A 72,089-nucleotide genomic window follows, 5' to 3' on the forward strand; every position below is an offset into this window, starting at 1 on the left:
CGAGGAGCTGGCATGCGCGTGATGGGCTGTTGGTGCCGAGACGTCCGAGGAGATGCGTGCGTGTGTGTCCGAGGAGGAGCAGTTGCGTTCGAGTAGATGGCTGGTGTCCGAGGTGCTGCCGCGCATGTGCCCGAGTAGCTGCACATCGTGCATCCGAGGAGCCTACGAGGGTGTCCAGTCGGACACACTTGTTGTCCGGGAGAGGCATAGTGTCTGAGGAGTGACCCTAAGGACCGTGGGGTTCAAATGGCTCGAGCCCAAAGCCAAGGGTCTGATCGGACATGCTTGGGACTGAGGAGCTCACCCATGGTCCAATTGGGCCACAATCTTATAAAGGAAAAAAAAACAATGGCCGATCGGCCATGTCCCTTACCATACCCCATTTTTCATACCCAAACTTCACTATATTCCTTGAGCCGAAAACAAAAGCCTAAAATCCCTAACACAAACATGTTTTCTCATCCAAAGCACACAACTACAAGATCAAAAAGGGGAAATTGAAAAGTTTTTCAATGTTCTTGAAACCACATATGCCATCAAAAACCCAAAAACCCATAATCATGATTTAGGTTAAATTGACCTATTTTTCTTGAAATTCTTATGAAATTGAAGATAATGTTGGGTTACCCATAGTACAAACATCATCAAAACAGCCACCATACATATTATATCTCCAATATTCATAGACAAAATTAAAAAAAAATGCCCAAGAAGTTTCGGCCACTACATGTGTTTTCATGGAGTTTTTGAAATTTTTTTTACAAGAACATAAGGGCATGGAAGAGAAGACTTACCCAATATTGAAGAGCCCTTGGAGAATGCTTGAAGAATGAAGCTTCCTCTTGAAGACCCTTGTGAGTTTCGGCCACCAAAGGAAGAAGAGAAGACCAAGGGGTTTCGGCCAAGGGAGAAAAAAGAACAGGAAGGGTTTTTGAAATCTAATTTTCTTGTGTAAGTGGGAATGTGTAAGTATGGGGGCTTATTTAAAGGAAAAAAGTGGGAGTTACCACTTATATTTGGACCCGTATAATTTCTGGGATATTTTTTCTCCCCACGATTATGAGCAATTATTTGCAGTGATCGTGGTCTGTGGAGTTATGGTCTGCTGCATGGCGGGAAGATGAACAATTATTTTTTCTATATAGTGTCGTCAGCTGTAAAAAAAAAAGTTTATTATGTGAGATATCATATAATAAACTCGGGGGGCAAATGTTATCCCCAAAATTTGAAAATGATGACGTGGCAATAGAAATGGCAAGTGACAAGGAATGGATGGGTGACCTGGCTTAGGAGTAGCCCAGTAGGCCATTGAGGAATTTTGACTGGCTTGAGAAGTGTCATGACCGACCAGGCATGACCTTGTCTGACCAGTCACGTGCTTGTCTGCCCAGGAATGACCTTGTCTGCCCAGGCGTGACCTTGCCTGCCCAGGCATGACTTTGTCCGACCAGGCATGAACTTGGCCGATCGGTCATGACCATGTCCGACCAGCTAAGTGCATGTCTGCCCAGCTAAGTGCATGTCTGCCCAGTCAAGTGCATGACTGCCCAGTAAAGGTGTGGCCGACCAGACTGAAGGTGATGTGGATCAACTAGATAGAGCAGGACTACGTCAAGATTCCCAGAAACGGCTTCAACAAGAATCGGTCTTGGCATACGCGGGAATCTCTCATTTATCCCACGAATATGGTGTATTGTTATATTTTGAATATTATTGTAAATTAAATATAATGAGAATGGAAAAATATCCCGATTATGGGGATATCATCTGTACGATCCTAAGCCTATAAATACAAGGCTTATGGCATCAGAAAAGGACTTTTTTTTTTTAATTCTGAACTTTTGATCTGAATTTTCTAGAGAGAGAAAGTACTTGTATTTGAGAGAATTTCTATATTCTTGTAATCTACACTGAAGAAACTCAGTTGATTCAGGTTCATCTGATCTTGAGTGTAGATAGATAATCATAACTCTAAGTGGATTAGGCTATTACCATCACATTGGGGCTGAACCACTATAAAATCGTCTGTGTTGTTTAATTTCTCTTGAAGGTTTTATCGTTTTTGACGTTCTCACGTCGTTGGCCAAAAACGCGGTCAACAATAATGATGATAGGATTTGATTTAGGTAAATATCTAACTAACCAAATTTGAAAAACTATTTTCAAATTATTAAATAAAATAAAAACTACACTAATACAAAATCAATATATGTGGTACACGCATGACACAATCATGTGTGACCCATTATTCCTTTTTCATGGATTTTGCATCTTTCTTTTATTTAATTATTTAATTAAAATCAATCTCCCACAAAATAAGGTATTTATAGATGACAACCATATTTTAAAATTTAAATTTTAAATTCAAAGTTCAAAATTCAAATTGATGATCATCATTATCATCATCTTTTAAAATTAAATAAATCAAAAACTATTTTTGACTTACCAATTTTATTTTCTCCTACTCAAATAAAATAATTAATTTATTCATTTATATATATGAAATTCGAAATTTTCATATTTAAATTAATAAATATATTTTTCAAAAATTAATAATTAATTCCAAATTAATTATTCAACCTCAATTATCATATAATTGTATATTTGACCCGAAGAATAAAATTCTTTTCAAATTCCCAAATTACAGTTATACCCTTGTATCAACTCTTACCTTGATATGATGTTAATAGAGCCACCCTGGGGACCTATGAACCTATAATATCAAGCTCCAATAAATATTACATTACTAATCAAAGCTCTTTGATTAAATAATCATATTTATTAATCTCATGATTACTCCACTATAAATATGATATTGAACTCTTGATAATTACAGACATATCTTTATTAAAGAATAAATTGTCCATTGATATAATCATTACATACATCGTTAATCCTCTATTAATGGTTCATAATTCAAAGGGAATAAAATTACCGTTTTACCCTTTTAGCTATATCTTATTCCTAGAGTACCATTGACTTTACTAGTGAAGGTTGTGTCACAACAAGTTTGTGATGTGAGTGCTCATAACTTTTTAAGTTCCAAAAGCCAACCCAATAGGGAACCATTATTCAATCTATAAGAAGGTATAGATTTCATATCTGCTAAACTACGTCCCCAACCATATATATCATTAAGTCCCCAAAATAATTGTTCTTAGCCTGATCATTCTGACAAACCTTAATGCATGAATCAAAGGATCAGATGACATATATAGGAGTTCATAGCAACCTCATGATTAAGATCATCGTGTATATGATCATCATTTGATGTGTTTGATTAATACTATGAAACGATGTTTAAACAGTATTAACAAATCACATCTGTCTAGTTCTACATACTCTCAGCATGCAAAGCACCTCCATCAATGTGTCCTACTACACTAGTAACCCGGATCTTGGTCACATGTATTCATAATACTAGTGGGCCGTACTAGCAGTAATTAATCTAAATATTCCGTAAGTTTATTTTACTGCGAACTGTTTTAAGTTTATTATCTTAATCTCGATCCTCTCATACAAATATGAGATTAAGACCACATAGATAAACTTTGGGAATTTCTAATATTTACTTAATATTATCAATATAATATCGGACATAGTCTATATATATAATAATTCAATTCAATTATTTATTTAATTTAAAATATTTGTCAACTACAATTGCTTTAAGGGCACTATTCCCAACAGTTACAATAATAAATCTTTGTTAAAAGGAGCCCCCGACTCCAGTAGAGTGTTTCCTTCAACGTCAACTTCCATGTTGACAACCTCATCGGTTCCTTCATTCCCTTCATAATAGGTCACCACCATGTTGTTTACACATGGTCCTTTCTTTGTTTTGACCACCGATGCGTTATAGCATTCACGTGCCTCCCTTTAGTTACCTTGTATGCATCATTGCCCTGCGCTTGTGGGGAATTTCAAAGACATATGCCAGATAGACACTGCTGCGTGTAATGCCACCAGGAGGGGTCTCCCGAGCACTACGTTGTAAGCCGGTGAGCAATCTACCACCAGGAACTATGTCATCACAGTTCATGCCTAGGGGCATCCCCCACAGTGACCGATAGTTTGATAGTTCCTGCTGGTGCTAGGCATTCTCCTGTGAACCCGTATATCACTTGAGAACAAGGTGTTATGTAACGACCCAAATTCACTAATAAGGCTTAAGGGCCTTGATTAGTGTGTCGGGAGGGCATAATTGGGATATATGTGATTTAATGATTTAAAGCATGTTATATGGCTATTTGAATATTTGAGATGCATGACTATGTGTATTAGTATGCATGTGGGCCCTGAATAGGTTAGAAGGGCATAATTGTAATTTTTGGCCCGTTGAGGGCATAACTGTATATATATATATATGCGATAAATGTTGAGACCACATTATTATGTGGATATATTTATAATCTGTGGGTCAAGACGATCCCAGTGAGTGAGTTAGCGAAAAAGTCACGGTGGGAATTTATACCCGGCTCGGGGCGAGCCAGGGGGTATTTCTGGGAATGTAGGTAACATATTGGAAATTATTTGGGATGGAGGAATATAATTGGAGATTAGTTAGGTGTCGGGAATTAAGCGGTGAACACTAGAGACATTCGAGGAATAAGTGGGAGTTGGGGTCAAATGACCAAAATGCCCTAGGTGCACTTAAAGGTTTAAAATTAAAAGGGAGGGCATTATGGTCATTTGGCTTACAAGAGGTAAGTATGTTGAGGCTTTATACTTAGTGGAAATGGTAGAATAATGTAGAAGTCTGAGGAAAGAAAGAAAAGAAGGAAAAGAAAGAAAAAGAAAGGGAAGAAAACAGAGCTGTTTTTCTAAGGGTTGGTTGGTGATCTCCTTCACCATTTCCTTGTGTTCTCTTGGAGCAAAACTCAGAGGGGAGCTAGGTTAGGCTGAGCAACAAGAATTCTGAGCTAAGCTTGAAAGGTTGGCAAGGGATTAGCAGGAACACACCAATACTTAAGGTAAGAATTTCGAGTTTTCAGTTTCTGGTTTGGCTTGTTTAAGCTATGGGGTCTAAGCTGAGTTGATGGGAACTTTAGGGGAATTCAAGCCAAGGATTGAGGAAGATCAAACTAAGGAGGTCTAGGAGATAACTCAAAGTCGAATTTCCATCAAAGGTATAAAACTCTAAGCTTTAAACTCTGAAGCTTTGACTGTGTTTGCTGAATTCTGAAGTCTAGGAGCAACTATGGTGAATTTTGGGATTAGGGGTGCATGTGGTTAGATTTTGTATGATTATGATGCTTGGGATGAGTTAGACATGTTAGTGAGCTTGATTTTAATTTTGGTGAAGGTTTGGGGAAGTTTTGGTTAAGTTTGGCTCGAGAGAAATCGCAGGAAGAAATTGAGTAGTTTGGCAGTCTGTGACTAGCGCTACAGCGCTAGCCTTTGGGCGCTGTAGCGCTAGGCCAAGTTTGCTAAGGGCATTTTGGTTATGTTTATAGTGCTGTAGCGCCCTCCAGTGAGCGCTGTAGCGCTACCCTGTGTTTAGAAAGGGATTTTAGGGTTATTTTCAAGGGTTTTTGACCAAGGGTTTGGGGTTCGATTCCACCACCCTGTTTGGTGGACTTAGGACTTTCCGAGGGCTCGGGATTGGTCCTGATGCTAGGTTATGGACTTAAGGGTTGGTAATGACTTTGGTCTATGATTGTGGCTAGGTTCGCGCTAGGGCTCGGGAAGGATCGTGCTTGAGGATTTCAGTGAACAAAGCTAGCAAATCCAAAGGTAAGAAAACTGCACCCGGTTATATGTTTGTGATGGGACTAAGAGCTCCCGATATCTGTATAATGTCAAAGATGGTATTATGCCATGAGGACATGTGATAGCGGCCTAAGGGTGCTGTACACAATATTTGCACACAGGGCGCGGCTTGGCCACTGGTAGCCAAGGACAGCTTTATATTCACTAAGCTCGGTTTAAGCAGGCTGGAGTCAGTGGGATAACGGAGGGTGCGGCCTGAGGGCGCTAACCCTAGTTATCATTTGTGAATTGGTGTATGATATGAGTTGATATGTTTAGTATGCTGAATACTTGGTTATTCTGAATGTTTATATGGTTGAAAACATGTGTTATGTAATATGAAATACTGGATTGTCTGTTGATTACTTATGCTCTGTTATTATGTTTTCTTGCTGGGCCTTGGTTCACGAGTGCTACGTGGTGCAGGTAAAGGCAAAGGCAAGTTTGACCAGTCCTGAGATGGAGAGCTGCGGGGCTGAATGTACATAGCCAACTGTTCGGTCGCCATGGGCGAGGAGTGGATCAGGACAGAGATTGCCTAACTGTCTATTTTGCCTTAATATGGCTAATACTGTATTCAATTCTCGAATCATTTGTAAATGGTTTTAATTTTATTGTTTTTGGGATCTCGTGTAAATTGGAATTGATATTTAAAAGAAATGCGACTTTTAAGGCCAAAATCTTTTAACCCTAGTTCCATTATAGTTTCAGTAAAACATTTTTAATTAAATGACTTGATTAGCAAGTCTAGCACTTCTATAAACACACGGTGTAACGTTCTTGGCTATCCAGGGTGTTACATCTTGGTATCAGAGCGTCCTAGGTTTATGGGTTCCTGAAGACTGGCTGGACATGTACATTCACCGCGAGAGACAAGCTCGACTCAGGGTTTGGTAATTGTGTATACATGATTATGTGCTTAAATGATTTGAATAAGATACAACTGTTGATATCTGTTTGATTAATAGGGAGCATGAGATACTGATAGGGCCTGACCCTTGACTATTGCATGATGTTATTGAGGCGTGCTTATCAGCACTGCTATGCATGTGGATGAATATCTGGATAAATTGTTATATCTTGATTGCTTGTGAATGATTGGAGTTCTAGTGCTGGATCATGAAAGGATTATTACCCTGTCATCATAGTCTGATTGCCGAGTCGTTGATTGCAGATTGACTTGGATAATTATGCGTCCAAGGAAATCTATGCGACTAGCCGGCAGGTCTGGGGCTAGAGATGATGAACAGGGCCAAACCCCTCCACTAGTCCCTGAGAACTGGCAGTAGTTGATGGCAGACATGCAGGCTCGGCTATAGAGCCAAGATGAACAAATCCAAATTCTGTGGCAGCAGGCTCCATCTGGGAGTGTTGCCCTTATTGTGCCACCTGCAGTGGTACCTGTTGTGCAGCCAGTTGAGGTTGGGAATAAGTGGGAACCGTTGTATGAGCGGTTCAGGAAGCAACAACCCTCGATCTTTGAGGGAGGACTAGATCCACTGAAGGCTGAGCAGTGGATGACTATGATTACTACCATTCTTGATTTTATGAGGGTAGAGGGACATGACAGAGTGGCCTGTGCCACATATATGTTAAGAGAAGATGCCCGAATTTGGTGGGAGGTGGCATCACAGACCAGGGATGTTACTGCTTTGACTTGGGAAGGATTTAAGATCTATTCAGTCAGAAGTATTATAATGTTGCCATCAGGGTAGCAAAGATAAATGAGTTCGTGGGGTTAGTTCAGGGCAGTATGACAGTTACAGAGTATGCCCTAAAGTTTGACAGACTTGCGAAATTTGCACCAGATCTTGTGCCTACTGATGCAGCTAGGCAGGACAGATTCATTAGAGGGCTTAATGCTATGATAGCCTGAGATGTGAGAATTACGACAGTTCCTGGAGGGACAACTTATGCCCAGGTTGTAGAGAAGGCTCTTATCGCTGAGGAAGCGGAGAATAAGATATGGAGAGAAAGTGCAGTGAGGAGAGAGGGCCGCAGGGCGGTGCCTCCATATTCTGGATTTGGTAGGGGCGGAGGCCCCAGTGATTTGAAGAGGAAGACTCCTGATGCTTCGATCGCTCCCGGTCCTGATAGGAGAGGTCGGGCTACTCAGGGTGGCCGTCAGGGAGGCGGTGATACATGGAGGACTTATCCTGAGTGCACAAGGTTCAGAAGACGCCATCCGGGCGAGTGTCGGGCTAAGGCCTGTTATGTGTGCGGGGTGGTGGGACACCTCAGGAAAGATTGCCCGACAGTGAAGAAGGGAGATATAGGGAAGGTGGATAGCTTGACTCCAGCTCGAGTGTTCACCCTGACGCAGGCAGAGGCCAAGGCTAGTCCCTCGGTAGTGTCAGGTCAGCTTTCTAGTGTTGGCACTCCTTTTACTGTATTGATTGACTCTGGTGCTACACACTCATTTGTTTCTAGTAAGGTGATTGATATACTGTGTAGACCTAGTGAGTATTGTGTTTCAGGGTTTGGGACTATTTTGCCTACAGGGGAATTGGTAGTATCTAGGAGGTGGATTAGAGCACTGTTAGTGATAGTTGATGGTAGGGAGTTATCAGTAGATTTGATTGAGATGAGTATGGAAGATTTTGATATGATTTTAGGTATGGATTGGTTGGTTAGATATGGAGCTACCATTGACTGCAGGAAGAAGATGGTGACTTTTGAACTAGAGGGCGAGGATCCCTTTGTTTTTGTGGGAGCGGTGCATGGACCCCGCGTGCCCAGGATATCAGCGTTGAAAGCCAGAGACTTGTTAAAGGGTGGATGTATAGGTTTTCTGGCTAGTGTGGTGGATACCACCAGAGTTTTACCAGTAGGACCGGAGGAGACCAGATTGGTTTGCGAGTTCCTAGATGTGTTTCCTAAGGATTTGCCAGGGTTACCACCGCATAGAGAGATTCAGTTTGTTATTGAATTGGCACCAGGGACAGAGCCAGTGTCGAGGGCACCATATAGGATGGCACCGGCGGGACTGAAAGAATTGAAGATACAGTTGCAGGAGCTTTTGGATTTGGGTTTTATCAGGCCTAGTTACTCGCCGTGGGGTGCTCCAGTCTTATTTGTGAAGAAGAAGGATGGGACTTTGAGAATGTGCATAGACTATCAGGAATTGAACAAGTTGACTATTAAGAATAAGTATCCCCTACCAAGGATTGATGACTTGTTCGACCAACTGTAGGGTAAGACGGTGTTCTCAAAGATTGATCTTCGATCTGGTTATCACCAGCTGAGGATCAAGGATGAAGACATACCGAAGACAACCTTCTGAATGCGGTACGGGCACTATGAGTTCCTGGTCATGTCATTTGGTTTGACCAATGCCCCAACAACCTTTATGGATTTAATGAACAGGGTGTTCAAGGACTTTCTAGATCAGTTTTTTATTGTCTTCATCGACGACATCTTGGTGTACTCCAGTTCAGAGACAGAGCACGAGCTTCATCTTCGACAAGTTCTTCAGAGATTGAGGGAGCATCAGTTGTATGCCAAGTTTAAGAAATGTGAATTTTGGTTACCAGAAGTGACATTCCTTGGACATATCGTGGGTGCAGATGGGATTAAGGTGGATCCATCTAAGGTAGAGGTAGTTAGGGATTGGCCGAGGCCAAGGAGTGCCTCGGAGGTGCAGAGTTTTCTTGGTTTGGCATGTTACTACAGACGGTTTGTAGAGGGCTTCTCGAAGATAGCAGCACCGATGACAGAATTGACACGGAAGAATTTGAAGTTTATCTAGTCAGACAGGTGCGAAGACATTTTTCAAGAGTTGAAGCGATGACTTATTACAGCGCCAATGTTGAGTCTTCCTTCGGGGGAAGGGAAATTCGTTGTTTACTGCGATGCATCGAGATTGGGTTTGGGTTGTGTGTTGATGCAGAATGAGAAGGTTATAACATATGCATCTCGACAGCTGAAGGAGTATGAGCAGCGGTATCCTACCCATGATTTGGAGCTAGCAGCGGTGGTATTCGCACTGAAGATTTGGCGACATTATTTGTATGGGGAGAAGTGCGAGGTATACACTGATCATAAGAGTTTGAAGTATTTCTTTACACAGAAGGACCTGAACATGAGGCAGAGGCGTTGGCTTGAGTTGGTAAAGGATTATGATTGTGATATTCTTTACCATCCGGGGAAAGCCAATGTAGTGGCAGATGCGTTGAGCAGGAGAGGCCCAGGTCAGTTGTATAGTTCTATTCAAATTTCAAGGGAGTTAACTGATGAGATGGTCAGAGCGGGGATAGAGTTGGTGGTAGGCCGGTTGGCCAATATTACTCTGCAGTCGACTCTGCTAGAGCGGATTAGAGAATGACAGTTGGCAGATATTCAGTTACAGGGGATTAGAGAGAATGTCTTAGCGGGAGTAGCTAAGGACTATTCTATATCCGAGGTTGGTCTGCTTCGGTATCAGGGACAGATATGTGTCCTAGCTGATGAGGGGATCGGACGAGAGATACTAGATGAGTCTCATACGGCGCCGTACTCGCTTCATCTGGGTACCACGAAGATGTATCAGGATCTACGAACGTTATATTGGTGGCCCGGGATGAAGAAGGATGTGGTGTAGTACGTTGCCAGATGCTTAACCTGTCGCAGGTGAAAGTTGAGCATCAGCGACCAACAGGGTTGCTTCAGCCTTTGAGTATTCCTGAGTGGAAATGAGAGGATATTACTATGGATTTTATGGGAGGTTTACCCAGGACATTGGGGCTTCATGACTCGGTGTGTCTGATAGTAGACAGGTACACCAAGTCAGCCCATTTCCTTCCGGTGAGATCAACATATAATGTAGATCAGTATGCTGAATTGTACGCGAGGGAGATCGTACGTCTCCTTGGGGTTACTAAGTCTATAGTGTTAGACCGGGATCCTATCTTCACTTCCAAGTTTTGGGGTAGTCAGCAGAAGGCTTTGGGGACTCAGTTGAAGTTTAGTACAGCCTTTTATCCTCAGACTGACGGACAGTCTGAGAGGATGATTCAGGTATTGGAGGATATGCTCAGAGCGTGTGTGATTTATTTTGAAGGTTCATGGAGTAAGTACCTTCCGTTGATTGAATTTTCGTATTACAATAGTTATCAGTCAACGATTGGAGTGGCTCCCTATGAGATGTTGTACGGGAGGAAGTGTAGATCACCCATCCATTGGGATGAGATGGGTGAGAGGAGATATTTGGGGCCAGATATGGTTTAGAGGACAAATGAAGCTATAGAGAAAATCCGAGCCAGGATGCTCGCCTCTCAGAGCAGACAGAAAAGCTATGCTGATCCCAAGCGTAGGGACATGGAGTTCCAAGTTGGGGACCACGTGTTCCTTCGAGTTTCACCTTTGCGAGGGGTGAGGAGGTTTGGAAAGAAGGGCAAGCTAAGCCCCAGATTCATTGGACCTTTTGAGATCCTAGAAAGGATTGGTTAAGTGGCTTACAAATTAGCTTTGCCACCATCGTTGTCTGGAGTTCATGACGTATTCCATGTTTCTATGCTCTGGAAGTATGTCTCGGATGTAACTCATGTATTAAGGTATGAAGATTTGGAGTTACAGACAGATTTGGCTTATGAAGAGCAACCAGTTCAGATCTTGGATCGGAAAGATAAAGTATTGTGGAATAAGACGATTCCTCTTGTTAAAGTGTTGTGGAAGAATGGTAAGGTCGAGGAGGCGACCTGGGAGCTTGAGACAGCGATGCGGGATCAGTATCCCGAGTTATTCAGGTAAATTTCGAGGACGAAATTCTCATTAGGAGGGGATAGTTGTAACGACTCAAATTTACTAATAAGGCTTAAGGGCCTTGATTAGTGTGCCGGGAGGGCATAATTGGGATATATGTGATTTAATGATTTAAAGCATGTTATATGGCTATTTGAATATTTAAGATGCATGACTATGTCTATTGTTAGGAAAAATTGTTTTGCCTCAATGGAAATGATAATAATATGTTACAACTCTATGCAAAATATTACAAATAAAAATAGATTGATTAAATAAGGTTACAACTCTATAACTGAAAATTACAAATAAACAAAGAAAAGGAAGAAGATGATGATGAAGAAGAGAATAGTGAGAATACAACTCTAAGCAAAAGATTACAAGTAAAATAAAGTGTTTAGACCAAAAGAAAAGATTATAACTCTTAAACAAAATATACAAGTAAATAGAACAAGAGAATAAGAAGAAAAGCAATAGAATAAAAAGAAGAACAGAAACACAAGCAAACTCTCACTTACACAACCTAAGTGAAGAGGGTTGGGGATCACCAACTTGAACAAGGTTTAAAGCCTTTGTCCAAAAGCTTATTTTCCCCTAACTCAAGCACTAAGGGATCTCTCTCAGATATTGGAAAAGCTTTCTGGAATTATCAAGCCTCAAGGTGTTTCTAGCCAAGTGCTCTAATGGATAGAAATGTTGTGTCTTACAAGTGAGCTATAGGCTCCTATTTATAGAGTTTAGAGACACCCTTTGAATTTCAAATTCCACCAACTCCCATGGCTGTTACCAATGTTTAATTGGATTAATATGGAATTAAAAATGAGATTTGGGAGTTATATGGGTTTTTTGAGCCGTTCAACAAAGATTGAAAAAACTAAAAATTTGGTCAGTTTTGGCCTGTGGCCGCGGCCAGAGACATTAGTGGCTGCGGCCACTGGTCTCTGACCCACAGGCCGCGGCCACTGACCAAAATTCAGCACAAAAAATGTGTTGTTTTTCCAAACGGTTCCAAACCCTCCCAAATGATTTTGTAACTCCCAAAACACATTATTGGGGTTAAAATCATATCTCTAACAGCCATATCATATGGCTTTATGAAATTCATCTCAATATTGTGTAACAACAATTTACACAATAAAGGGTAATATTTGGAGGTTACAAATTTGTAACACCAAATATGTTACATTATTTGGATATATCTCATATATCTAAATATTGTAACTCTCTATTATATGTTATAATATGTGACACACTTTGTCACATTTATTTAATCTAAAACATTATATTATAATATAATATAATTTTACATTATATTATAAAATAATATAACATGTATTAGTATGCATGTGGGCCCTGAATAGGTTAGAATGGCATAATTGTAATTTTGGCCCGTTGCGGGCATAACTGTATATATATATATGCAATAAATGTTGAGACCACATTATTATGTTGATATATTTATAATCTGTGGGTCAAGACAATCCTAGTGAGCGAGTTAGCGAAAAAGTCACGGTGAGGATTTATACCCGGCTCGGGGCGAGCTACGGGGTATTTCTGGGAATGTAGGTAACATATTGGAAATTATTTGGGATGGAGGAATATAATTGGAGATTAGTTAGGTGTCGGGAATTAAGCGGTGAACACTAGAGACATTCGAGGAATAAGTGGGAGTTGGGGTGAAATGACCAAAATGCCCTAGGTGCACTTAAAGGTTTAAAATTAAAAGGGAGGGCATTATGGTCATTTGTCTTACAAGAGGTAAGTATGCTAAGGCTTTATACTTAGTGGAAATGGTAGAATAATGTAGAAGTCTGAGGAAAGAAAGAAAAGAAGGAAAAGAAAGAAAAAGAAAGGGAAGAAAACAGAGCTATTTTTCTAAGGGTAGGTTGGTGATCTCCTTCACCATTTCCTTGTGTTCTCTTGGAGCAAAACTCAGAGGGGAGCTAGGTTAGGATGAGCAACAAGAATTCTGAGCTAAGCTTGAAAGGTTGGCAAGGGATTAGCAGGAACACACCAATACTTAAGGTAAGACTTTGGAGTTTTCAGTTTCTGGTTTGGCTTGTTTAAGCTATGGGGTCTAAGCTGAGTTGATGGGAACTTTAGGGGAATTCAAGCCAAGGATTGAGGAAGATCAAACTAAGGAGGTCTAGGAGCTAACTCAAAGTCGAATTTCCATCAAAGGTATAAAACTCTAAGCTTTAAACTCTGAAGCTTTGACTGTGTTTGCTGAATTCTGAAGTCTAGGAGCAACTATGGTGAATTTTGGGATTAGGAATGCATGTGGTTAGATTTTGTATGATTATGATGCTTGGGATGAGTTAGACATGTTAGTGAGCTTGATTTTGAGTTTGGTGAAGGTTTGGGGAAGTTTTGGTTAAGTTTGGCTCGAGAGAAATCGCAGGAAGAAATTGAGTAGTTTGGCAGTCTGTGACTAGCGCTACAGCGCCAGCCTTTGGGCGCTGTAGCGCTAGGCCAAGTTTGCTGAGGGCATTTTGGTTATGTTTGTAGTGCTGTAGCGCCCTCCAGTGAGCGATGTAGCGCTACCCTGTGTTCAGAAAGGGATTTTAGGGTTATTTTCAAGGGTTTTTGACCAAGGGTTTGGGGTTCGATTCCACCACCCTGTTTGGTGGACTTAGGACTTCCCGAGGGCTCGAGATTGGTCCTGATGCTAGGTTATGGACTTAAGGGTTGGTAATGACTTTGGTCTATGATTGTGGCTAGGTTCGCGCTAGGGCTCGGGAAGGATCGTGCTTGAGGATTTCATTGAACAAAGCTAGCAAATCCAAAGGTAAGAAAACTGCACCCGGTTATATGTTTGTGATGGGACTAAGAGCTCTCGATATCTGTATAATGTCAAAGATGGTATTATGCCATGTTGACATGTGATAGCGGCCTAAGGGTGCCGTACACAATATTTGTGCACAGGGCGCGGCTTGGCCACTGGTAGCCAAGGACAGTTTTATATTCACTGAGCTCGGTTTAAGCGGGCCGGAGTTAGTGGGATAATGGAGGGTGCGGCCTGAGGGCGCTAACCCTAGTTATCATTTGTGAATTGGTGTATGATATGAGTTGATATGTTTAGTATGCTGAATACTTGGTTATTCTGAATGTTTATACTGGATTGTCTGTTGATTGCTTATGCTCTGTTATTATGTTTTCTTGCTGGGCCTTGGCTCACGGGTGCTACGTGGTGCAGGTAAAGGCAAAGGCAAAGGAAAGTTTGACCAGTCCTGAGATGGAGAGCTGCAGGGCTGAATGTACATAGCAAGTTGTTCGGTCGCCATGGCCGAGGAGTGGATCAGGACAGAGATTGCCTAACTGTCTATTTTGCCTTAATATGGCTAATACTGTATTTAATTCTCGAATCTTTTGTAAATGGTTTTAATTCTAAATTTTTTGGGATCCCGTGTAAACAAGAATTGATATTTAAAAGAAATGCGAATTTTAAGGCCAAAATCTTTTAACCCTAGTTCCATTATAGTTTCAGTAACACGTTTTTAATTAAATGACTTGATTAGCAAGTCTAGCACTTCTATAAACACACGGTGTAACGGTCTTGGCTATCTAGGACGTTACATGTTAGGTCCTTGACTGTGAGCTTCATCTTCTCGAAGGATGATTTGTGGATGATATCTATTGATATTCTCGTATCCACCAAGCATTTCTTCACTTGAGCATTATCGATTTGAATGGTAAGGACTAGAGGGTCATTGCGGGGGTACCTCACGTGCATGGTGTCATCCTTCATAAAAGTTAGAGTTTCACTTTCATACTTTGGATATTTTGGAGATCGTTCATCAACTTCCATGCACTGGGAAGACTCCCCTACCTCATGTCTTAGGGTCCTTGCATATCACCCACGAGCATTGTTATTGTTGCCTGCTATGTGGGGCCCCCCACATATGGTGTCCAATGTGAAGTCCACAACCGCTGGCTCTGGTGGTGGACTCCTTTGCCTTTGGAACTCTGGATTCCTACTTAGGGTTTCGGTCTTGACTCGGTACCTTGAGAGTTTTCTTGATCAGAGAAGAAAATCTATCTTATCCTTTAGTTGTTTGCACTCGTTTGTGTCGTGCTCATAATCATTATGAAATCGACAAAACTTGTTCTTGTCCCTCTTTCCTTCTGAGCGCAAGGGTGGTGGCTTTTGGTATGGTACCTCCTGGTATGTTGCCAAGTAAATCTCAGCCCTTGTTGCAGTTAGGACAGTATAGTTGGTGAACCTGGGCTGGTAGGGCTGATGCTTAGGTTGTTTGTTGGTTGATACTGACTTAGCCTTCTTTTCTCCACTCCATTCGGCCCCTGAGGTACTCCTCTTCTTACCGTTGCCCCCATTGCTGCCCTAAGGGTTTGCGACGTTCTTCCTTGCCTTGATAGTGGTCGGATGGTTTATGCTTTTTTCTTCCTTCATGATGGTGTCATCTAGCTTCATGTATTTGTCTGCTTTGTCCAAGAACTCCTGCAAGGTGTTGATAGGGTTCTTGTGGATGCTATCCCACAAGGGACTATGATAAATGATTCCTGCCGAGATGGAAACGAGCTTCCCTTCATCTCTTACCATGGATGCTCGGTTTGCTTCTCTCATGAATCTTTGGATGTAGTCCTTCAGGGATTCATCATTCCCTTGCTTGATGCCAGCTAGTTGATTGGCATAAACTGGTTGAATACATCCGACACTGAAGACCTTGCAAAATTCCTTCCTGAATTGCTCCCTGGAAGTGATGGATCTAGGTTTGAATTTCCAATACCATTCCTGAGCTGAGTCAGAGAGAGTGGTAGGGAATACCCTGCACCTATAATCATGCTCCACACAGAGTAACTCCATCTGATCCTCGAACTTTCCAATGTGTTGCACTAGGTCCTCCTTCCCAGTGTATGTTGGCAGTTTCGGGGTCTTGTACTCCAGTGGTGGTTGAGAAGCTTGGATCTTGGCACTAAAGGGACTCCCACTTCTACGAGCCAACTTGATATCAGAAGGTTTCTTTGTCAGGCCCTGAACAGTTTTGGTGAGTGCATCTATCTTAGCCTACACTGCTGGTGGGATCGCTGTTCCAGGTGGGGTAGACGTCCCCAGTACCCCCCTGAGTGCTGGTTCTCCTATTGATGACTTCCTTCAGATCTTGAGGTTGTGCATATTTCCTGAGCCTATCGAACATGGTATTGGTGTTGTTCATCGATTTCTTTCCCTTGCGAGACTGAGTGTGTAGGGTGGTAGGTCCTCCTTGCTCTTGTCGGTGCGATCCTGCCCCCGAGCCTCTCCTCCTACATGACTCTGAGACTTTGAGCAACCATTTTTGTTCCTGTCATGCCTCTTAGATGTCTGACCTTCCTCTCATGTGTTGTTTAGTCTGTCCCCCTGGGAGGGGGCCTTCGGGTTGGTAACACTCTTACTTCGAGAGGAAGTGTTATTCTTCTTAGTCATGGAGGAGGCAGTCTTGGACTACGCCTCTTCATCCTTTCTCTAGGAAAGTGGCTCTGAGAGTGTCCTTGGGGTTCGACTCTACCCCTGGGACTCCCTGTTACTGCTGTATCACATACCTGCTACTTTGGCTTGAGCTTCCCCCATCGTCTGAGCAGCAGCTTCAACGTTAGATCGGGCTAACTAGGTAGCCGCCTCCAGGCCACAGTAGCCTCCTGGTGCCTCCGGTCAGCTTCCTACTCCCTCTAGATCATCCTCTGGACCTGCTCATCTATCTCCTGCCGTTGTCGTTCCATAGTCACCCTCTAAGGGCAATTTTTGCAGCAAAGGCCTCCAGCCTCGCCAGAAATTGCGCCATCTCCTCCTGGTGAGCGTCCTGTGGATCCTCCGCATTAGGTTGATCTCCAACCTCCACCTGAGGTTCATTAACGAGATCGACGTGATCTCGAGTGGTGGAACCTTGGGAGTCGTCTTCTTCATTCGACTGGGTTTTGGAGGCATCGTAAAACTGATGAAAGTGTGTTTTTTGATTTTGTACTCTCAATGAAAGCACCAAAATGTTGACCTGTGAAATTGGCCAATGATCATATGTACGATATATGACAACATTTGAATGATATAAATGTAAATATTCTACAAAGTACAAATATCTAAACAAAGCACACATAAATTTATAGTGGTTCAGCCCTGTTCTGATGAACAGTAATAACCTAATCCACTTAGCCTTTAGTATGAAATCACTCAATTGACAATTACAAAGATGAACTGAAGAGTTCACTTGTCACAGATTTGCCCAGAGGTTAATCAAATGATCGATCTAATCATGTTTCCAAAAAGATTTGTCCACCTTTTATGAAGCCCTGGGTCCTTTATTTATAGTACCCATGGGTTGTTACATGATCAGCAAGACTGAGGATCGTGGTTTGGTACACGATCATTGGGAGTGGAGATACATGTCTTAAAAATGGGAAGCACTCACAGCCAAACACACAAAGACGAGTGTATGTGGGCGATTTAGCATATAGAATAAAAAATGGACTAGACATTTTAAGAACTCGAGTAGGCAACCTGTTAATAAGGTAAGCTGCAATGGAAAAGACATATGGCCAATATGAGAATGGCACGGAGGCATGAATGAGTAATGACAGTCCTATTTCGACTACATGGCAATTTTTGCGCTTGACTCTCCCATTTTGTTGGGGAGTGTGTGGACAAGAGAGTTCATGGAGAATCCCAAACATGGAAAAGAAGGGAGTGAGGGAGTGAAATTCACCGCCCCAATTAGAGCGAACTCGCTTGATTTTAGTCTCAAACTAAGTAGCAATCATGGAATGAAAAGCAACAAAGGTATTGTATGCCTCATCTTTGGAATTAAGCAGGTATAGCCAAGTAAATCTAGAAAAAACATCATAAACAGGATAAAATATTTAACACTAGTAATTGAGGAAACAAGAGAGAGTCCCCAGAGATCAGTATGTATTAATTCAAAAGGTTTGGTAGTCCAAGATATAGACAAAGGAAGCAAAAGTCTATGTGATTTTGCTTGTTGACAAGCATTACAAACGACCAGTGGAGAATTCATAGAAGATGAAATACTACAAGCAGATAAAATAGAGCCAGTGACATCTCTAGTCGGGTGACCCAAGCAGGAGTGCCAAAGATTTGGATTAGTGGTAGACGCGAAGAAGAGCTGAAAAGCAGCAGCGGAAGGAGTGGAAAGTGGAGTGGAGACTTTGTAGAGATCATTGTCAAGAAGACCCACGAGGAGAATTTGTTTGGAGACCTGGTGCTTCACAAAAAAAAAAAATGGGGGTAAAATTCAACAAAAGCATTGTTATCAGAACATAGTTTGGAGACACTGAGAAGATTTTTGGGAAGAGATGGTGAGTGATAAACTATAAGACAACTTCAAAACAGAGTGATAAGCAGGCAGGAAAGCATAACCAACGTGGGATAGAAGAACACCCTTACCATTGCCAATAGTGATTTGGTTAGTGCCAGGAATCTGTTGAACACCCTCAAGTATGTTTAAATCTGGTGTGAAATGGTGTGATGCACCAGAGTCCATGTACCATGCCGGATAAGAATAGAAAAAAATTGTGGGGTTGGTATTGGTAGCAGGAGGGGTACCATCTTGGTGTTGGGAGAGGAAAGCATTGAATGGCCTTTGAACAGGGGGTGGAGGGTGATATTGGAGGTTCTGGTGGTGATAACATAGATTTGTTATATGCCCCACCTTTAGACAAATTTGATAGAGGGGTCGAGTAGTCTGAGGTGGACGAGAAGAAGAGTGAGGAGGTTTGGGAGACCAGGGGTGGGAGGGACGAGGCTGAGTAGGGAAAGAGGGAGAGCGATAGGATGATTTTAGGTAAGAACTACCAGATGGTGGAGCAGATGTGGGAGGTCGGGGTTTTGGTTTCTGCAGATGGAGGTTGGCGACATTGGCTTGAAGGGAGGGAGTTGATGGTGTCAAAAGTATTTTGGCGATGGAGGCGAGCTTCATAACTGAGTAACAGGCTATACACTTCCTCCATGGTAGGAGACTCTAAGCGAGCTTGAAGAGGAGTAACATGAGCGTTGTAATCACGACCTAAACCGTTCTGAAAATAGATGAGCTAATCCTTAAGAGAGATGGGATCACCGGCAGAAGCTAAAATGTTGCAGAGGCCACACAATTTTTGTATATAATCAAACATTGAGAGGCCATCCTTACTGAGATTTTGAAGCTGGGTTCGAATTTCTGCTAACCGAGAGAGAGAAGTTGCAACATAGATTTGAGAAAGAGCTTCCCAGATCTCAAACGCCGACTGGTACCCAATGTTCTAGCCAAGGAGGGATTCATTGATAGAGGCATATATCCAACTCATGACCAAACAATTTTAACAATGAAAGAAGTGTGAGTGGAGGGGTTAGCATTGTCAAGAATTGGGCAAGATTTAGAACCATCGATGAACCCCTCTAACCCATTTGCAATAATAATGTTTAACATTTGAGTTTGCCATACCACAAAGTTATGTTCATCAAGTTTCACAACAATGGGTTGATTGACTGAAGGTAGAGTGGGTAGGGTAGAAGAAGAAGATAAAGTTGTGATAGATGTGAAATGGCTGATAATGGGTGTGTTTGCTGCCAAGGGCACGAGTGAAGTAGGAGCTGTCGAATTTTGGGGAGCAAGTGGTCCCGACATAGGCTCTATGGTACTGTTGATACTTGTTGCAGACTCCATAAGAGTTTTCAATGCTCTAATATCATGAAAGAGAAAATGAAGGAAATGGAAAAAAATGTTGTATTCCCTTAATTTGAGCCGGAACAAAGCATACATAGCAAAGTTAGCACACTAGAGGAGTGACTACATTACACATGTACAGTCAATAACGAAAATATAACTAACACTAACAAAGCTCAATTAATACAAATTTAATCATGGTTTAACAATTAGATACAACATAATTTTATCCAATCTATCATTTTCAATTTGTTGCAAATTGCAATAATCCATTCTCGGCCTCCGAGGCATCTTAATCAAAGTCATCATTTAACGCCGATTTTAATTTTCTTATAATGTGGACGGTTGCATCATATAGCTACCCAATTCGCGCGCATTGGCTTTGGGCGTAATGCGCACCACCGCCTCTGTAGTCGGACCATATATAATGTACACCTCCAGCTTTTGGAGTTCTGTCTGAGAGAGACTCTCTTCTGTACTCGCTCGCTGTGTTTGGTTTCTGGATTTGGAAGCCATGACTGACGGTCATCTCTTCAACAATATCTCCTTCGGAGGCCGAGGAGGCACTGTGAGTTCTTCTTCTTCTTCTTTATATATATATTTATATATATCGGAATTTAGAATTTCTGGGATTTCGTTCAAAGATTTCATTTCGTTTCTCAGTGATGGTTTGAAACCCTAGTTTTGAGATTTTGATTCAATAGATTTTTTTTCCTGGAAAACATGCTGGTTTTGATATTTTGGTGTAGAAATGAATGACATCAGGGGAGTTCTGCCAATTTCGAAACCCTAATTAGTATAGAATCGTAATGGGGGTTCCTCTGAAGCTATCATAGAATTGGATAGCAACGAAATTTTTTGGAGTGGGGACAGGGTTTTGTAGGTTAATATGTGTGGTTTCTCTTTAGTTTGTCGTGAAACCCTAATTCGTTGAGCGCAATTTTGGGCTTTTCAATTGATGATTTTTTCCCTTGCGTTTGTCTGAAGTGAGGAAGTCTTTTGTTTTCTTTTTTTCATTTTTCTGCCTACAACTCAAGTTCAGTTACATTTAGTCTGCGTTAATCATTGGCTAGCATATTGAAAGTGTCGTTGTTGAGGGAGTAGTTGTAATTGTATGAATTGAACTAAATATGATTCAGAAAATTTTAGTAGTTTCGAAATATACGTGGGGTCTATTTGATTGCTAGGAGTACAGATGAGGTGTATGGATCCTTATTTTTTTTTAGAATCCCAACCCAAGCCTATTGGTGAAGTTCTCTGGTGCAATGTGTGTGTTTTGGGGTGATAGAGCTTTGGTTCTGTTCATGTCATAGGGCAAGGAAATGATAAAAACAGTTCCTAAATACTTTCATAACTGAATTTTTTCTTACAGAATCCGGGCCAGCTTAAAATATATTCTGGGGGCATTTTGTGGAAGAAACAAGGTGGTGGTAAAGCAGTTGAAGTTGATAAAGCTGACATTGTAGGGGTAACATGGATGAAGGTCCCAAGAACAAATCAACTTGGTGTTCGGATCAAAGATGGGTTGTACTACAAGTTCTCTGGATTTCGTGACCAGGTCAGTGTTCATGGTATCTCTAATTATCACCTAATTGCATATCTATTTGGTGAGTTTTTTTTAACTATGTGAATTGTTTTTCTTTTTTCATTTGGGGTTGAATGATATAATTTTTACTCTTCAATTTATAGCCTCAAACACACTGTTAAGTTTTGGCCCTTAGTGTGAGTACATTGAGAAATATGAGTTGTGTAAACTTAACATGTTATTTCTTGTTCTGTGCATATCATGATTATCATTGACGGCTTTAAATTATAAATTATGGTAAAGTCTCTCTGAGTTGGTGGTGTTGATTTAAAAGTGTGCTAGTCTAACCTTGTTTGTTTTCTTCTATTGTAGGATGTCTCTAGTTTATCCACTTATTTTCAAAGTACTTGTGGATTTACTCCAGAGGAGAAGCAGCTTTCTGTAAGTGGCCGTAACTGGGGTGAAGTTGATTTAAGTGGTCAGTAACTTTCTCTTATATTTAGTTTTGTTGTCCCAAATAATAAATGTCTGATTTTTTCTTTCCTTTTATTTGGTGTAAAATCTGTTATTGGCAATGAAAAATTATTTTAAGGAAACACTTTTGTTATTCAGATGATTGTTAACATGAATATATAAGTTGGTTCAGCGTCCAACAAATAAAGGTACATTTGTGAATGAGCATTTATTATTTGTCAAGTGATGTTTAATGCAAGTTTCAGTGTCCAATGCAAGTTTAAGGTCGTCTAGTGATGTTTTAGATAAAGAATTTCCCCAAGTTTCAGCAAATTACGTGGTTTTTCTTGAGTAACTAACTGCTAAGTGTTGTGATAGGAGTGGTAGTGATGATAATGATGGCGTTGTTTTCTTTTTCAGTGATTTCATAATCAATGCTTAAAAATGCTAGTGTAAGCCTCGAGGCATTTTGTCTTGCTAAGGCAAGGCTTAAGCCTCAATTCTTATATTAAAAATCTATTTTTTTATATTGTAAACTTCTAAACACTAATAATCAAAACTAATAAATTATAACAGTTAACACTACAAATTAAGGCAAAATTATATATATTTATATAAAATTATATATATAGTTAAATGTTTGAACTAGCAGCCTCAAGTGATTTCATGTGGTATTCTCTAACTAATGCCAGGATTTTATAAATAAATTACTATTATAGGCACAATTGTTTGGCCCTATACATAGAAAAGTCACTTTTGTTGCACCAACCTTAATAATGTAATTGTTATTGGACTAGTTTTTTTTGGGCACAACACTTCAAACAAGCCCAAAATAAGAATAATAAGTGAGGCATTAGCCTTGAGGCGCCCCTTTTTTGGGTGCCTCATACAGAGAGGTGTAAGCCTTAAGGCTGAAAGCCTCACTTTGAGGCAAGCCTCAAAAAAGCCTTTTAAACATTGTTCATAATAACTAGAGTGTGATATCAACCTCTGGTGATAGGAGTTAAACTTTAAAGTTAGGAGGGGTTCTTCTATAATTTATTAGGAATTTCGTTTCTTCCATTCCTTTTTTTTTTTTCAAGTCTTCTACTTATTTTTGCAGGGAATATGCTGACATTTTTGGTTGGTGCCAAGCAAGCATTTGAGGTATCTTTGGCAGATGTCTCACAAACACAACTTCAGGGGAAAAATGATGTTATCTTGGAGTTTCACGTGGATGATACAACAGGAGCAAATGAGGTTTGTTGCTTAGATGTTACTTTAAATTCAATGCTTGTGCAAGTTTAATCTTCAATTAAAATGTTGACACAATTATTTTGCTTGCGATTGTCTATCTTCAATGATTACAGAAAGATTCGTTGATGGAGATAAGTTTTCACATACCTAACTCCAACACTCAATTTGTTGGTGATGAAAACCGACCTCCTGCCCAGGTTAGATTGTGACTAGCTCACTATTTTTGTGGTAGAATTGTTGACATTTATTTGATATTCAACCTCTTTCAATCAACTGGATGGCAGGTATTTCGTGACAAAATTATGTCAATGGCGGATGTTGGTGCTGGTGGTGAAGAAGCTGTTGTTACATTTGAGGGTATTGCTATCCTCACACCTAGGTATGCCTACTAAAACTTGAAGTAGAGATGTTTCTTGGTGCATATATCAGTTCGCACAAAAGCACCTGCTTTTGGTATGAAATTAAATTTGATCAAGTTCTTGCTTTATGTAGGGGGCGCTACAGTGTGGAACTTCATCTGTCATTCTTGCGGTTGCAGGGACAAGCAAATGACTTCAAAATTCAGTATAGCAGTGTTGTTCGCCTGTTTTTACTTCCCAAGGTATTATTCTTGGTTTCAGTAGCAGGGGTTCTGTGTGGAGCTGATTAAGTGTTTTATGCACGTTATCAAATTCTTCCTTACATTCTTGTTGTCCTTCTCTGGTAGCCTCTGCTCAATAACCAGTCATTGCGATCTTAATTTTAACTACAGGGACTTTTTCTTTGTGCAGTCTAACCAGCCATTTACTTTCGTTGTTGTTACTCTTGATCCTCCAATCCGTAAAGGGCAAACTTTGTATCCACATATTGTTTTGCAGGTAGTGTTCATTCCATTATTTTAATCGTCATGATTGTGGTATTATTGTGTATTTTTATTAATTTGTTACTTTTCTGTCATCTATAGTTTGAAACTGAAACTATAGTTCAGAGCGACCTATCAATGAGTGAGGATCTCTTGAATACCAAATATAAGGACAAGTTGGAACCATCTTATAAGGTAGGTATTGGCTTGATTTTGGTTTTAAACCAAAGATACATGCCATGTGTTGTATATGTTTGGTTGGGTGGATAGATTGAAATACCGTTTTTTTTCAAGGAAAATACAGTTTTAAATGTAACTAGCTTTTGACATTCATTTAATTAAATTAATAGGGACTCATTCATGAGGTATTCACCACAGTATTGCGTGGTTTATCTGGCGCTAAAGTTACAAAACCAGGAAAGTTCCGTAGTTGTCAAGATGGATATGCTGTTAAATCATCACTAAAAGCTGAAGATGGAGTTCTCTATCCCCTTGAGAAGAGCTTCTTTTTTCTACCTAAGCCTCCTACCCTTATTCTTCACGAGGAGGTATGGTTTTAAGGCTGTCTTTGTGTATGATATATTGCTATTGCTGATCTATTCTGTATCCATTGGAAATCACTTGGAGTCTAACTGGTTTGGGTGTCTTCTAGATTGACTATGTGGAATTTGAAAGGCATGCTGCTGGTGGCTCAAATATGCATTACTTCGATCTTCTTATTAGACTTAAAACGGAGCAAGAACATCTTTTTCGAAACATTCAGAGGAATGAGTACCATAATCTTTTTGACTTCATGAGGTCAGTATGAAGACATCACTTTGATGATTATATCGAGGTTTTCAGTTTTAACTTTATCTTATGGCTATGATGCAGTGGAAAAGGTTTGAAGATCATGAATTTGGGAGATATTCGAACCACAGATGGCGTGGCATCTGTTCTTCATGATGAGGATGATGATGCTGTTGATCCACATCTTGTTCGTGTTAAGAATGAAGCTGGCGATGATGAGAGTGATGAAGAGGTGGGCTTTTATTCATTTAAAGTGTTGATGCGTTGTTATATCATTGCTGAAGAATGTAGTTTAGTTAGCTGGGGTATATCATTGAGGGCTTTTCCTAGTACTTTACAGTTTAGTGATTGTTTCAGAATGGCATATACTTATGCAGGTCCAACTTTTTTCTACACCTAAATGGTATATATATATATTTATGTATATGTTTTTTTCCTGATTTGGATTGGGGAAAAAAATACAAGAAAGGAACTATATAAGATGGTAGTAATATCAAGAAAACTAATGCATAGTTTCAAGACTTCGAAGTAACCATCATGTACATATTCCCAAATTATGGGTGGGATGGTTGTGCTTGTTTTAACGTCTCTCTTATCTTTTTCTTATGCTCTCTGATTGAGTATACACTAGCTGTGATTGTATGCTTGTCTGTCCACCACTGTTGGGTATCTCTTGATGTGCTAATCCACTTAGTGTTCTTACACGGTGAACATTTTCAGGATGAAGATTTCGTTGCCGAAAAAGATGATTCAGGTTCTCCGACTGATGATTCTGGGGAAGATGATTCTGATGCTAGTGATAGTGGAGGAGAGAAAGAGGTATGGCATCTTTCCTTATTATTTGCATTATGTTTAAAGGTTCCCTTTAAAATCTTTGTTATTCTCAAATAAACTAAATGGCCTTTTTCAGAAGCCCGTAAAAAAGGATACAAAAAAAGAACCTTCATCTTCCAAGGCATCTTCTTCCAAGAAGAAATCTAAAGACGGGGATGAAGATGGGCCGAAGAAGAAAAAACAGAAGAAGAAAAAGGATCCAAATGCACCAAAAAGAGCAATGTCTGGCTTCATGTTCTTCTCACAGATGGAAAGGGAGGTGGGTTTGCATTCTAAATATCTGCCCCTATCTTCTATATTGATTTGAGTATTGGATGCATATTCCTTCTGCGTCAAACATATTGTCCCTCATTGTGGCCTGAACCTAGCAAGCTGGAGTGCTTCACTTCACCACATGCTATTGTATATATTTATCAAATGACAGACTGTTGCTGTCAATCCCGCAAGGCATTTTATCTATATCTTTAATTAACACGTGAAAAGCTGCTTAGGCTAAGACGATAATTTTCACATTGATAGACTTTGTCCCTGGTCATGGGAACAAATTGATCACTAACCATTATCTTTGTTGGCTGCAGAATGTGAAGAAAACCAACCCCGGAATTTCCTTTACCGAAGTGGGAAGAGTTTTAGGAGATAAATGGAAAAAGATGTCAGGTATGATACACGCTTTCAGATAGTTGATTTCATCTTCCCACATAATCCACTCCCCCTGTGCGACGGTCCAGTGACCAGTGAATGACATCTTTTGGTTGTGGGCCACCATTGTTGTGTGGCCCCCTAAACCAACGCTGTGGGAGTTGATTTGATGCTCCCAGTCGCTTTTTGGTCAGTTATACATCTTACATTGTGGTCACATCATCACAAATACCATTTTTCTTTTCTATGCGCAGTGGAGGAGAAGGAACCCTTTGAAGCCAAGGCTCGCCAAGATAAAAAACGCTACAAGGACGAAATTAGTGGATACAAGAACCCACAACCAATGAAGGTAGACTCGGGGAATGAATCAGACACCGAATAGAATCCATTACCCTACCTTTTGATCAAGTCTTATATTCCAAATGGGTCGGTCCCCCATTTTGGGTTTAAACAATTGATTAAATGTATTTATACACTATTTTTCGGTTAATATCTTAAAAAGATTACTAAGTTAATTCCCTTTCCTCCCTTGCTTATGGTCATCTTTTCTAAGAAACATATCGTTGGAAGTTACTTAAAAGCGTCGCAGGCACTTGGTGTTTTGTTTAGTTTGTTATTAGCATTTGGGACCTAAAGAAATTAGATGATAAATATATTTGCAGCGTACTATCAAATTTGCAATTTGTAGTTTAGAATTAGATCGAGTCCTCGTTGATTCATTCGGCTTTTTGTTATGAATGAGAGCATTCAAGGTTCATTCATTGCTCATCTCTATTTTCAAAGGGGAAACTATAATCAGAGATTACAATAGACCTTGTGCGTAAAAGAGATTGAAAGATAAATAATCTCTGTTGCCAATGTTATTCTTTAAATTTAACAATTATGTTTTCTCTTAATAAAGTAAAGTAAAATTCAATTAAAAGGAAATACTTGTGGCACTTTTTACTGAAAAGTGTAGTTTTCCATTGTTTTTGGTGATGATCTTGAAATTATGCTTACTTTTTCAATCTAAGCATACAAATCGATAAATATTATGGTAGTAATTATAATTGAATGGGCAAATCAATATGTTTATGTAATTAAGCAAAGCTGAAATTGCAGTTACTTATGTAGTGAATAGTGATGTTAGGAATAGTGTGTTTCAAGATTGCTAACGAATCAGAGACATTGCCATCTGTACTGGAATAATTATGTGTAGGACTAGGAGCATATGTTCTAAGCTGGATGCAAAATCTTTTTGGTATTCCTCGTTTCCTCTCTTTTATAATAGCGGTTAATTTAGTTTGATTATTCTCTTCAGCACTAGTAGATTACACGACTAGCTTTGTAATAATTGAATCATTAATAATATAAATAGATGTATTATGAAGCTGTAAAAACTGCTTCGCCAAAATGGATTACATTTATGTCAAGTTCTTGATGAAACATTTCTAAGTCTACCAGAATATAACTACAGGCTTGTTCGTACATCCATATTCCAATGTACATCAGTACTCATTTTATGCCCATTCATGTCTTTGCGTATAAAAAAATTAACTTCAAAGAGTTTTATCGATTACGTCTTGAAGATTTTGTGTAACCCAAATCTTGTCCCTCTGTCTTCAACTGATTAAAAAAAACAAACAAACGAAAATAGAAACAAACAAACGAACATGGACTTTAAAACAAAACAAAAAAATAAATAAGTAAAAATTCCTTTTAAGCCTTCACATACTCCTCCTACAGTCCAAAGCAAAGGCATTTTTAATGCCACCTTTTCCACTCGGCTGATCTTTTCAACATATTTGTGCTGATATTTTTAGAGGAATTAAAAGTTAATAATAGATATCTTCTAGCATTTCTTGCCGATCTTGCAGTTAAGGGCACCTGCAAAGCGTGTAAGCCTAGTGACAAAAGTACCAGGCTTGGCCTTGATCATGTCACGTCTGCCGAATGGCCTTCTCTTGCTGGGATTTCCTGATTGAATAAAGAAAGCTCCGTTCATCATTAGATCTCCCTCTGATCTCCATGTCCATGTCTTCCATTCCGACTCACCAGCATAGTCCCTCTTGGTCACCTGTATGTATACATTATATATATTACACAGAACAATTAAAATCTTAAGCACAGACGACTTGGCATAATTTTTCATTATGCCAGAATTTTTTTGGTTCTACTTACTTGTTTAGCAGCAGTGTTGGGAGGGGCTATGAAGCGGTTTCCTTCGCTAATAATGGTGGGATGTGAGCTTCCACCAATGGCGTACATGAGCCAGTGAGTGTAGTCGTTGTTGACCACATGGAAGAAACCCCATCTGCACCTTGGCATCCTCTGAACAAGTCCTCTTCCGAAATGGTTGAACGCCACTGTCACTTGCATAATCTTGTCCCCTTCAAAGCTGTCACTAGCACCAAAAAGCATCACCTGCGCATCCAATGCATGATACTTTTCTTAAGTCTTCTTTGCAAGCAAAACTATACATGTACGCATCATTGTCGGAGAAAAAAATGCTTCTAATAATTTAGCTATGAATGTTATAAGCTAAGTTGTCCAACACTTATATGTGTGGTTGAATTTAAAATCGGACCACACTAATTATAATTAAATAATTAGTGTCCGGCACCATCAACCACCCGTAACATATCACCAAGTGTTGAGCAGCTTAAGCAACCTTATAACAACACTCTAATTTATTGCATGATATGAAATAATAAATAATACTCAAGGTGTGAAAGTGAATTACATCATTGTGATGAGTAAAGTGGGAATTCGAAATGGTGATGGCAGTAGAACCTTGGATGACATCAATGAGGCCATCCTGACAACGGTACATGGAAATGTGATCAAGCCAAATGTTGGTCGATCCAAAGATGGAAATCCCATCTCCATCAGCAACCGTACGGAACCCAATGTGATCCACAGAGTCTCTAATCATGCCACCATTACTGGACACAATGTCGTGTATGCGCAGCCCATGGATGATCACATTTTGAGCGAACTGAATTGTAATCCCAGCGCCAAAGGCAATGTGGACATTGGCTCCGCGCCCGTCGATGGTCTTGTGGCTCGTGATTAGCAGCTCCTGAGACAGCCTGATGATCATGCTGCGTGAGAAAAAGATCCACAACGGCTTCTTCTGGATCACGGCGTGGCGCAGAGTCCCCGGTTTCGGGTTCTGAACGTCATTGTCGGACGGATCGTTGACGATGTAGTACTTCCCGCGCATACCTCCTGTGGTCTTCCTACCAAAGCCAAGAACACATTGAGCCAAGCGCTTACGGTTGTTGGCCCAATTCTTCTTGCAACGCCAGCACCTGTCAATGGGGTTTGTGGCCAAGCAAGGACCAAAGTACCTCTTGAGTTCCCTCCTTGTACTGTTGGACCCCTCTGTCACCCTGCCATGCATACGTTAAAGGACGTTAACATAACATATCATAACAAAACATAACAGATAAGATATGTAATAATGGTTTGGTGTATACGAACTTGTTAACTTCATAGTTCAACTTTTCTGTAACTTCTTCTGGGTTGGGCTCATAGGCACTAAGGGCAGCTTTCTTGGAAGCTTCAGCTCGTTTCTGCCATGACTCGTCGAATTCGCCTATATGGGCTAGCAGGGTTGGAATTAGGACCAAAAAAGAAATGAAAAAAATCAAGCCAAGTTTTGTTATTGCTGATACCATTTTTTTTGGCTGTTGTGTGGTACTTTGTTTTTCTTTGATTATTGTGGCCAAGGTCCTGTTATCAAGTTGGCCTTGCCAGACCGGACCGATTAGACCAATGTAAAAGTATTGATTTTACTCACAACATGGTAATATTGTCACGGTCTTAAGGCTAGGCAAGAGAATGTTGGAGGGCGGTGGTTAAATAGTTACACCAGATAAGTTTTAGTGATACTAAAATTACATTTATAACTTTCGTAAAAAGAGGAGAGCCATTCTCTTAAAATGGATTGGCAGTTTTGAAACATTTTGTTAGAAATGTGTGGAAAAGGTTCAACTAGAGGAATGACATGAAATCGTCGGTCTATAATATCGGTCTACTTCTCTGTCTGCTAGCAAATATTGTATACACATCATTTACATTTTAATGTCTCTGAAAAAATAATAATAAATAAATAAAACACAAGTCAAATCTTCTTCCTCTACTTTTAGCAATTATTTTCAAAGCAGCCACGTTAAAAGTAAATAATCTATTTTATTTTCTTAAATTTCCTTTCATCTAAGGCAATAAACAGTTCAATTACTCATTCCTTTAATCCTTTTTCGAGTTTGTATACAAATGGGAAAATCTTTAATATCTAGTCCAAAAAAGGAAAGTTTTAGTCACTTTGTTTTTTTTTTTTTAAATTAGGAGCATATATAGGTTGTATTGGTAGGCATGTAAATGGGGCGGGTCTGCCCCGCCCCGCCCCGCTCCTGCCCCGCCCCGTGTCACGGGCTGACATTTCGACAGCGGAAATGCCCGTGCGGCACCTTGACTCCTCTGAGCCAAGGTCAGCCTTCCAACCATTCGAATAACAATGGGCACATTTTTCGCGCGACCGTGTGCCTCTGCACACTTCCGTCTCTCGAACAACTCTCGCTGAGTCATGCTCTCAAGCATCTATGAGTGCAATCATGCATCAAGGCTATCTAGCCAAGACACTCACACTGTCCATAGGTTCTCACTATGGCGAGGCAAATCCCAACACCGATGCCCACCCAGACATTCGCAAGTCAAGGTAGCATGTGTGGCCAAGAGCCAACACCAAGCTGACGTGCCAACACCTCTCATCATGCCCCATTCGATACTATCCAATTAGCTCACATCACAGACCAAGGACTCCCATAAGTCCATGGTCCAATCCTCAAGGCACCATACCATCATGCATGTTGGCAGGCCCTTGAGACTGGCTGCCAGACTAGTAGCACACACTGGACCTCTGTCCTGCTCAAGCATAGTGCACCCTCCAATGGTTGCATGCTAACAAGTCCCACGAATGACTTCCCGTGCCATCTCGTGTAGAGATTCATGGCCATGGCGTGCCACGACATCTCTTGAAGGTTTGGGCCACATTCCATGTAAGCGGCATCCCAGCAAGCCAAGGGAACCGTACCCTTAAACCTCTGGCAGCACACTTCGACGCACTACCGGGGCGGCCCGATAATGTCCATGAGTACTCCTACTCATGGAGACATATGAGTCCCCTCGTGGTCCTCATATGCCCGCCCTACTAGTCCTCCCAACTAGTAGTAGCTCACTTGACGCACCTGCGCCAGGGGGTGGTGGAGAGTTGACACCAGGTGCTCCCCCTACAAAGAGCCTTCTGAGCTTTTAGCCTTCTACCAGGAACATATATGATTTTTGCTTGGGAGACATATTTGGCTTCCAGCTCACCAATTCTCCGAATCTCCCAAATCCGATCATACCATTGCGTTCATTGACCCTTCAATATGGAACCTACCAAGTCCCGTCCATTTCCGGGCAATATTGAAGATATTTACGAAAATGCCACTACCGTACAAACTAGGTATCAGCATGCTCACCAGCCTGCACCCTCGCATGCGCATCTGACTGAGCGCCATCCTAGCTTGTAACATGCCCTAAAGGCTGGCATGTTACACTCTCCCACACTTCAATTGTCGATGCCCTCATCGACAGACCGCTGGCCAATCTTCCTGCCTCGACTCCTAAGCTCACTCCACGCTTCTTCCGAATCTTGAGTCTGCACTAGTCCCTTTACCACTGTAGAACCACTAACTTGGTGATGATCTCCCATGTCCACCCTTAGACTCGATCAAGGACCCCATGCCACCGTCACTATCCAGAATTCTCCCATGAAGTAGTGCCGCTGCACTCGAATACTCCTTGCATACATGAACTCCTCCGAGTCCATCACGATGTCCCTCCTGTCAACCAAGCAGCCCTTGCAACACTGGCCCCAAAGCCAACGCATCTTTTGATTGTTGCTTTCCCGCCAATCTTCCAATGCCTACTCTCTTATTGACAAGGAGGAAATTAAGGTGCACCCCCCTCAGGGTGAGGTTTGCAAACCAACCGTTCCCAACGGCACCTATGAAACATCCTTCCATTGAAGGCATGTCTCTCTTCAACGTGGCACTCATGCCAACTGTAGCCTTTATGCAGTATGTATTGCATCCTTGCACACAGACTTCGCGAAGTAGTCACTCAGACTTTTGGCCCTCCGGCCTTACTGCATACCCAAGGCTTGATGTGAAATGGCCACTCCCGACCATAAGCATTACTGCTCCTCTGAGCTTCTACAATGTGGTCAATGATCTGACATCATTCGAAACCACTGCACTGCCTTCTGGCTCGTGCTCATGTTGACTCTCAGCATCGTGCCTCAAGTTCTGCCCCCAAATCAACCTTGCCTAACTCTAGAAGGCCTATTGAATCTTGATCAACTTGACTGCACTTTACCTCACCCTTGAGGTCTGAAGTTGTCCCAATCCGCTATCTCCCTTCGGCATATGTTCTCTGAATCATTCGGCTTATGTTCCCATAAACACGTGTCCCCATAAAACACTAAGCATGTCCCATACACATGCTGCAAAACCTGCCCAATTTTGGTCTCAGCCTACGCCCATGCATACTGTTTATTTGCAGTTTCAATTGGTCACCTGACCTACTCTCATCAGTCATGCATGTCTTCACACTGTACAACCCGTATGTTGCTGTGTTTCTCTCTAGATTCACACACCAAAACTGAACAAGTACCCTGACCCTTTGAACATATGAATTAGTGGGCTCCCCCACTTCAACTTAGGAATCACTTCTCTTCTCGAGGTGTATCTCTCAAGGTATAGCTCGCAAGCTAACCGCTTTTCTCGTGCGGTCCCTCGTTCCATTTATCACTTTTGAAGGTGATGTTGAACTAATGTCTCAGCCATTCTGACTCTTCGCCCCTCGACATCTCTACGTTGCCTTAGTACCTGAGTCCTGTTGACTTTCACCTTAGGCAAACGTTGCACTGATGTTACCTTAGTACCTGAGTCCTGACGACTTTCACCCTAGGTAACTGGCTCTGTCTTTGTCTCTGAGTCTTCTTGACTTTACATTCTGAACAACTAATGATCTCCATGATAACTCATCTCGATGCTTTTGTAATGGAACATTGGTCTGCTATTTGGATGTTTGAACCGTGAAGGTCTCTCCCCCACTTCAACTGTTGGCATCCTCGACAACTTGCCCACACGCAAGAGCGTCTGACCGCCCCAAGTTTTCATGCACACAACAAATCTAGAAGTGCCCCCCGTAGGATGTGACTCACGAGTAAACTACTTCGTGTAGCACCACTGTCGATTCCCCTATGCATGCACCGTCCACATAGCTATCCAACTGCTCTATACTAGCATCTCGCCCCTCCGTGCAGCTTCTCTCGGCTTCTATGGTCACTAAGTCCCAATAGCAAGGCCCTCCGGCCCACATTGAAGCTCAAGCACCATCTCTGCCTCCTTAAGCCTTCTTGTAGCACTAAGTTTCCTTGACGCGGCCCTCCAGCGCTCTCGAAACTCTAGTACTATTCTGACCACTGCGCGCGGTCTACTCAGCCCTGCTGGCCTATGATGCATATATTCCACAACATAGTAAGGCCTATGATGCATATATTCCACAACATAGCATATCTTACAATGCCTTAGTGTTGCTCACACAATATAACATCTCTGTGAGCCAACACGTCCCACTCAATTGTCTCGGCGCCTCCCTTCTTAGGCGAAACAAGATAACATGTAGACACCTCCAAGTACGACTGCCCTCTGACGATTGCGGCCACGACCACCTTGGTCTCCCTGTGATGCCATTTGGCACACAAGTAGCAACTGAAGCATTCCATGTTCATCTTTATCTAGTTCCCCAAAGCTATCCACTCTCGACTTCTGTCGTGACTGACAAGCATCTGACGGCCACCATTATGCTCACCCACTCTTGCGTACAAGTTCCCTTTTCAACAACAGCGCTCCACGCGACTTACACTGTCACTCAGGCAAACCTGAACTAGTGAACCAAGCATAAAACCTTGACCTCTCGATCAAACCTTATCTCATGTCAATGAGTTCTAACACTTTTGTAGCACCTCTCCATAATTACACGTGGTTGTTGTCTTTCTAGCATCACTGAACTTTCTGATTTGAAGCAACCATAACTTGTCCCCTATCTAGGATGTCCAGTATTCCCACGAAGAAGAGCAACCAAGTCTCATCCCATCTCAGCCTACTGATCCTTTCTAGGTGACTAAAAGGCTCAACGACATCTGTCCAAGCATCCAAACCCTTATGGTCCTTCAACACGCCTACATCCTTTCTAGGATGGGCCAACCAGGTTCACCCCAACTTGAGATGAACCTGGCTCTGATACCAACTGTCACGGGCTGATATTTCGACAGCGGAAATGCCCGTGCGGCACCTTGACTCCTCTGAACCAAGGTCAGCCTTCCAACCATTCGAATAACAATGGGCACATTTTTCGCGCGACCGTGTGCCTCTGCACACTTCCGTCTCTCGAACAACTCTCGCTGAGTCATGCTCTCAAGCATCTATGAGTGCAATCATGCATCAAGGCTATCTAGCCAAGACACTCACACTGTCCATAGGTTCTCACTATGGCGAGGCAAATCCCAACACCGATGCCCACCCAGACATTCGCAAGTCAAGGTAGCATGTGTGGCCAAGAGCCAACACCAAGCTAACGTGCCAACACCTCTCATCATGCCCCATTCGATACTATCCAATTAGCTCACATCACAGACCAAGGACTCCCATACGTCCATGGTCCAATCCTCAAGGCACCATACCATCATGCATGTTGGCAGGCCCTTGAGACTGGCTGCCAGACTAGTAGCACACACTGGACCTCTGTCCTGCTCAAGCATAGTGCACCCTCCAATGGTTGCATGCTAACAAGTCCCACGAATGACTTCCCGTGCCATCTCGTGTAGAGATTCATGGCCATGGCGTGCCACGACATCTCTTGAAGGTTTGGGCCACGTTCCATGTAAGCGGCATCCCAGCAAGCCAAGGGAACCGTACCCTTAAACCTCTGGCAGCACACTTCGACGCACTACCGGGGCGGCCCGATAATGTCCATGAGTGCTCCTACTCATGGAGACATATGAGTCCCCTGGTGGTCCTCATATGCCCGCCCTACTAGTCCTCCCAACTAGTAGTAGCTCACTTGACGCACCTGCGCCAGGGGGTGGTGGAGAGTTGACACCAGGTGCTCCCCCTACAAAGAGCCTTCTGAGCTTTTAGCCTTCTACCAGGAACATATATGATTTTTGCTTGGGAGACATATTTGGCTTCCAGCTCACCAATTCTCTGAATCTCCCAAATCCGATCATACCATTGCGTTCATTGACCCTTCAATATGGAACCTACCAAGTCACGTCCATTTCCGGGCAATATTGAAGATATTTATGAAAATGCCACTACCGTACAAACTAGGTATCAGCATGCTCACCAGCCTGCACCCTCGCGTGCGCATTTGACCGAGCGCCATCCTAGCTTGTAACATGCCCTAAAGGCTGGCATGTTACACCCCTCCCCGCAAACATTTTGCCCCGCCCCGCCCCGCCCCGATTAGTTTCTTAGAGCGGGGCGGGTCTGCCCCGCCCCATTTGCCCCATTTAACTTTTTTTTTTCTTATAAACATTAAATTATAATTTTAGAATTTTCCCTAAGCCTAAATATTATTTTTTTATTGTAATCTTTATATTTTACACTTGGTATCAACTACATCATCAAAAATTATATTTTGTTTTTTATTTTAAAATTTACAAAATAAATATAAGAATAAGGATGAATTATATAAAACATATTTTTCAATATTTATAATTCTTTCTAGTCTATATAAAATTAAAAATATTCTAAACCACATATAAAATGTCAATTTTACGTACTATGTATATAAATAGCATGAGAAAATTGGGTTAGAGTATAGAAAAAAAAAAAAATCGAAGCGGGGCGGCGCCCCGCCCCGTTTTAACCGGGGCAAAGATGCCCCGTTGGGTCGGGGCCCCGCCTCACTGCCCCATTTTGCCATGCCTATGTATTGGGTAAAATTTTTGTTTTTGAATTTTTTAAACACAAAATTGGAAATATTATTTTTATTTTTCTTTTCTTATTTTTAAAAAATAAAAATATGTTTAGTAACTGTTGACGCCGTTTTTCGTCAACTTAATAAATGAGAGAAATTAATTAATAATATACCAAAGGATGTGAATAAAGAGAATGAATGCCAGATCTTTTTACGTGGTTCAGCAGTTAAAAGCTAACTAGTTCACGAGTCTATATTATTAGTTCCTTAGAGTTTTCTGGAAACTTTCAGAAAATAGTTGCCCAGAGTTTTCTCTAAAGTTCAATGTTTTGGTCCCTTACAAATGGAGTTTCCTTTTCTATTTATAGAGAATGTTTCAGAATTTGTTCTCACATATTTTAGGAAGATATTCTGCGAATCAAATAATATAGTACCAATTAATGCATTATTTGCTACGTGCATGATAATATCCCATAGAATGTGGAATTAGATAACTAATTACATCATATCCCTTAAACATAGGGATTTTACAACAATAAACACGTTCACACGTAACCGACTAGCTTAGATACTGGGTTGCATTACGCCTTCGAGACTATTTGTCCATCATGAGCTCGTCATCTTACTTCACCTATGCTCCCAACAAGTAACCATTGACGAAGCCATCATCTTCGAGCTTACACTTCTTGAGCTTGAACCATCTTGTCTGAGGGCAAGAGATGCATCAGGAAACTTATACAAGTGTTGAACCCCTGAGATCGTGAGTTGTGAGTCCAACTTATAACCTCAAGCATTTTTGAGGTTACATACTTCGCGAGCTCGTGAGGTCGTCATTCACAGCGAAACCGTCTCTGAATAGTAGATAAAATGATGGCCGTGTTCATTTCGAGCTCACACCTAATGAGCCTAGATTTCAAAATCATAATTCCCATATTCGAAATCTGGGTGTAACATTTTGCCCCCTCAAAAGTATCAATTCGAATCCTATGAGAAGGAAACTTTTGAACTGCCCTTCTCGAAAACTGAGCCACTTAATATACTCAAGTGCCGACACGCATCAACCTCTGGTTGCTTAACCAGAGTACTCGATTACTTTTTGTACCATGCCCACGTCCATTCATCTGCTACCTTTATGCCGCCATTATCACGATTACACTCATCCGTCCAATCAAATACCGAATCCAACCATTGGCCTAGATTAGCCCGACCTTTGACCTCCTGTTGGGATTTACACATGTATAGCCTCATCTTTTCTTCTTCTTCTTCTTCATTTTCAAGTTTCACGTTTCGGAAAGGAAAGAAAGAACCAGAATTGAAAACCCCACTTTCATCTTTGCATGTTCTCCAAACTGAAGAAGCATAACTCCCTCGGCATTTATGACTCCGTGAAAGCTTTCTTGCAACCGCTCCTACAATCGTCAATCTCTCAGTATCCGCAAAACGCTGTGTGTAAGTCTCTGTTCTTGACCCCATATGTTCATATATATATATATATTTTCCGTGCATTTTCGTGTTTCTGTTGCACTGTGAACATATTTACTAGTTTTGCAATAGAATATTTGTAGCAATTAGTAACTTCAACCATATTGTTTAGCTGATACTGCGTAGACTTTGGGTTCAAAAGACTTCTGATATCATGGGTTTCAAACCCAGATTTAGTGTAAAGGATGCAAATGTAGCTTTTATTTTTATTTTTTTATTATGGGTAATGTACTGCGTAGATCAAGAAATGGGGTGCTGATTTAGGGTTTTAAATTGCACGTTTCCCAAAATTATCACCTTTCTGAGTAACCGTCAACTTTTTCCTTGAAAATCCGTGATTCTTAAAATGAATCCACTTTATCTTTTTTGCGTCAAATACACGCTCGGAACTCGAACCTTACAATGGCTCTGGGGGTTCCCTCGAGTTCATCCCGTTCCTTCGAGATTTCGGTCTCGATTGAGCTTATTCCGTGATTTAGGGCCTTCGAGCTCGAATCACCAAGAATTTTACTCTTATTTCCTATGTGCCTGGCCCTCACCCCTTTCTTTCTTACTAGATGTCACAGAATTCTAAAAAACAGTGGGGGTCAGTGCTCGCAATTCCCTATTCTCTGACAACTCTAAGTCCAGAATCGCCTTTCACTCGAAACCAGTGGCTAATTTGCGAATACAAAGTGAGGTGTGAACAAGAAGATATTCGAGCTCACTTCCGACATTAAATCGACAAGGTCGAGGAGAGGAAAAGGAGGAAACTTCGGGTCGCAATTCATCCACACCCGGACCCCGAGCTTAGACTGGTCCCTCTCGACCCCACGCTCAAAGTAATCGTTGCCTATAAGCCTGGTGAGCTTACTTTCTCGCTGATGGAGGATTCATCAAACCGTCCGTTCACCTCGCGATCTGCCGCTATTCCTACCTCCAGGGAGGAATTTTTCAAGGTCGAGCATTATTGGAGCTTGGTTACTTTGTTAAGACAAATCTCCGACATCCTGGCTCGCCACGGCCTAGGATTTCCAGGCTCGCTGAGGTGTCGAGCTCCTACCTCCAACGAATAAAGCTGGTACGCCCCGGGTGATGGGCGTTCGGACAATAAACTTAAGCTCGCGGCCTGGAGTCGCGAGCATATGAAGGCGAGGGCTCTACTGCCCTTGAAATCCTTTTTTTTAAGGATTTTCTGGATTTTTTTGGGCTCGCGCCCTTCCAACTCCAGACCAATTCATACATGGTCTTGTCAGCCTTGAGGTCGCTATACTATGAATTAAAGTGGGATGGACCTTCACCAAGAGAGATCCTATATCTCTTTTGCCTGAAAAGCAACCTCTCCCGAGCTCGGGGAAGAGACGACTTCTATTACTTGTCGAGCTATCCCAAGGAGAAGAAGATCTTTGAGGACATGCCTAATCATCCCCCCAACTTCAAGCTGGTCTTCTTTGGATAGATGGCCTGGCCCCTTCGAAGTTTTATTCGTTCCAACGAATCCTTAAGTATACATCCCCCTTCCTTTTCATGCTCGATTAATGTTTAGGCTCAAGGTGTATCCATTTCTTCAACCAATTATCACCTCCCACCCCCACGGACACAATGAGGGAGCACAAGGAGGCCTTGCTCAAGCTGCCATACGGTAGGCGTTCCCCGAAGATAAACTTCATGGCTGTGGCCTTCTGGAGAAGGATCAATCGATGGATGACGCCACTACCGCAAATACACCATGTGGGAGCATGTACCACTCCCCACCGACAAACTTCCTCCGAGGCAGAGATGAGCTCGAGGGCCTGATCCCCAGCCCGTCGCCGCAGGAGTCCGTGCTCAGGAAATGATGCAAATGACGAGGGTTCGAGCTCAAGTGACAGAGGTAAATTCATTCTCAGCTTGGCCTTGTGGTCCTCTTCCCTACTACAATATAAACTGGACACCCTGATCTTATTCCCGGGATAATTTCCACGTATGGTCTTGGGTAGTCAATAAGGTTCATAGGTTCGATAGTTGGCTAGGGAAATACCAAACTATGTACAGTTTAAATGAAGTTTGGGATGGGGTAGCCGTTCAATACGGAACAAATGACTATAGGGACCTTTTGAGGTTAACTTCTACATATAGGGAAGGGACTCCCCCAGCCTCCTCTGAAGATAGGGGGATTACTTGGTCGCCAAGCACGAGCTCGGGGGAGAGTTCCAGTTAGTTTTCTCGTCACTTGAACCTTTGTTTACATTAAATGTTTGTTTCACATTTACTTTAGTATTTTAAGCTCGTATACTAATGTGTGACTTGATTATGCAGGCGATATGGATTCTGACCTCGAAAATGTGCTCAATAGTCGCTTGGGAGCCAAGCAAAGTAAACGCCTGAGAGTGTCACAAAAAACAGGACGGCCTGCTAAAGTACCCAAAAAGACTGAGGTGACTACCCCTCCTCCGAGCCCCCAAGGCCCGAGCCAGGTTGTGACCTCATACCCCTAGGTCGAGGTTCCTGTGGAAGCCGCTCCTTCCCTGCCTCCTGCTACCCAAGCCCTCCAGACGACCGCACCAGCTCCAAAGAAGCCCGTTCCAACTCGAGAGCGCTTGCTATCGATTTCGACTCATTCTGATGAGTATTTTATCGACAATGCTGCGGGGACCCACGGAGCTACTTTTGGCTCGGACGTTCTGTCTTGAGTGGTTCAAAGCTTTAACAATCTTGGGCCTCCTCAGTGGTAGTTCCTGATTAACGCATGAGACTCCCGTGCCTTTTATGACAAGGGTACCGAGCTCATCTCCTCGGTAATTTTTCTCTTACTTTGTTGTTATTTATTTGGGTTTTACTTGGTATATGCTCTGACTCAAGTTGTTTGTGTATAGGACCTTGCTGCATTTCCTCAGCTAAATTACAAGCTAAACAATGAGGTTCATTCGAGCATGTCCTATGCTCAAGAGTCGAAGGATCTCCAACTCAAGCTCGCTGGCGAGTTTAAAGCTACCAGGTCGAAGCTAGAGGCTGAGCTCGAAGAGAAGAAATCGAGAATAAAAGAGCTCGAGGAGAAGAACTCAAGGGTTGAGGAGCTTGAAAAGTTAAACGCTAAACTCGAGGAGGAGAAAAAGGCCACCTTCGACATAATGGATGGTGAAAAGGCCACCCGAGGGCAAAGGAAGGATCGAGCAGTGGACATGGCCATGTACAGGATTTGGGCCAGTAATGCCGATCTTGACACGAGCATCTTGGGTACCTTTGAGGACGAGTTCTTGGCTAAGTGGCAAGCTCGGTTGGAGGCGGAGAAAGCTGAGGAAGAGGCTGAAAAGGATAAGGAGGGGTCGAATGCCGCCGAGGGGGATACTCCTGCTTCCTAGAAGCTCGATCGTGGGTTGCGTCCCATTAAAAAATTTGTAATAGTTGAACTCCCCTTTTTTTTATATATGCCCTCGGGGCAAAAACAATTTACAACTCGTTTAAGAGTTATTTTTTGTTTATCCAAACTTACATTTGATATTTTTAATTTTATGCTCGGCTTTACTTTAATATTTTTGCCTCACATTTCTTAGATCGAAATATTTTGAGCAATTTATATTAAATATTTGCCTTTATGTCTATTTATTCACAAACATCTATTGGATTTAAGCTCGAGTTTCGATGCATTCATGCACAGTTTGTTTGATATATCCATATCCGATCTTGTTATTTGTCAAGGTCAGATCGTACTTTTACCACAGACTCGAAAGTACTTATGGGGCATGTAAGATAGGTAGTTTAGTTATATTTTGCTTTTTCTAGTCACTTTTCCTCTTCCTAGAGTAGCTCCTTAAGGTTATGAGGTCGAAACTATTTTTGCAAAATATTCCAGCCTCGATCTCGGCTTAGCTCGAAGTGGGTTTATCTTTTTTCCCAACTTCTGTCGATTAGTTTTAGCTGGTTTGTTCCAAACCTATTTAGGTCGTGTTTGGTTCGTAATCCATACACTAGTTATGTCCAGATCATATTAGCTCGCAAATCTAGTCGTATCCAGACACTTATTTTTCAATAATCTGGTTATGTCCAGATTGTCTTAGCTCGCGCGTTTGGTTTTATAACGTTAATAATCTGGTTATATCCAGTTTGTATTGGCTCGCATATACACTTATAACTTCTATGTCAGGTTGACGATTCAGACAATTTTTGCTAGTTTTCGTGTATACAACATTTTCATGTCGGGTTAACCATCCAAACATTTTTGCTTTGTGTTATTTATTTGTTCAAACTTATGGTATTATTGTATGCCACTGATGCCCCCTTAATATCCTATGAGTGTGACCATAGGTTATTGAATTAAGAGAGTTTGAAAAAAAATACGACATTTAATAAAGTAGATAACTTTTGATCGAAATCGAATAATTTATTAATAATTTTTTTGGAAAATCAACAAGCTTGGTTACAATAAAACGTCATTCCTATACTACTTATAGTAAAGTTGTAGATGTTCTCCATTCCAAGCTCGCGGAACCAATTCTCCATTTAATCTGGTCAATTTATATACTCTAGGTCAAATAATGGACTTGATTTGGTAAGGTCCTTCCCAATTAGGTCTGAGTACGCCAGCAGACGGGTCCCTTGTAGCTAGGAATACACTTCTTAGTACTAGGTCTCCCAATTTGAACTTTCTATCCCGAACCTTTTTATTGAAGTATCGAGCAGCTCGTTGCTGATATGCCACATTCTTCAGCTGAGATTCATCTCGCCTTTCCTCAATTAGGTCCAGACTTACTTTGAGCTGGGATTGGTTTGAGGCTTGATTGTAAGCATGGGTTCGAATTATAGGTATTTTAACCTCAATTGGTAACATGGCTTTGCATCCATATGCCAGGGAGAAAGGGGTGTGTCCTTATTGAAGTGCGAGCTATGGTTCGATACGCCCACAAAACTTGAGGTAACTCCTAAGGCCATTTTCCTTTAGGCTCTTCCAACCTCTTCTTCATTAAGCTTTTGAGGGTTTTGTTGACTGCTTCGACCTAGCCATTTGCTTGGGGATGGGCAACAGAAGAGAAGCTCTTTACTATCCCATTCTTTTCACAAAAATGGGTAAATAATTCACTGTTGAATTGAGTATCGTTATCTGATACTATTTTTCTAGGCATTCCGTATCGGCAGATGGAGTTTTTTTCCACAAAGTCCAGAACTTTTTTTGAGGTAATTTGTAATGCCCCAAAATCCCTAATGCGGGTTAATGGCTGGATTAGTAGGCCGGGAGGGCCAAAACTGTTTAATTATGCCACTAAATGATTATATGCATGTTTATGTGAATTATATTATAATATGATGTTAAATGCATGCATGTGGGTCCACATTTGATTATTAGGGCATTTTGGTAATTTGGCTCGTTGAGGGCATATTTTTGTATTTTGGTGCATATTGTGATTTATGGATGAGATCTCATTATTATGGGGATATATTCGAGCTATTCTGCATGAGATGGTCTTATGGTGCAAATTAGCGATTTTGTCATAACGGGGTCAATTATTGGGATATTGGATAATGAGAGTGATTATTTGATGACATATTGGGAGATATTGAGATCAGGAGGAAATTCTGGGAATTTTGACTATTTTTTCCCCGGGGATATTTTTGGGACCCCGAGCATTAGGATTTATTTGAGGTTACTTAAACCTGAAGTAGTCTGTCAGAAAGAACTTTACGTTAAAACACTTTCTCTCTCTCTCTCTCGTTAACCTTTGTGACTATCCATAGCAATTTCGAAGAAATCTTGAGTTCTAGGAGTCGGAATCAAGCAAGGATCGAGGCATAGCGATCCTAGGAAAGATCAGAAGCTTCTTGACCGAAGGATTTAGCGAGAAACAACCCAATCAAAGGTAATTCAAGCTTTAATTTTTGAGTTTTCGAGCTTCTAAGCTTTGTGTTGACGGTGAAATCTCGTCAACGAAATTAGATCGGAAAACTCAAAGGTAAGTCAGGTGATGTTTATATAAGAACTGTGAATAAACTTTAAGGAAAGGTAAACACAGATAAATGATAGAGCAAGCCTTGGTATATTTCTCAACAGCCTTTTCTTACAATGAATTTTCCAACCCCCTCCCATGTGGGAGAAGGGTCCTTTTTATAGTAGGCTCTGATGGCCTGGGATACATGGTGGTCCAGGAGACCAAGTGGTACATAAGTACTCTGGCAGGATAGTGGCTTCAGAGGTTGGGGTTGTACATCCAGCACTGGAGCAGGTGTCAGGAGAATGCCTCCACTACTTGTCTGTACCCATGTCTGATGAGTGGTGGCAGGCGTAGTGGCGCAGGAGGTAGCAGTGTCGGCTCTGACCTATGGCCGTAGACGTACGGACCATGACTCTGGTCCCAGCAGTCCCACTGGCACTGGTATCCGTACTCAGTACTAGGTCGTACAAATGTGTCCCATTCGACTCATACTGGAGCCTCTAAGCATAGGGGTCTCAAGGTGTAAGGAATGGGACCTTGGGCATGTGTTATGGTCCCGGCGTGAGGTGGAGATCTTGGATCCTTGGCATGACATTCCTTAAGCCTCCCGAGGTCACTCATGAGTCCGGTTGATAGGCATGTGGCCTTGGCGGACATCTAAGGATGCGTGGCGAGACGCCCTCCTTGCGACCTCCTTGGTGACTCGGCTCCCTAGCTGCTCACGAGGCCCCTCTCCTCTTATGAGGCCACGCGAGGCCATGCTTGGGCGAGGTCATGTGAGGCCGTGCGAGGCCCTACTTGGCGAAGCCATGCGAGGCACTTCTTGGCGGGGCCATGCGTGGCGAGGCCGTGCGAGGCTACGCGAGGCCCTACATGGCAAGGCCATGCGTCACGAGGCTCCCTTCCTCATGCGTGGCCATGCGATGGTGCGGTTCGCTCGGGGGGAGAAGGGGGCGCACGCATCATGGCCCTCACTCGGACGCGAGGCGGCGCGCGCGTATCAAGGGGCTCGCTCGGACGCGAGGTGGGCGCACCAAGGGCCTCGCTTGGACGCGAGGCGGGGGCTCACTTAGACGCAAGGCGCGCGCGTCAGGGGCCTCGTGAGGCGGGCTCACCAGGGGCCTCGCTCGAATGCGAGGCGAGCGCACTAGGGGCCTCGCTGGGACGCGAGGCGCGCGCGTCAGGGGCCTCGGTCGGATGTGAGGCGCGTGCGTCAGGGGCCTCGCGAGGCGGGCGCACCAGGGGCCTCACTTGGACGCGAGGCGAACGCACCAGGGGCCTCGCTCGGACGCGAGGCAGGGGCTCACTCGGACGCAAGACGTGTGCAGCAGGGGCCTCGCTCGGACGCGAGGCGCGCGCGCGTCAGGGGCCTCGCTCGGATGCGAGGCGAGGGCTCGCTCGGACGCGAGGCGTGCGCATCAAGGGCCTCGCTCGGACACGAGGCGAGCGCACCAGGGGCCTCGCTCGGTCGCGAGGTGGGGGCTCACTCAGACGCAAGGCGCGCGCGTCAGGGGCCTCGCTCGGACGCGAGGCCACGCGAGGCTGATGCTGCTGGGGCGTGAGTTTGGGTACCCGGGGGCGTTTCGTGGGGCTTGGTTCTTTTATGGGCATGGGATATTGGGCATCAACAAAGGCCACACTTCATGGCCCACTAAGTGATGCTTCCCTTGGGAAAATCTCCCGGTCTCACAAGACTTATAGGTCTGGGCCTGATAGTGTGACTAAGTGACCTTTAGCCTTGTATTTTCACCACATACTAGGGATTTTTTTCCTGGGTGGATTTTTGGCATCCACACTTTGATTTGGATTTTGTGTATCGATGAATTTTTTATTCGTTTGAGCCTCGGGATTTGATGATTTTGGATCATTGGGATACTTAGGAACTTTGATTTTTGGATTTGGAGATGTTTTGGTAGGGTATTGGAAGGATTAAAATGTGAGAAAACAGAGTTATGGCTGGACCCCCGGGTGGGCGTCGCGACCCTGTTCTTGGGCGCCGCGGCCCAAGCTCGATGCTGAAGAAGGTGAAGTTTTGTGTGTGTTGGGGACCGCGACACTGGGTAAGATGCGCCGCGGTGCTTGCTCCTGGTTTGGCTGGGGGCCGCGACTCATGAGGGTTTTTGAGGCCAAATGGGTGTTTTGATCATGGGAACTCAATTTAGGCCTCGGGATCATTCCTACTACCTGGATTAGTGGGATTCGATGTTCCGGAGGCTAGGTTTTTGTTCGGGAACCTTTGTTATTCATTTTATTGATGGAATCCCATATTTGGTTATGACTAGGTGACCGCTAAGGAATTAAAAGTCAGATCGTTCTCAAGGGTCGTTCTTTTACTCATTCTCGCTCGAATCAGAGGTAAGAAAACTGCACCCTGTGTATATGACATGCGTGGTTGTTATTGAGGCATGTTGGTTATTAAATGTGGACATTGATTGCATATTAAATGCTTAGCAAATCTTGCTTATCTGTGTATGGCACTGACTATTCAGAATCGACACTGGTCGCGTATTACTGACCTAGGAGTCAGGAACGACATAAGCGTCATGAACGCAGAGCTGATAAAAGATTAGATCTAATCGATATTAGTGTTGAATGACTCTAGGAGCATTAATGCTGGACCGGCCCTAAGGTCGATGAAAATTATAAGCGCTTGACTAGTCTAAGACTAGTTACTCAGAGCCAAGGCCTAAGGCCTAGGTGACTATTTTGTCACGTGGCTAGGGAGCAGAATCCCATGGTCGTGACTCTATGGTCATGCGGTAGGTTATGTTGGTGACTAGTTCATCAAACACCTATCTTGATAAGCTAGTGAAAGGATCACTTATTTGTAAAGCCCAGGTGACCCTATCGACACATGGCTAATGGGAACGGAACCCACCTTAGTGACTTTTACAACTGTCACTCTTTTATTTTGGACTGAAAGTCCTGAATGATTATAATGATCATTGTTGATATTATATTCATGCAGTGTTGAGTTTTCTTGCTGGGCTTTGGCTCATGGGTGCTATGTAGTGCAGGTAAAGGGAAAGAAAAGCTCACCCAGCCTTGAGTGGAGAGCATAGGTGGTGCTATGTACATATGCGGCCGCTTGACCACCACGACCAAGGAGTTCTCAGGGGAACTAGGGGGTTTACCCTATTTTACCGCTTAGATCGGCGAGTTGTAAATTTTATAATGTAGCGACCATTTTGCGTTGTAAATAACTTGTAAACGTTTTTATGGGCCCATGAACAGTTTTATGTTTTAAATAAAATATATCATTTCCTTTTGATTGGTTTTCCACCTTAACCTGTTAATAACACCTAGAAGCACGTTTTTAACCAAAGCACTCGAGTAGCAAGTTAAATTCACGGTTCAACGTAACGGTCTTGGGCTAACCAGGGTGTTACAACTTGGTATCAGAGCGTGCCAAGGTTAGGGTTCCTGTAGACTGGCTAGGCATGTACACTCACCACTGAAGACAAGCTCGACTCATGGTTTGGTAACTATTTATGTAGTTATATGTATAACTGCTTAAATATAGTATAAATGCTTTACCTGTTTACATGAGACACCATGTTAAACTTGTGCCCTGAATATTGCATCTTCAGCAACCGTGTGCTAAATAGTACTGAAATTGTTGGAACATACTTATTAGTATTGTTGATTGTGAATTATTATGTGATACATGCTAAGTACTAAATTCTATAATCATGTATCTATTTGTATATTTGTATGAATGTGGAATATAATAATTATCTGCTTGTTCTTGGACCCTAAGGCGGCAGGAGCTTTAGTTATCACTACCCGACTGGCCGTATTAACTATTATTTCAGCAAGGTATAAGTTGATAAGAATGAATCCAGGACAGACAGTTACATCAGCTGGCCAAAGTGATCAAGGCTAGAATAATAATAATAATCAGGGTCAAGAGAATGACCAGGGATAAATTCCACAGCCAGCTCCTGCAAACTGGCAGCAGTTATTTAGCGATCTGCAGACTACTGTGTTGAGGCAGGGAGAGGAACTCTGCCTCCTGAGACAACAACAAGCTCCTGCAGTGGCCAGTGTATCTGAGGCACCTCCTGTATCGGTGCCAGCAATTGAGCAATTGCCAGAGATTGGTAATAAATGGGAGCCTCTCTATGAAAGGTTCAGAAAGCAGCAACCTCCAGTTTTTGAAGGCAGTGCAGATCCTGCCAAAGCTGAGCAGTGGATGGGCATGATTACCACCATCCTGGAATTCATGAGGGTGACTGGTAATGAGAGGGTGGCTTGTGCACATATATGTTTTGAGAGGATGCCCAATTTTTGTGGGAGGTTGTAACCCAAACCAGAAACATCAATGCCCTGAGTTGGGAAGAGTTTTAGACTCTATTCAACGAGAAATACTATATTGATGCCATTAGGGCAATAAAAGCTGAGGATTTTATCATATTACTTCAGGGAGGTTTATCAATGACTGAGTATGCCCTGAAATTTGATCGTTTGGCAAAGTTTTCCATGGAGCTGGTGCCCACTGATGGGACAAGGAGGGAGAGATTTCTCTAGGGGCTACAACCTAGACTAGCCTGTGATGTTCGCATTACCACTGTGGCTGGGGTTACTACCTATGCACAGGTGGTTGAGAAGGCACTCACAGCTGAGAGTGTAGAAAACAAGATATGGCGAGATAATGCAGCCAGAAAGGAGTTCAGGAGGACAGATCCTCCATTTGTGGGTTCTGGTAGGGGTGGAGGCCCAAGTGATCAGAAGAGGAAGGTTCCTGACACCTTCCCAGTTCCAGGTCCTGATAGGCGACCCCGTGGTATTTCAATGGGTCGTCCAGGTGGTAATAAAGCCTGGAAGTTTTATCCTGAATGCCCTAGGTGCAAGAGGCGTCATTTGGGAGACTGTAGGGCAAGGGCCTACTTCTCATGTGGAGCAGTGGGTCATCTTAAGAAGGAATGCCCTAAGGCAAGAAAAGAAGAACCCAGCAAAGTGGATAGCTCGGCCTTAGCTCGAGTGTTCGCATTGACACAAGCAGAAGCTGAGGCTTCTCCCTTAGTAGTTACAGGTCAACTTCTTAGTGCTAGAACCCCTTATAATGTATTGATTGATTCTGGTGCTACACATTCTTTTGTTGCTAGTAGAATTATTGATAGACTGTGTAGACCTTGTGATTTTTATGCTGTGGGGTTTAGAACTTTGTTACCCACTGAGGAATTAGTGGTATCCAGGAGATGGGTCAGATCTTTGCCAGTGACAGTGGAGGGTAGAGAGTTATCAGTGGATTTGATAGAGTTGGTTATGACTGACTTCGATATGATATTGGGTATGGATTGGTTGGTAAAGTACGAGGCAACCATCGATTGCAGAAGGAAGATGGTCACCTTTGAGCCTGAAGGTGAGGATCCTTTTGTGTTTGTTGGTACTATGCACAGACTTCGCATGCCTATGATTTCTATATTGAGGGCTAGGGATCTATTGCAAGAGGGTTGCATCGGATTCTTAGCCAGTGTGGTTGACACCACTCAGGTCGTGTCAGTGAGACCAGAAGAGACCAGATTAGTTTGTGAATTCCTGGATGTGTTTCGAGAAGATTTTCCAGGGTTGCCACCACACAGAGAAATTGAGTTTGTGATAGAACTGGCACCAGGGATGGAGCCAGTGTCTAGAGAACCTTACAGAATGGCCCCATCCGAGTTGAAATAATTGAAAGTACAATTGCAAGAGCTGTTGGATTTGGGTTTTATCAGACCTAGTTTCTCACCTTAGGGTGCGCCAGTTCTGTTTGTAAAGAAGAAGGATAGTTCTCTGAGGGATGTGTATTGATTATAGAGAACTGAATAAGCTAACAATCAAGAACAAGTATCCTTTGCCAATGATAGATGATGTGTTTGATCAGTTGCTAGGTAAGAAGGTATTCTCAAAGATCGACCTTCGTTCTGGTTATCATCAGTTGAGGGTCAAGGAGGGAGATATACCGAAGACTACTTTTCGTACCTGGTATGAGCATTATGAGTTCTTAGTCATGTCTTTTGGATTGACTAATGCCCCTGCTGTTTTTATGGATATGATGAATAGAGTGTTCAAGGATTATCTGGATCAGTTTGTGATCATCTTCATCGATGATATCCTGGTATATTCTCAGTCTGAGTCAGAGCATGAGCAGCATCTGAGGTTGGTTCTACAGCGACTGAGGAAACACAGACTGTTTGCAAAATTCAAGAAATATGAGTTCTGGTTATCTCAGGTATCCTTTCTCAGGCACATTGTCAGTAAGGAGGGGATTAAGGTAGATCCAACAAAGATTGAGACAGTTAGAGATTGGCCAAGGCCAAAGAATGCTTATGAGGTTAGAAGTTTCCTTGGATTGGCAGGTTATTATAGGCATTTCATGGAAGGGTTCTCAAAGATTGCTACTTCGTTGACTGAGCTGACACGCAAGAATCAGAAATTTGTGTGGTCAGACAAGTGTGAGAACAACTTCCAGGAACTGAAGCAGAGATTGATTACAGCTCTAGTTCCGAGTCTTCCAATAGATCAGGAGAAGTTTGTGATTTATTGCGATGCTTCTTATCAGGGTTTGGGCTGTGTTTTGATGCAGTCAGAGAAAGTAATTGCTTATGCCTCACGTTATCTGAAGGAGTATGAAAAGAGATATCCCACTCATGATTTAGAGTTGGCGGCTGTGGTCTTTGCTTTAAAGATATGGAGGCATTATCTTTATGGGAAGAAGTGTGAGATCTACACAGACCACAAGAGCCTGAAATACTTCTCCACGCAAAAAGAATTGAATATGAGACAAAGGCGTTGACTGGAGTTAGTAAAAGATTATGACTGCGAGATTTTGTATCATCCAGGAAAAGCCAACGTGGTAGCTGATGCTTTAAGCCGGAAGGGTCCGGGGCAGATTTATGGTGCGAGGCTGATAGCCAAAGAGTTAGCAGATGACATGACCAGAGCTGGTATAGAGTTGCTAGTGGGCTAGTTGGCCAATATTACGCTACATTCTACACTGTTGGAGAGAATCAAGGAGGGTCAGTTGAGTGATCCACAACTGATCAAGATCAAAGGGGATGTTTTGGCTGGAGCATCCAGAGATTATACAGTGTCTGATTTAGGATTGCTGAGGTACAAGGAGCGGATATGTGTTCTGTTAGACACTGCTTTGAGGCGAGAGATTCTGGATGAATCTCATATTACATCTTACTCTTTGCATCCAGACACCACGAAGATGTATCAGGATGTGAGATCATTGTATTAGTGGCCGGGGATGAAGAGGGATGTAGTAGAGTATGTGGCTAAGTGCTTAACATGTCAACAGGTCAAGTCTGAGCATCAGAGGCCGGCAGGATTATTGCAGCCTCTGGATATCCAGAGTGGAAATGGGAGGACATCACGATGGATTTCGTGGTGGGGTTACCCAGGACTGTTGGTCAGCATGATTCTATTTGGGTGATAGTGGATTGCTACACCAAGTCAGCCCACTTCTTGCCAGTGAGGACTACATATACAGTTGATCAGTATGCAAATCTCTATGAGAAATAGATCGTGCGCCTCCATGGAGCACTGAGGTCGATTGTGTTAGATCGGGACCCCACTTTTACTTCCAAGTTCTGGGGAAGTTTACAGAAGGCCATGGGAACACAGTTGAAGTTCAGTACTACTTATCATCCTCAGACAGATGGGAAATCTGAGAGGACGATCCAGATATTGGAAGACATGCTGCGGGCATGTGTGCTGGACTTTGGTGGATCTTGGAGTAAGTATCTACTTTTGATAGAGTTTTCCTACAACAACAGTTATCAGTCTACTATTGGAGTTGCACCTTATGAGATGTTGTATGGTAGGAAGTGCAGATCTCTCATTCATTGGGATGAGACAGGTGAAAGGAGATACTTAGGTCCTGAAGCATTTCAGAGGACCAGTGAGGCCATTGAGAAGATTAGAGCTCGGATGCTCGCTTCTCAGAGTAGATAGAAGAGCTATGCAGATCCCAAGCGTAGGAACATGGAGTTCCAAGTGGGAGACTATGTCTTCCTCAGAGTCTTGCCATGGAAATGGGTGAGGAGATTTGGTAAGAAGGGCAAGTTGAGCCCTAGATTTGTAGGTCCATTTGAGATCCTGGAGAGGATTGGTCAGGTGGCTTACATGTTGGCTTTGCCTCCGGCGTTGTCAGCTGTGCATAACATGTTTCACGTTTCAAATCTTCGGAGGTATGTATCTGATGTGACTCATGTTTTGAGCTATGAAGATCTGGAGCTTGAGGCAGATCTCTCCTTTGAGGAGCAGCCAGTCCAGATACTTGACAGAAAGGACAAGGTCCTCAGGAATAAGATGATACCTTTGGTTAAGGTATTGTGGAAGAACAGCAAGGTCGAGGAAGCAACCTGCGAGCTGGAGTCAGATATGCAGAGTCAGTATCCCGAGCTGTTTAGGTAAATTTCGAGGAAGAAGTTTCTGTAAGGAGGGGATAGTTGTAATGCCCCAAAATTCCTAATGCGGGTTAATGGTTGGATTAGTAGGTCGGGAGGGCCATAACTGTTTAATTATTCCAGTAAATGATTATATGCATGTTTATGTGAATTATATTATAATATGATGTTAAATGCATGCATGTGGGTCCACATTTGATTATTAGGGCATTTCGGTAATTTGGCCCGTTGAGGGCATATTTGTATATTTTGGTGCATATTGTGATTTATGGATGAGATCCCATTATTATGGGGATATATTCGAGCTATTCGGCATGAGACAGTCTTATGGTGCAAATTAGCGATTTTGTCATAACGGGGTCAATTATTGGGATATTGGATAATGAGAGTAACTATTTGATAATATATTGGGAGATATTGAGATCATGAGGAAATTCGGGGAATTTTGACTATTTTGTCCCCGGGGATATTTTTGGGACCCCGAGTATTAGGATTTATTTGAGGTTACTTAAGCCTGAAGTAGTCTGTCAGAAAGAACTTTACGTTAAAACACTTTCTCTCTCTCCCGTTAACCTTTGTGACTATCCATGGAAATTTCGAAGAAATCTTGAGTTCTAGGAGTCAGAATCAAGCGAGGATCGAGACATAGCGATTGTAACACCCTCACTTATTTTAGTTAAAACCATATTTGAGGTGTTACGTTTTAAAACTATATCATAATTTATTACTGCGGAAGTCTGGACATTTTTTTTAAACTTGAAAACTTATTTCACATTATTTACATTAAACATAAAGTCTGTCTCAAACATATTATACATAAGTATTAAATAACCCAATTTATTTTCAAAACATAACTTCACACTTTATTACAAACATCTCACTGATAACTGAAATAACCCACAAAAGGTCGATATGTTCATATGTACAAATCAGGGTCAGGACCATGCTTTAGTTCTCCTCATGTCATTCACACATTTCTTTCTCTACCTGCAACACAAGACAACCGTGAGCCTAAAGATTAGTAAGAAAAGTAATGCATGCAATGCTAATGATTACACAATATCAATGGACATACACAACTTCTTTTTAAAATTTTGGGCCCCTTAATATTGTGCACACTGTTTGAATTGGTCAATGCCTGCACGGCTTATTACACATACAATATAAAATCCCATGGGTTCTCCTCCGGCTAGCCATCACCACAGTAGGGCACATTAAAAACCTTATTCCATCGTTGCCCCGTCGGGCTCAAGAGTCAAGGCGGCCACACACTGTGGTGTCAATACATATAACAATAACTCATATGGAGGAGAAATAAAAACGGAAACATGGCAAACAATATAATTGGTTCACTAAAACCTAGCCCAAATTATTGGGCAGCCACTATAAGCCTACTATAGGCCTCCGTTTACACTTATTAACACTTTCATTTGCCTTTTCAAAACAGTGGCACTGAACTTAAACTTCTTATTACAACTTTCTTTTATGTTGCACAAAACTTGCAAAGGCATCATATAATTAATCATCATAATATCATGCATGGTCTTATATCATATAATAATTTACCATATCACTATTATGCCATGCATACAAATTTATGATGAAGTGTCAATGTATGTTAATACCACTTACTCACAAAATATTCATATAATGCATACTTTCACATAACATGTAATTCTTGTGTTGCAGTTGAGTACTTTACTTACCTTCTGTCCAAAATATAATTCACCGTGTAACAAGTGGTGTCTTAGGTATTGATGTGCTTATCCTGACAATGGCATGGATTTCTCATCATAATGATGGCAGTAATACATTGAACTCTCATTTAAAAATACCCATAAAACATCATATCAAATTTCATACCCAAAACATGCCTAAAATGCCTTAAACCACCTAGATCAAGCATTAGATTTATCTTAGACATTTGGAGAAATTTTGACAGAGTTTCCCCTTAATTTTAGATATCCTCAAATATCAAAATCAACCAATAATCAACATCAAATAACCTGCCATAACCATATATATCCCAAATACCAACATAATTCATCATAAAGTTATCATATACCGATTTTGATAAAATTCTAATTTCCTAGATCATCACCTAAATTAAATGAGTCTCCACATCTATTCAAACATTTATAAACATATATACTCTCTTATAAAGTCAATCAAATAACCAAAAATCAGCTTGTACTCCAAGAACCCCAAAAACCTCATAAAACACAAAATTTCACTTACCAAGCAACTTTTCGGCGAAAACAATCTCTTCAAGCTTTTCTAAACCTCAAACCACTTGGAAACCCCAAGAAATATCTTAAAAAGGATAAAACACCATATATAAGATTTCAGAAAAATTCAAAAACATGGTTTGACTTCCAAGTACAAGAACTTACCATAAAAAGGCTAGAACTAAGCTTAATCTACTTCTTTGGCTTTGCTTTCACTTGGATCTCCTTAGAATTTCTTCAAACCAGCAAAGAAATGGTTTTTGGTTTTCTTTTCTCTCTGTTTTTCAGAGTAATGGTTGTGCAAAGTGATAAGGTTGATGAAAGTTCTTTATTTTCAATGATTTAGCCTTATTGTATCAAAGTTTGACACCTTTCATCTCATCATTTCACCTTTTGACTTATGAAAACCTTATCACTTCAATAATTTCGACTTAATCATCTGGTAGGCCTATTATCCTTATGTGTAAAACACTCACACCAAACCTTAGGTCCATATGACTTCATACCCAATAGTTATGCTTACCCGATCGAGCGTAGCGCACTTATGCTAAGCTCGTTTTGACTTTGCATCAATACCACTGATTATGTATACCTCCCATCAAGAATTGATCTAATGGTTATAAAACCATTTTTACATCATCAATGAGACCTTAATCATACCTCGATTACATTTGGTAAATCCATAAATACTCAATTTTACACCGAAATACTAGTAATCGACATTGTACTATTTTTCACTACTTAACCTATTTTGCCTTCTATATCTCACTTTCATCACTTAATTCCATGCCTTGTCCATATTTTTCATACTTTCTTATATCTTGAGCACATCAAACACCCATAAAAGACAACTCAAATGCCACAAGGTTAATAATATTGAGCATACATATAGACATCACATACACAACTTTTATACTTATACATGAAAACACTTATAAGAATATGCATATGCTCAAATTATACATATTGTATGATATGTAATGCAATGCAATCATGTGATTATTGGATATATTATATCAAAATAATGTGGGTGCTACAGAGATCCTTCAAAATATTAGAAGCTTCTTGACCGAAGGATTTACCGAGAAACAACCCAATAAAAGGTAATTCAAGCTTTAAGTTTTGAGTTTTAGAGTTTCTAAGCTTTAATTTGGATTTTGTGTATCGATTAGTTTTTGATTCGTTTGAGCCTCGGGATTTGATGATTTTGGATCATTGGGATACTTAGGAACTTTGATTTTTGGATTTGGAGATTTTTAGGTAGGATTTTGGAAGGATTAAAATGTGAGAAAATAGAGTTATGGCTGGTTCCCAGGTGGGGGTCGCAGCCTTGTTCTTGGGCGCTGCGGCCCAAGCTCGATGCGGAAGAAGGTGAAGTTTTGTGTGTGATGGGGGCTGCAGCACTAGGTAAGGTACACCGTGGCGCTTTCTCCTAGTTTGGCTGGGGGCCGCGGCCCATGAGGGTTTTTGAGGCCAAATGGGTGTTTTGATCATGGGAACTCAATTTAGGCCTCGGGATCGTTCCTATTACCCGGATTAGTGGGATTCAATGTTCTGGAGGCTAGGTTTTGGTTCGGGAACCTTTGTTATTCATTTTATTGATGGAATCCCATATTTGGTTATGACTAGGTGACTGCTAAGGAATTAAAAGTCAGATCGTTCTCAATGGTCGTTCTTTTACTCATTCTCGCTCGAATCAGAGGTAAGAAAACTGCACCCTGTGTATATGACATGCGTGGTTGTTATTGAGGCATGTTGGTTATTAAATGTGGACATTGATTGCATATTAAATGCTTAACAAATCTTGCTTATTTGTGTATGGCACTGACTATTCAGAATCGGCATTGGTCGTGTATTACTGACCTAGGAGTCAGGAATGGCATAAGCGTCATGAACGCAGAGTTGATAAAAGATTAGATCTAATCGATATTAGTGTTGAATGACTCTAGGAGCATTAATGCTGGATCGAACCTAAGGTCGATGAAAATTATAAGCGCTTGACTAGTCTAAGACTAGTTACTCAGAGCCAAGGCCTAAGGCCTAGGGGACTATTTTGTCATGTGGCTAGGAGCAGAATCCCATGGTTGTGACTCTATGGTCATGCGGTAGGTTATGTTGGTGACTAGTTCATCAAACACCTATCTTGATAAGCTAGTGAAAGGATCACTTATTTGTAAAGCCCGGGTGACCCTATCGACACATGGCTAATGGGAACGGAACCCACCTTAGTGACTTTTACAACTGTCACTCTTTTATTTTGGACTGAAAGTCCTGAATGATTATTATGATCATTGTTGATATTATATTCATGCAGTATTGAGTTTTCTTGCTGGGCTTTGGCTCATGGGTGCTATGTGGTGCAGGTAAAGGGAAAGAAAAGCTCACCCAGCCTTGAGTGGAGAGCATAGGTGGTGTTGTGTACATATGCGGCCGCTTGACCACCATGGCCAAGGAGTTCTCAGGGTAACTAGGGGGTTTACCCTATTTTTCCGCTTAGATCAGGGAGTTGTAAATTTTATAATGTAGTGACCATTTTGCGTTGTAAATAATTTGTAAACGTTTTTATGGGCCCATGAATAGTTTTATGTTTTAAATAAAATATATCATTTCCTTTTGATTGGTTTTCCACCTTAACCTGTTAATAACACCTAGAAGCATGTTTTTAACCAAAGCACTCGGGTAGCGAGTTAAATTCACGGTTCAACGTTCACCGTAACGGTCTTGGGGTAACCAGGGCGTTACATAATCGTTTCCAGAGGTTCGACCTTGGTCCATTTTGTAAAATAATCAACCGCGACCACAACATACCTTACTCCACCCTTGTCGGTTGGTAATGAACCTATGAGGTCGATTCCCCATACCGCAAATGGCCATGGGGAGGTCATCATGGTTAGCTCAGATGGTGGAGCTCGCGGGTTGTAGCGAATCGCTGGCATTTATCACATTTCTTGACATATTCGAATGCATCTGCTTTGACAGTAGGCCAAAAGTATCCTTGTCTTATAATTTTTTTTGACAGACTATGCCCCCCGCTGTGGTCTCCACAAAATCCTTCATGAATTTCTTCTATGATTTTCTTCGCCTCGGGTGGGGTCACACATCAGAGTAGTGGCATAGAATATCCCCTCCGATATAACCTTCCTTCCACAATAGTGTACCTCGGAATCTGATACATCAATTTTCGAGCCTTGTTTCGTTCTACTGGGAGAATGCCGGTTTCGAGGTAATCAACTATTGGGGTCATCCAGGTTGGTCCAGAGTCAACCATGCGTACGTCTTCCTCTTCAGGCTCGCTGATACTGGGGGTCGACAGGAACTCTGTTGGGACTACGTTTAGCGTGTCGGCCTCGTTGGATGTAGTGAGCTTGACTAAGGCGTCCGCATTTGAGTTTTGTTCTCGGGGAACCTGCTCTATGGTGTAGAACTTGAAATGTTCTAGTGCAGCCTTGGATTTTTCTAAATATGCAGCCATTCTTATGCCTTGAGCTTGATATTACCCTAAAATTTGGTTGACCACCAACTGCGAATCACTGTAGCAGTGTATTGCCTTTGCCTTGAGTTCTTTGGCTATTCGGAGTCCTGCCAATAAAGCTTCGTACTCAGCCTCGTTATTAGATGCTTCGAAGCTAAACCTTAAGGCAGAATGAAATTGATTTCCTGTTGGAGTGATTAGTGTTATTCCTACCCCAGATCCATTTTCGTTGGAAGATCCATCGACATAAATCTTCCACAGCTCGCGGGCTGGGGTTATAACTTTGTTGTCGGATACTCTAGTACATTCTACGATGAAATCTGCTAGGGTTTGTCCCTTTATGGTTGTTCTCGAGTGATAGGTGATCTCGAACTATCCGAGTTCAACTGCCCATTTCAACAATCTGCCAGAAGCCTCTGGTTTGGACAAAACTTGTCGCAGTGGTTGGTCAGTCAACACATGGATAGGGTGCACTTGGAAGTAAGGTCGGAGCTTTCGAGATGAATGGATCAGGCTGAGGGTCAGTTTTTCCATTAAATGGTATCTAGATTCTACCCCAGTAACCTTTTGCTGACATAGTACACTAGTTTTTGTACCTTCTTGTCCTCTCGGACGAGCACAACACTAATGACGTGCTTGGTAATAGCGAGATACAAGTATAAGACTTCTCTTGTGATAGGTTTTGACAAGATCGGAGGTTCCACGAGGTGTTTCTTTAAATCTTGAAATGCGAGCTCGCACTCCTCTGTCCACTCAAACTTTTTTCCTCCTCTTAGAAGGTTGAAGAATGGAAGACAGCGGTCTGTAGACTTAGAAATAAACCTACTTAATGCCGCCATCCATCCAGTTAAACTCTGGACATCTTTATGCTTCCGAGGCGAGGGCATATCAATTAATACCTGGATCTTGTCAGGATTAACCTCTATTCCTCGCGCGTTTACTATAAAGCCTAGAAAATTCCTTGAAGATACTCCAAAAGAGCATTTTTGGGGGTTTAGTTTCATGTTGTACTTTCGTAATACAGCAGTGTTAGAAAAAACTTATACAGGATCTTTATTTATTTTCATGTCTATCTAATATTAAACAAATTAATACGAGATAGCCTAAAACATGTTTCTAAAATTGAATTCAAAGAGAAACAAAAATAGAATACTTACAGTATACGCAGCGGAATTAAGAGTTCTTCCTTCAGTTTCTCTAACTCTTGTATCCTTTCTGTCGCAGAGTATTATCAAGAAACTGAACCGATCTTCTATTTTCTTCACGATCTTCCAATGTATCCTTAGAACCACCTAGACTAGTGTGGGCAATTCTCAACACATGAGATAGATATAGAGAGAAGAAGAGAAAATAAGAAAGTGGCTTAGAAAAGGACTTGTGTTTAGAGAGAATATAAAACTATCAGAAAATCTGACTTATCAAAAACCCTTGTTTTGACTTCTCTATAAGCACTCCTTTTATAGACTCAATTAGGCCATTTAATTTAATTAAAAAATCAATAAAATAGCAGCCATTTTGAAGCCCTAGGTCGAAATTATCATGGGCTATAGGCCCGTGAAATTTCCCATTTGATTATAAGCCCATTGGACTTAAAATCAAGGCCTGTGTTATTTTCTATTGATTTAATTAATTAAATAATTATTTAAATCCTTTATCAAATTAATGATTTATAATTTGAACCTTGATTTAAATTTATTTATTAATTTAGATACCAATTTATCTTAATTAATAAATCTGCCATAATTTCTCTTTTCTTCTCAAAATTACACAACTCTGTGAAACTATCCAAAATTGACCTGGTCAACTTTGATAATTCTAATTGATGATTAAATCAATTAATTGAGACTATCTAGATGATTTTATCCAAGGTACAATGGGGACCATGGGCCTATGAAATCAAGCTCCAATAAGTTATCATAAATCTAACAAATAAATTTACTAACTTATTAATTCCTCGTGACTCCACTATAGACTTGGAATTGCACTCTTGAATTCATAGAACGCTCTATAACAAATATAGATACGCTATTAATTATCCATTGTTACAACCATAATTGTCACTCAATCCTCTATAGACGGTCTACAATGAGATAGGACTAAAATACCGTTTTACCCCTCATTGTATTTTATCCTTAAAACACTTAGTTCCTTGTAAATGATATTTCAGTAAACTAATTTAATTACTGAAATGAGATCTCTATCATTTAACACCTTGAACCAAACTAAAAGGAAACCATCGTTTCACTTCTTCATCATAAGCTATAGATGTTCATATCTATGATTAACACTCCCACTCAATTATACTACCGAGTTCCCAAGATGTAAGTATGGGCTAGTCCGTAGGGTAAGCTGGTAACGAACAAGTCAAAGAACTCAAATAATACAATCAGTTAGAATACTAACCACTCAGAATTGAGATTGAATTGACCTATGGTCAACTATATGATATGACTAGAATAGATAATAACGGTATGTTTACTTATCTTATCAACTGTCAATATCGGTCCTGTCCGATGTAACAAATACATCCGATCTTATCTACTTTGCTAATGTTCTGGAAAGAACATAACACTGTAATGTGTAAGTAGATCATATCGTAGATTGGCAAGTCAGTGTAAATCCGGTGCACTGACTAATCTTAGGACTAACTTATTTTTGAACATATAATCATATTTATATTCCACTGTGATTACGTCACTATAAATAAGATTAGCTATATGCTCGGGATTTAATAGAAGTTTATATTAAATAAATAATCATGAAAATAAAACATGTGAGCAAAGTGATTGACCAAGTCAAAAAATGATTTCTATTCTTTTATTGATAATAAAATGAGATTACAAAGAATTTGGGTTTTAATTAAGGCATAAAACCCCAACAAGCAGAGCATTCTTCGAGGTCATCTACATGGTTATTGCTATATTTAGACTTGACTAACATATCGCCCACATAAACTTCCATGTTATTACCTATCTTCTCGGAGAACATTCTGTTCACGAGTCTTTGGTACGTTGCTCCAGCATTTTTAAGCCCGAAAGGCATGACATTGTAATAGTATAGCCCTTTATCGGTTACGAAGCACATATGCTCTTGGTCTGGTGCGTGCATGGAGATCTGGTTATATCCAGAATAAGTGTCAATGAATGACATCAGGCCATGCCCAGCTGTGGTGTCTACGAGCTGATCGATCCGAGGCAAGGGAAAAAATCCTTGGGGCATGCCTTGTTGAGGTCAGAGTAGTCGATGCAAGTTCACCACGTTCTATTGGGTTTCGGAACCAATACTGGGTTGGCGATCCAATCAGGATAAAAGGCATCTCGTATGAACCAATTTGCCTTTAACCTGTCGACCTCTTCCTTTAGGGCTTTCTTTCTATCATCGTCCAGGAGTCTTCGTTTTTGCTACTTCGGGGGGGAGCTCTTGTCAATATTAAGTGCATGGTTTATCACATTTGAACTTATCCCTACCATGTTCGAATGTGACAATGCGAAAACATCCTAGTTCTTCTTTAAGAAGCAAATTAATTGCCACTTCACCTTTTCAGAAAGGTTCTTCTCCACCTTCATAGTCTTTGGGGGGTCGACTTCTTCAAGCTTGACCTCTTCGAGCTCTTCTAGCGACTCGAGGTCAGCCATTTCCTCTATTCTAGGATCGATCTCTTTATCTATTTCGAAGACCGTCCCGTCCTTGCTCTGAATTATGACAAAAGCCTATGCACTTGTTTGTTTCTTCCCTCTAACGAAAATGTTGTAGCATTCCCTTCCCGCCAGCTGGTCCCCTTTCAAAGTCCCAATGCCACCAGAAGTTGGGAACTTGATGGACAAATGCCTAACAGATGAAACTTCCCTCAGCCCTACTAGGGCGGGTCTCCCGAGCAGTACGTTGTAGGCAGATGGAAGATCCACTACAACGAATTCCATCATCTTGGTTATAGAGACTGGATAATCTCCCAAGGTCACAGGGAGTTCAATGGATCCCATGTAGGCAATCCCTTCTCCTGAAAATATGTACAACGTGGTTACCCAGGCTTTTAGGTCGTGAAGTGCGAGTCCCATCTTTTCTAAAGTGGCTTTATAAAGGATATTCACCGAGCTCCCGTTATCAATCAGGACTCGGTGCACCCTCTTGTTTGCGAGCTGAAGGGTGATGACCAAGGGGTCATTATGGGGAAACTGGACATGAGACACATCCTCTTTAGTGAAAGTTATGGGTTGAGTTTCAACCCTTTGTTGTTTCGGGGCTCTAGGTTCGGGTTCGTAGGGAGAACTGTCACTAGTTTTTAGCTCATTCACATATCTTTTCTGAGCATTCTTGCCCGGTCCTGCGATATGGGGTCCCCCTGAGATGGTTATGACATCTTCTCCATCAATCGGAGGGGGTCGTTCATCCTCTCGAGCTTGGGAGTTACTGTTCTGGCAGGTGGTGTAGTTGCTGCCCTCTAGCTGGTGGAAGCCTGATTGGGGTTTCAGTTTCTGACATACTGCCTGAAGTATCCCCTTGAGATCAATCCTTCGATCTCATCTTTTAACTGTCGACATTTATCGGTTGTATGTACGATATCTCTATGGAATCTACAATACTTACTAGAGTCTATTTTTGCCTTTTGGTTCCTCATGGGGTCAGGTCTTCTGAATGGGACCTGGTTTTTTTTAGCCAGGTAGATATTCTCCCGAGACTCATTGAGCTCGGTATACACTTTGTACATGGAGAAGTATCTTTCCCTTTCTTCTTCTTTCCTCCATCTGCCTCGGGGTTATTCCCTTCATTTTTCTTATTCTTAGAAGGGTTGTCCCCGGGGGGTTTTGAAGTTGGGGTCCGCCAAGGTCGAGGCAGAGTTTGCATTTTTTGTTGTTGTAGTTATGGGCTGAGAGGTCATGTTCAATGCTGACCTCGCCCCCTCTACAATAACAAACCTCTGAGCTCTTAGATTGAACTCGGTTAAGGACCTGACAGGTTTTCTTTGTAATTCTTCCCAGAGAGGGCTTCTTGGCATTACACCAGCTCAAACGACCATTAAATGACCACTATCGTCGACATCTCAAGCTCGGGCCACTTCTAGGTTAAACCTTGTGAGGTAACCTTTTAGTGACTCGTTTGGCTGCTGTCGGACATTGGTTAAGGCTGAAGCCTCGAGCCTAATGTTGACCATGGCTTTAAATTGTTTCTTGAAATCTCTCGACAGTTGATCTCAGGATGCGATCGAATGTATTTTGAACTTTTTGAACCAATTCTTTGCTGGTCCTGTGAAAGTGGCTGGAAACAGCATACACCTGAGCTTGTAGCCCACATTTCTGGCTCGCATAATTGTATTGAACGTGCTCAGAGGCTGTAAGGATCGGAATTCCCGTCAAATGGCGAGACATGAGGAATCCTAAACCCTTGAGGAAAGGGAATGTTGGAGATATGCGAGGCAAATGGCTCGAGTTCTTCATCGAACTCTTCATCCCTTTCCCGGTTGCGTTCGTTCTGCAAGAGCCTGAACACTCTCTCCAACTGATCAATTCTCTCTTGGACTGGAACTATAGGAGGCCTGGCTGGACCTAAGGGGGCTGGTTATCGTTGATAACAACTCCATCTCCCTGTCTTGGTGTAGGATTGTAAATTGGCTGCTTGTGACTGTAGAGTCCTAGAATGTTTACTTAATTAGCTAGCTAGTAGTAGTTGTAGTATTTTAGATTTTGTGAATTTTGGTTCAAACCGGGACTTAGTTGGAAACTCCTGGCAATAGTTATGGATTTTATAAGTTTAACCTATAGTTTAAGAATATTAATTATAACATAAGGTTTGATTAATATTGCTGGTTATAAATATGATAATTATTATAACCTAAGGTCTAGATAGAGCCAATAGGATTATGACACTTGTCATAAGCATGATTATTAAGGAATTATTATTTTAATGATAAAATAAGGGAATATAAGACCTAGTCTTCACAAGAAACTGTTAGGGTCATAGTTTGACTTAGTCAAAGTAGTTATCCAACCTTAATTATGCTGAAAAAGTGCAATTACGTGTTCAAAATAATCACGTATGCTGATATATCGCAGCATTAGAGCCGATATATCGCCTGTCGAAGAATACAGAAAAACACGTTGACGTTGCACGATCATACGAACAAAGAGTCGGGACTAGAGGGCAGCCAATATGTAACGACCCAAAATCACTAATATGGCTTAAGGGCCCTGATTAGTGTGTCGGGAAGGCATAATTGACTTATGAGTGAATTTATTGATTTAATGCATGATTATATGAATGTAAATGTGGTTAAATGTTATATCTGTGAGAACCACATTATTATGTGGGAAGATTTGCAGTGAGTGTTGAGGCGATCCTAGGGAGCTAGATAGTTAGAAAAGTCACAACGGGGCTTAATATTTGACTTTTGGATAAGTCAGGGGTATTTTAAGTATCGGGTAGTTATTTAGACTATCGGGTTATGGAAATAAATATATGGAGATATATTTGAGGACAGAAAACTTAGGTGGGAACATTGGGGAAAATTACCGTTTTGCCCTCGGGGACGTTTCCAGTACCCCAAGCCTCGGGATTGATTTAATTGGCTAAGATTAGACTAAGTTGATGGAAAGCAGTAGAACAAAAATATAAACGACCTATTCAGCTGTTCTCTTCCTTTTCTCTTCTCTTTCAAGGAAACACAGAAAACTCAAGGAAAATCAGTTGGGAATTTAGTGATTTAGGCTGGAAACCTGTAGGTTGAATCTAGTGCTCAGCTAAGGGAACTCAACCAAGATTAAGGTAAGGGCTGAATCATACCTTTGACCATTTGAATTTTGAGTTTTGGCTGGGTATTAAGGGTGTTTATGGTTTTGATATTTAAAGGTTGAATTAAGCTGAGAAGCTTGGATTTTAGCTCAGGAGTTGGCCAAGGAAGTGGTTCAGCAAAAGAGGTAAGCTTCAACTCGTAATTTAGAGGTTTAAATTTGAGTTTTGCATGAATGGTTTTGGTGTTTTGAGTTGCTAGGTTTCAGAGAATCAAAATGGAGTTTTGGTAGGTTTTTAGGCTGAATTTCTGTTGGAATATGTTGTTAGAGTCATGATAAAAGTTTTGTGATTAATGGGTTTTGAGTTAGGGTGCTTTGGAATGGTTTTGGATGGGGTTAGGATGCTAGAAATGGTGGATTTTCTGGGCACGAAGGGAAGAGTCGCGGCTTTGTTCTAGAGCGTTGCAGCCCTACGAAGCAAGAGAGCCAAGGAGGCTTGGCCAGGGGAGAGCGCCGCGGCACATGTCTGCTTGTTGAGGGCCTTGGGCTCTGTTTTAGGGACGGGCCGCGGCTAGGGTTCAAGGGCCGCAACCCTTAGGTACATTCTTGAGCATTTGGGGATTTAAGGCGCGGGATTCTAGCCTAGAGTGCTCAGGATCGATTTCACCACCATGCTTGGTGGAATTCGATGTCCCGGAAGCTAGTATTGTACCCAGAAACCTTTACTTGAATATTGATGGAATCCAACACCTTGGTTGTGACTAGGTGCTAAAGTTAGGGCTCGGGAACGGATCGTGCTCGAGGAGCGTTGCTCGTAATCAGTGAACGTAAAAACTAAAGGTAAGAAAACTACACCCGGTTGTGTACTTGTAGTGGGACTAAGGGTTCCCTAATATGTATGCTTGAAAGGATGGTATTATGCCATGTAGATAGTGAACCAACGGCCTAAGAGTGCCAAGGGTTACACTAGCGCACAGGGTGCGGCTTGGCCATTGGTAGCCGAGGACAGCTTATTATGCACTGAGCTCGGTTTAAGCGGACCGGAGTCAATGGGGTAAACATGGGGTGCAGCCTAAGTTGTCGGCCCTGATTATTATGTGACCTAATTGTTAATTGTGATTAGTTGCATCATTGGTTATGTATATGTGCTGAGTTGTTAATGTGGAGTATTAAGTGTTTGTTCATGCTTAAAGAGTTTATTATCTATTATTGTTGGTTGTGTTGCATATTATGTTTTCTTGCTAGGCCTTGGCTCACAGGTGCTACGTGGTGCAGGTAAAGGCAAGGGCAAGCTTGATCAGCCCTGACTTGGAGAGCTCTGCAAGCTGAATGTACATGACCGGGTGCTCAGCCGCCATGGTTGAGGTTTAGGCAGGGACAAACCAGAATTGTCTATTTTGCCTTAGTAAGGCTGATGGTTGCCTGTATTTTGGAGATTTTGTAAACCAACTTTTAAACTCTGTATCTTTTTGGGATCCCATGTATAAAACTGTTTAGTTATATAAAGTGTAATTTTTGAGACCAAAACCTTTTTTAACCCTATCTCATACATGTTTAGTGACACATTTTTAAATTAATAACTTGATTAGCAAGTCCTGCACCTTTATAAGTACACAGTGTAGCGGTCTTGGCTATCCAGGGCGTTACACGATATATCGCCACATAGGGGTGATATATCGCCTACATTAATCATATTTTTTTTGTTTTAATTTTAAAAAACCAACTTTGACTTCTTAGATCTACCTCTGTTAGTTTTGACCGAGTCTTCAGCCTCTGATTGACGAAAATTTAATTATCTTCAATTAAAATCATTGTTTTTATTCAAATAAAAATGGGGTTAGTTCCACTCCTTACCTCTATAAATAGGACCTAGTACCCAGCCCTTACTCTTCAGCTGTGATTAGACTCCAAGGTGCTAGTGAGACTATAGGAGTGATAAACACTTGGGTTAGGGAAAAAGCTTTATCATTCTTAAGCTTTATCAAACACTTGGGAAGTGAGGACTAGAGTGTTTCGGTATTGGAGTTAGGCCAATCCATAAGGTCAACTAAGGTACCCTTATTCTTAAGTTCAATTCTGTTTGATTCCTTAGTTTCTTTAGTTTTCATTCAGGTTCTAACTTTTGTTATGGTTTTGTGGTTAGGTTTTTAAGTTCTTTGAACTTAGGGTGTCTTTTCGGTAAGTTTTCTCTTGATGGTTTAGTTCTATTCTTTTCATCTCTTTCCTTTAGAAATACTCACTATTCTATTGCTAGTTTTAGGAGTGTTCCACGTCCTGCATTTGTTCTCATATCCCGGTTTTGCTAAGGAAAATAGGATAGATCTTGTATGTTTGTATGATATGTTATGTTATATGTTATATGTTATGTTATCTTATGTTATATGTTAACATTATGTATAGTATGTTTATAGACCTTGGGCACATGACTTGTCTAGCTAGCAAGCCCTAATAATTTATGGGCATATGACTTGCTTGGCTAGCAAGCCCCACAAATCTATTGGGCATATGACTTGCTTAGTTAAACAAGCCCCAAGTAGTATGATGGCCATTGTAGTAGTATATGACTTATGTTTATGATATGTTTATAGTATATGTTTATGCTATATTTATAGAATATGTTAATGATATAATTTTATGTATATGTTTTATGATGTTAGTAGATTTTCCTTGCTGGGCATTAGGCTCACTACTTTATTTTTAGTGTGATGCAGGAAAATAGATGCAAATGCGGAAGGATTCTTGGAAGCTTGGTGTGTGTATGGAGGTGAATGGAGTGGATGGGCTGCGTGTCGATTCAAGGACAATGTTTTTACGTTTTTATGTATTTTCCGCATTTAGCTTTGTAAACAATTTTATTTAAAGTTATGTTTTATTTTAAAACAATGAGCTCATTTATGTATTACAAATATTTTTTTTTTCAAAGTTTCAATAAAGTTATGAATTTTCTTATGTATGTTCTTTTCAAAGTTGTAGTTATGTCTAGTAGGTTTAATGACCTAAGTCTCATAGATAGTTGGGTCGTTACAGCGACCGTTCACATGATCCCGTAGATCTGGGTTCAGGGGATTATCAAGCCCTTGATTATGGTTTAAATGTTTTCGTAGATCCAGGTGATCTCCTCGATTCCTGATATTTCTTGGCTCTGGGTTATATATACTCACGGACCTAGTGTAATCCGAGCTTTCACTGACATGGCTCGCTGCTTGGTTATTACGAGATGGGTTTCCTATAGGCCTTCTTGTCTCAACAGTTTGTGATCGTGACATTTGGCTTCTCGTAGGCTGAGGAACCCTGCCGTCTCGAGGAGCTTCTTCATTTCCATGTCTACGTCCAGCCCGCCTATCCCTATCTTGGTGGACAGGTCGTGGAGCCCTCTGGACTAGCGAGGGATGCCTTATCGGCGATGGTGGGTGCCTTATTGGAGAAGGTGGCTGCCTCCCATTGTGGGGCCTCGATGGTCCCGAATTCGCCCGATCAAGTTCCGGGATGTTTTGCATGGCATCAGGATTTTGGGTCCGAGTCACTGAAGGGGCTCGGTTATTCCCCATTCCCGTTTGTGCCCCTGCGGGCGGATCGACAACACCCTCAGATGGTTATTCCTCCGGGATCTTTGTAGCGACTCAAATTTGCTAATAAGGCTTAAGACCTTGATTAGCGTGCCTGGAGGGAAATAAGTGATTTATTATTATAATATGTGAATTTTCATGAATATGTGATTAGAGATGCATGTTTATGTGAATTAAATATGCATGTGGGCCCCGTTTGGTTATTAGGGGCATGTTTGTAATTTTAGCCCGTTGAGGGCATAAATGTGATCATTGTAATAATTGTGATATACTTGTGATATATCTGTGTTGCACGATTCAAGACAGTCCTAGGGAACAGTTAGCTAGAAAGTCACAACGGGGTCGAATACTCGACTAGGGGTGAGTCGATGGGTATTTCGGGCGTTAGATGTTTTATGGGGTTATCAGGTTATGGAAATAAATATTTGGAGATATATTTGAAGTTAGAATGTTTAGGAGGGAATATTGGGGAAATTTACCATTTTGCCCTCGGGGACGTTTTTGGTACCCCGAGCCTTTGAGATAACCTTAGAAACTTAAGTTAAATAAAACACAGTTGAGGAAGTGTTCAGAAGCTAAGGAAACTGACCCTTTCTCTCTCTCTCTCTCTCTTGGAGTTTTCTCTCTTTGGAAGCTTGGAGACCTTGATCCATGTGAGAGTTTTGGCTTGGAATTGAAGTTGGTTATGATTGGGGATTAGCTCAGGGCCAAGTTATCAGTTAAGGTAAGGATTCTGAGTGTTTAATTAACTGAGTTATGTTTGAATTTCTGTTGATATTTTAGAGTTATGCATGTGAGGTAGATGAAGAATCATTCTTGGGTTTTAGATAAGGTTTGAGGTTTAATCTTGTTAGGTTTTGTTGTTGAGACTGTAGTAGAACTCCTGTGATGAATGATTTGGATTGTTAGGTTGATTTTGGGGTAAATTGACTTGGTTTTGGAGGTAAAAATGGAGGACTTTTCTAGGTTCGAAGGGTCGGGCCATGACATTGTTCTTGATGAGTCGCGGCCCTCTAGAACAGGTTGGAGGCCAGGAAGAGGGCTGGACCACGACATGCCCTAGCTTGGGCCGCAGCGTGCCTGCCCTGTTTTGGGGTTGGGGGTCTCTGGTTGAGGTAGGCCACGACATGGCTTCATGGGGCCGTGACACTTAGTGTGTTTTTGGGCTTTAAGGAGGTTTTAGGCTCGGGAATCCAATAGTTAAGGCTCGGGATGGATTTTATCACCCGGAATGATAGAATTCAATGTCCCGGAGACTAGAATTATGACCCAAGGATATTTAATGGATTAGAACTTGATGGATGGATATTGTTGATGCGTTTTGACTAGGGTTCAGTGAGGCTCGGACTAGGGGACTGTGCTCGGGACATCGGTGCTTGGAAAGCTCGGGACATAGGTAAGAAAACTGTTGTACCCGTAAAGCAGGGCGAGGCCCTATAGCTTGTGTTGCAGGGCACGACCCTATATGATTGTGTTGCAGGGCGTAGCCCATTGAATATGTTTATACACGTTTAAGTATTTATTTATTTATGCTATGTGTGCATATATGTGAATGAACAGCAAGAGCCGGCAACAACAAGGGCTGAGAACGGCGAGGGCCGGGAACTGTGAAGGCTGAGAACGGCAAGGCCGAGTACGGCAAAGGGCCGGGAGCAACGTTTAGCACGCAGAGTGCGAGTTGCCAGGGCGAGACCCTATAGGATACCTGGGATATCCTCACGGTGTAGACCGCGAACCCAGGGCCTGGTAAAGTGCCTGGGATGGCATGGCCGTATGTGTTTAGCCCATTGGTAGTTTAATTGTATGTTGAATGATAGATATGTATATGTTAATTGCTTGTGTGAGTTTTCTTGTTGGGCTTCGGCTCATGGGTACTCTATAGTGCAGGTAAGGGCAAGGGGTAAGTCGACCAACCATGAGTACGGAGAGTGTGAGGTGTCGCGTACATGTTTGGCCTGCTTGGCTGTTGTTGACGGTGAAATCTCGTCAACGAAATTAGATTGGAAAACTCAAAGGTAAGTTAGATGATATTTATATAAGAACTTAGAATAAACTTTAAGGAAAAGTAAACATAGATAAAAAATGGAGCAAGCTTTGGTATATTTCTCAATAGCCTCTGCATACAATGAATTTTCCAACCCCCTCTCATGTGGGAGAGGGGTCCTTTTTATAGTAGGCTCTGATGGCCTGGGATACATGGTGGTCCAGGAGACCAAATGGTACATAAGTACTCTGTCAGGAGAGTGGTTTCAGAAGCTGAGGTCTTGCATCCAGTACAGGGGCAGGCGTCAGGAGGATGTCTCCACTACTTGTCCGTACCCATGTCAGTGGAGTGGGGACAGACATAGTGGCGCAGGTGGTTGTGGTGTCGACTCTGACTCCTGGCCGTAGACGTACGAGCCATAACTCTTATTCCAGCATTCCCACGCCCCCACTGGTACGGGTGTCCGTACTTCGACATACAGGGTCTTAAGGGTCGTACCCATTACTAGATCGTACATGAATGTTCCATTCGACTCGTACCCGGATCTCTAAGCATTGGGGTCTTCAAGGCATAGGGAATGGGACACTTGGTGCATGCAGTGGTCGTGACGTGCGGCGAGGCTCTCGGGTCCTTGGCATGGGATGCCTGTAGCACCCCAAGGTCACTCATGAGCATGGGTGATGGGCATGTGGCCTCAGCAGATGTCTGAGGGTGCAAGGCGAGACGCCTTTCTCGCGAGCCCCTTGTGGACACGGCTCCCTTGGCGTGTCGTCCCACTCATGTGGCCACCTGGTGGCGTGGCTTCCATGCCGCTCAGACTTTGAAGTCCATGGCATGGTTCCTATTCCTTCGCGAGACCTCCTTGGAAGGCCTGTTGATGGCGTGGCGTGCGTAGGATGCGGGTCCTCGCATGGTGCTGGGCGCGCGCGGGACATGTGGCCTCGCCTGGTGCTGGGCGCGCACGAGGCAGGGGGCCTCGCCTGGTGCTGGCGCGCGCGAGGGGGTGGCCTCGCCTGATGCTGGCGCGCGCGAGGGGGTGGCCTCGCCTGGTGCTGGGCGCGCGAGGCAGGGGGCCTCGCCTGGTGCTGGCGCGCACGAGGGGGTGGCCTCGCCTGATGCTGGCGCGCGCGAGGGGGTGGCCTCGCCTGGTGCTGGCGCGCGCGAGGGGTTGGCCTCGCCTGGTGCTGGTGCGCGCGAGGGGGTGGCCTCGCCTGATGCTGGCGCGCGCGAGGGGGTGGCCTCGCCTGGTGCTGGGCGCGCGAGGCAGAGGGCCTCGCCTGGTGCTGGCGCGCGCGAGGGGGTGGCCTCGCCTGGTGCTGGTGCGCGTGAGGGGGTGGCCTCGCCTGATGCTAGCGCGCGCAAGGCCATCAAGGCTGCCGAACGAGAGGCAACAGTGGCTCGGGGTCACCCCAACCCATACATATTTTTGGGCGTTTAATGGGGCCTAAGCATACACTTTGAGTCTTTTATGGGCATGGAATATCGAGCATCCACAAAGGCCACTCTTCATGGCTCACTAAGTGATGCTTCCCTTGGGACAATCTCTCAGTTTCACAAGACTTATAGGTCTGAGCCTGATAATGTGACTAAGTGACCTTTAGCCTTGTATTTTCACCATGTACTAAGGATTTTTTTTCTTGGTGGATTTTTGGCATCCACAGCTGCCACGGCCAGGGTATTTTTGGGAGACACTTGTATTAAACTAGTTTTTTCGTTTAGTCGACTTTAATCACATTTTGGTATTGTAAATATTTCTAAACAAGTATTTTGGGATCCCGAATTTTACCACTTTATAATTTTCAATGAATGGTTGTATTTACTAATTATGTGACTTTGTCTATTGTTTAGCTACACTTTTGTCTTAAAACCTCAGTTAGCGAGTTAATTGCACGTTTTAAACTCACTT

At 42.1% G+C, this 72,089-nt stretch overlaps 2 protein-coding genes and 1 long non-coding RNA gene across 3 annotated transcripts; 1 reads left to right on the forward strand and 2 right to left on the reverse strand.

Moving 5' to 3' along the window:
- The first annotated feature begins 20,489 nt into the window (after positions 1 to 20,489).
- Positions 20,490 to 27,105, forward strand: LOC133818026 (FACT complex subunit SSRP1). Its single transcript, XM_062250708.1, has 16 exons — positions 20,490 to 20,682; positions 21,487 to 21,672; positions 22,012 to 22,117; positions 23,195 to 23,331; positions 23,442 to 23,525; positions 23,613 to 23,707; positions 23,821 to 23,929; positions 24,099 to 24,185; positions 24,272 to 24,364; positions 24,520 to 24,717; positions 24,822 to 24,967; positions 25,043 to 25,190; positions 25,679 to 25,777; positions 25,869 to 26,051; positions 26,371 to 26,449; positions 26,686 to 27,105. Exons 1-16 carry the CDS (start codon positions 20,629 to 20,631, stop codon positions 26,811 to 26,813), a joined length of 1,932 nt encoding a protein of 643 aa, XP_062106692.1. The 5' UTR covers positions 20,490 to 20,628; the 3' UTR covers positions 26,814 to 27,105.
- A 588-nt stretch (positions 27,106 to 27,693) lies between these two features.
- On the reverse strand, positions 27,694 to 30,404 carry LOC133816104 (pectate lyase-like). The gene is made up of 4 exons (XM_062248774.1): positions 29,897 to 30,404; positions 29,154 to 29,805; positions 28,592 to 28,834; positions 27,694 to 28,487 (listed from the first exon to the last, which is right to left on the reverse strand). The coding sequence occupies exons 1-4, from the start codon at positions 30,091 to 30,093 to the stop codon at positions 28,263 to 28,265; spliced, it is 1,317 nt and encodes a 438-aa protein (XP_062104758.1). The 5' UTR covers positions 30,094 to 30,404; the 3' UTR covers positions 27,694 to 28,262.
- Positions 30,405 to 53,028: 22,624 nt separating this feature from the next.
- Positions 53,029 to 54,098, reverse strand: LOC133816105 (uncharacterized). Its single transcript, XR_009885015.1, has 2 exons — positions 53,918 to 54,098; positions 53,029 to 53,198 (listed from the first exon to the last, which is right to left on the reverse strand). It is a non-coding gene; the product is annotated as an uncharacterized LOC133816105 (long non-coding RNA).
- Positions 54,099 to 72,089: the final 17,991 nt, after the last annotated feature.

Source organism: Humulus lupulus, chromosome 2 (assembly GCF_963169125.1).
Source record: "Humulus lupulus chromosome 2, drHumLupu1.1, whole genome shotgun sequence".
Classification (NCBI taxonomy): Eukaryota; Viridiplantae; Streptophyta; class Magnoliopsida; order Rosales; family Cannabaceae; genus Humulus; species Humulus lupulus.

Excerpts from the sequence above, each read along its gene's own strand:
- LOC133818026 (XM_062250708.1), top strand. The coding sequence starts at position 20,629 with ATGACTGACGGTCATCTCTTCAACAATATCTCCTTCGGAGGCCGAGGA. Across the intron at positions 21,673-22,011 it reads TCTCTGGATTTCGTGACCAG|GATGTCTCTAGTTTATCCAC; the intron begins GTCAGTGTTCAT and ends CTTCTATTGTAG. Across the intron at positions 26,052-26,370 it reads TCTCACAGATGGAAAGGGAG|AATGTGAAGAAAACCAACCC; the intron begins GTGGGTTTGCAT and ends TGTTGGCTGCAG.
- LOC133816104 (XM_062248774.1), bottom strand. The coding sequence starts at position 30,093 with ATGGTATCAGCAATAACAAAACTTGGCTTGATTTTTTTCATTTCTTTT. Across the intron at positions 29,806-29,896 it reads TTGAACTATGAAGTTAACAA|GGTGACAGAGGGGTCCAACA; the intron begins GTTCGTATACAC and ends TATGCATGGCAG. Across the intron at positions 28,835-29,153 it reads ACTTTACTCATCACAATGAT|GTGATGCTTTTTGGTGCTAG; the intron begins GTAATTCACTTT and ends TTGGATGCGCAG.